The sequence below is a fragment of the Phascolarctos cinereus genome, unplaced genomic scaffold (genome assembly GCF_003287225.1).
Source record: "Phascolarctos cinereus isolate Bilbo 61053 unplaced genomic scaffold, phaCin_HiC Scaffold_5;HRSCAF=322, whole genome shotgun sequence".
In the NCBI taxonomy this organism is placed as follows: Eukaryota; Metazoa; Chordata; class Mammalia; order Diprotodontia; family Phascolarctidae; genus Phascolarctos; species Phascolarctos cinereus.
In genome coordinates this window covers 403,921,490-403,993,578 of record NW_027555958.1, presented here as the reverse complement: position 1 = coordinate 403,993,578, position 72,089 = coordinate 403,921,490, and the positions used below count along the sequence as shown (strand labels likewise).

Below are 72,089 nucleotides of genomic sequence, written 5' to 3'. Positions count from 1 at the left end.
TAGTGTCAGGTTGGTTTGTTCATTTTGAGTGGGAATTCTTAAGGGGTGGGTTGTGGCATACTTTGTCCCTTATTCTGTGGGAGAATGGCTTTCTTTTCTCAAGTCCTTCCTGTAATTTCTTTCTTCAGAAAGTATCCTACCAATTCCAAATCTAAAACCCACACAGGAAAGGGGAAAAGTGGAGTTGCATTCTTTCTTCCCACTCTTTGCCTATCATTGCAGAGACTTTCCACCCCCTTCTGCCGATCTGGGCTTAGCCCTTTGCTGACCTCATCTCATAGGTGCTGAGAAGAATGCTTCACCCACTAGAGTGGTGGTTGATGGCACTAGATGTATTTTTTCCCAGTGTTCAGCTATGAATTTTGACAATTTCATCTTCCAATGTTCTAGGCACTGGATGCTGGTGTTGGACATCCTACCAAAGACAACAGATCTCCCTTCTCCACAATACCATTCAATTTTCCCACAACTACTTTGAAAAAAAAAAGTTGGATCTAAGATCAGAGTCATACCTAGGGCAGAGCATCTGTGCTTTGCCCCTAGGGTGCTGAAATTTAGAGGGTGCTTCTTCCCTGGCCTCAGTAGTTACACCCCAATTGAGGTCTCCTCTCTCCATTCCAGGTGCAAAAATTTCTGGTAACAGCTCTGTCTGAACTCCAATAGAGTTCTATTTGATTTTAATATTTTTCTCAGCCTTATCATCTTTACTCTCCAACAATACATATAAAGTCTACTTTGGGACTTTGAACTGAAGTATTCTCTTGGTTTAAGTATTAGTGCTAGTACTTACTTGAAGATTTCTGGTGTTTTGGGTCTTGGGGGAGGTTCAGCCATCTATTGAGAGTTAAGGAGAAAGGAATAATAATAAATAAAGGGAAGGAAAAATAATAATAAAGAAACAAAAATATTTAAATTAATAAAAATTCATTCATTCAAATTTACCAAGTGCTTCCCTCATAACAACTATGAATCAGACTAAAAGAGAAAGAAGAGAGGGAGAGAAAAAGAGAAAGCAAACTACTAATGATAATGCGAATATTTTTCAGTCCCAGGAATCCACAGAATGCATTTTTGACTTGATCAGGAAATTCCCTAGGGGAGAGAACAGCACTCTGAATATACACTGGAAGGCATTACCTCCTATGAACTTTTCTTAGTAAAGGCTTAACCAAGGCTGGAACCAAGTTGAAGCCAAATCCAACTTCCAGAGAAGTCAATTGTCACAGACCTGCATGATTCCCTAGAAATGTCATTTTGCTGGTGACCCTCTGTCCCTTTTTCGAGCAAGTCCCAGGAGTTTTGTTCGGAAGACATCACCTTATGCTATTTCTGAGTGTTCAAGGTAATTCTTGGAAAGAACCTTCACAGAATCACAGGATTTGAGAGTTGGCAGGGACCTGGCTCCCATCTAGTCCAACAATACAAGAAAGAAATCCCCACTAGAACATACCCAGCAAGTGGTCAGCCAGCCCCTGCTTGAGCACCCTCACCACCCTCAGGCCCGTTCCACTTTGGGATGGCTCTCATTGTCAGCAAGGTGCCTAAATTGTCTTCTGTGCAATTTGCAGTCATTGTTGCTGGTTCCACCTTCTGGGACCAAACTGAAAAAGCCTAATCTCTCTCTCACATGACAGCCCTCCAAATATTTGAAGATAGCTTTCAGGACTCCCCCTCCCCAAGTCTTCTCTTCTTCAGGTTATTGCACTAATCCAAGCAGGATCAATCTTCCCATTGTAAATCACCTGACATCCTGATCCAGGTAAATTTTTCTTACTGCCTGATGGCCCCTTTGTCTGAGCTGGTATGTTTAGTTGAGGCTGATTACTCCTCTTAAAAGTTCCTCTATTATTCTTATTTGGCCTTATAAAATCATAGTTGTAGCTCTTTAGAGACCATTTAAACACTTGTTGATCTGTTCTATCTAAAATTTGCATATTGCCTTATGTTGCACAACAAGTTAATTGAGTTATCTTTGATCCTGACAGCAAACTTGAGAGGTAGGTACCACAGCTCTTATTATCCCTGTTTTACATATGAGGAAACTGAAGTCAGAGAAGTTAAGGGACTTGCCCATGGTCACATAGCTATCAAGTGTCAGGATTTGAACCTAAGTCTTCATGATTCCCAGTTGAACACTTTATCCACTATGCCTTGGGATATTTCCTGTCTTCCACCTCATTTACAAGTTGTAAAAAGAAACATTAAAAAGCCTCTCATTGCCTCCCTGTTCCCCTTCTCCCAGCCACTAGGCATTTGGCTTCTTTTCGTGTTAGTAATACTCTGATCTCTGATGGAGTGGGAGTGCCACCATGGTGGAGTGAGCCCTAGAAACAGACATGCTTAATCACAATGTGTATGTATGTCTACATATCATCATATATTCAGATGTCACTCCTCTGCTGGTTTAGAAAGAGGGTCTTCCTACTCCTAATATTCATTTAACTTGTCTCATTTCCCATTTAAAGCCTCTTCCTACACAACAGTGGTGTGCATTCCAAGCTCTTGGGTTATTCAGGTCACAATCAATCCTTCTATTTTACCTATGAGTAGGAGTAGAAATTATCCCTCCTGGGAGTGTTCTTGTTAAATCAACCACACAAGAACCAGGAGAACAATTTATACAATAAAAACAACATTGTAAAAACAAACAATCTTGAAAGGCTTAAGAACTCTGATCAGCACAATGACCAACCATGATTTCCAAAGACCCATGGATGGAACATGTTATCATCCACCTCCTGGCAGAGAGGTGGTAGACTCAGGATAGAGACTGAGACCTTTTTTTTTTCTCTAAATAGGGTCAATGTAGGAATTTGTTTTTCTTGACTCTATTTATTACAAAGGTTTTATTTTTCTTTTGTTTTCTATGGTGTGGTGTGGGGGAGGGGTAGAGTAGGAGGGAAAGAAGGTAAATTTTTGTTAAATGAAAAAAATTAATTTAAAAACAAAAAAAATTTTCTACACAATGTCTTCTGTGCTTTGTAAATGAGTCAGACCAAGAAGTCTCAGAACTTCCTCCCACCCAAGTGTTCGACAGATTCCCTTAATTACTCCTTGACAGGGAAGAACGGATTGGGAAGAAGAGACTCCAAGGAAAAGTCTTTTTTGTTCAACAGCTAATTTTCTAGAGAAAAGAGATAATAGGAAATGGCTTTTAGGGGAGGCAAGAAATAGATGACAAAGAAAAGCAAAGCCAAGATTCTTTTAAGCAGTGAATTCCAGTTTCAGAAAGATTCTAGATTAAGAATTTAGATGCTGCCTTCTCTTGGAGGTCAAGTGACATTTAAAGATTATGGAGATCAGAGAGTGCCTAGAAACATCAAGAAGTTGTCTTATGGGAGCTTTGAACCAAGAAATCTCTCCCATTTTGGACAACCATACACACGTTTACAAATGAAAAGAGGTTAGGGTTACCACACCTGGGGTTGCAGAGGGGCAAATCCTGAGAAACTGTCTTGATCCACTACAGATGCTACAACCTGAAACAGAGGAGGGGAGTATATGAAGATTCCACTATTCCATTGTTTTTCCTTCTTTTTCCTTGCCCTAGATTAATCGTCATTTATGGCTTCCCTAGGTATTTGGTTCTCACAGCAAGGATTTGGGTCACAGGCCTCACAGATACATATTTCAGTAGAGGAAGAAACAAATTCCCTTTGAATCCTAGCATTACTTTTTCTCATGGTATCTAGAAAAGCTGCACAGGCAGGTATTGGGGGCTCAGAGCTAAATCAGAGCAAACAATATTCAGTCAAATCTGCAAAGGTCAGAAATTCTTGGATCTGTTCAGTTATGCAATGCAAGTTTTCTGGCCAAAGGCTCACTCTGGCTAAATTTCATAGGATTTGAAAAGCCGAAAGGGCTGGTTTTAGAAGGATTCTAGTGTTTAGATTTGATCACCACCAGTTAAGTGAGTATTGCAACCCTAAGGTTGGGGAGATGGGGATTCTCTCAAAACCATCAGCATATTTGTTAAAGGGGTTTCAGAAAAGCATTCACAGTCATTATTCAGCCTGGCTGTTCTTCCTTCTCTTAGCTGGTCAGATAGCCATGGGATCTAACAGAAGGTAACTAATTTTTACATAATTTTAGAGAATCACAGGCTTAGAGGGATCCCAGTCCCTTCTAGTTCAATCAAAATAATCCACATTACAATATACACAACAAATAATCATCCAGCTTGTGCTTGAAGACATACAGAATGACAGGCAACTCACTGGCTAATGAGGTAGCCCATTCTACTTTTAGATAATTCTAATTATTATTATTTTTTTAATCTGGCCACTATCTGCTTCAGTAGGCATCTTTTTGGGGGGGGCCTAGGCAATGGGGTTAAGTGACTTGCCCAAGGTCACACAGCTAATAAGTGTTATGTGTCTGAAGCTGGATTTGAACTCAGGTCCTCCTGAATCCAGGGCCAGTGCTCTATCCACTGTACCACCTAGCTGCCCCTTAGATAATTCTAATTATTACTAGGAAGTTTTTTTGGACTCAGTTATTCAAATGAATCCATAATATCAATAACTGGGAGTTTCATTTAATGGTGCAGCCAGCCACTCACCCATGCCTGCTCATCCTTTGCAACTCTTGTCCATGTTCTCCCAAAAGTTCATTATAGGGGGTTCACCCAATGAGTTAAAGGCCTTCCTCACTTTCTCCTGTCTAAATCTGCTTCAACACAACTTTATTACTCCTAGTTTTACTTTCTGGGATTGAACAAGGCAAGTCTATCTCCTCTTCCACATGGTATAGACAGCTCTTATACTTCCTTTGAATCTTCTCTTCTCCAGGCTAAAGAGCCCCAGTTCCTTCTGCTGGTCCTCATGTGGCAGGGACTTAAGATCTGTCCCCATTCTGGTTGCCCTCCTCTGGATCTCTTCCAGCTGATCAATGTCTTTTATGTGATTCTCTCCGAGGCTCAGACTGGGAGGTAAAACTAAAAGGAACCTGGGGACCAGGTCCTAGGGTCCATCTGAGCTCTGAAATTCTGATTCGGTGATCCTATGAACCCTCATTTCTTGCAGATGAAGGCCCTTGGCTGTAAACGCATCCTTCCCCATCCCATCCAGAAGGATCACCCCACAGAAGAGTCCTTGTTCCCTCTTACCGTCGCTTTGCCCAAGTAATCCTTCTTGGCCAGCTGGGCCACTTGCTTCTCATTAGGTCTGAACAGTTTCCCCACGGGAATGACCACCGGCTCATACAGCTTCTGTTTCTAGGGTGCAGAAATCATATATGATGCCTACATGATCAGGTGGCAGAGCTTCTCTTTGCTGTGTGACTCAGCGATGAAGAAAGGCCACAAATTCTCCTCACCCTCATTCAGAGGCAGGGCCCAGGCATAATTCAACACCAAACTCCATCCCCAAGTCTTAGAGACATTCAGATCTGCTCCCAGCACTTATATTGATTTCTCTCCTTAACAATCCCTAACCTGTCCTAAACACATTGGTTTAAGAGAGATTCCTTATAAATGCAATTAAATTTTTTACTTCATCTTTAAACCCCATCAAGCCAAATCTGGGTCATTTCTACCACCACCATCCTCCCAACACCCAAATGGCTTTACTTCAAGCTCCAACACCTTTCCTCTTGTTATTCATCTTTTCACCCAGATCTAAAAATCCCCCTCCCCTCAACCACAATTTTATTTAACTGTTGTGGAGAAATTCAGAGAGACTTTGCCCCAAAGATCAAAGTTGGATTTACTTTTCCAAAGACCCAAGATTTTCTTCCTAACTCTGGAGAGAACAGCAAAACACTATGGATTTTTTTTCCGCACCTCACCTTTCATGACTGGTAGGATAGCTGGTCTCAGAGTCAAGAAGACCAAGTTTTAAGTATTGTCTCTAACACGTACTGAGTATGTGACCCAGGGCAAATCATGTAATGTCACAGTGCCCCTAGATTTCCTAAGTCCACAAGTTGTAGAACATGTACCAACCTGCATTGGTAGATAGAGTTTCCTCTTTAGGGAGCTGCCAATGCCAATAAAATCACAGGCCTAGTCCCTACCTCTTACATGGAGGATTCATTTTAATTTTAAAACTGAATACATTTTGTGAAATCAAATTGTTAGACAAATTCCTTGGCCCAAGAGCTCAAGTCACTATTTTCAAAGTTACTTGACCTTCACCTCCCCCAGAGTAGGAGAGAAGATCCCCTGAAAACCCCATCACCACCCTTACCCAGAGGAAACCTTACCCAGACAGCTTCCATAGCTTTGTCAATTTTGGAGTGTCTAGCTTCTGTCTTCATGCTCATGGCCAGTGCCAAGTGCTCCTCAGCTTTCTTCCATTCCTCTTTCTTGGCATGGATGAAAGCAATGTTATATAACACCTAGAAAACCGTTCAGTGTCTCCATTAGGACTGAGAGTACTTTAGACATAGGAAGCAGAGAAATAGGAATTTTGCCCAGATCTAGAAACAGAAAGTAGCCCACGTTGTTAAAAAGGACAAGTGCATCCCATACACGCCATTATGGAATTTTGGCCTCCACTGGGGGAAAGACTGAGTTACTGTGTCACCTGTGTCACACTTCAGTATAGCACTCAAGGTCGTGGAGGTCACCTGTTCCAGATCCTGGGAGGGACAACATCACTATCCAGAAATGAGCAGAATCAGCTTGAAGACCAAGGCCATAATTACAAAGGGAGGACAGGGGTGTGTAGAGATGCTATGACCAGTGAGTATGTTGATCCATAATTAATTAATCCAAAATTAAGTAATCCATAATTAATCCAAAGAAAGTCTGATATGCAGGAAGGCAAAAGAATCATCTTAATGATAAATCTCATTCAAAAGATGCTGAAAGGAAGCTGAAGGTCCTAGTGACCAACGTTGTTCTAGATTTTCCCTATCCAGTGGGCTCTGATTGACATCCTGGCACTAATGTAGCTCCAGGTCTGCATTTACAATGTCTGGGAAACCTACCAGAACAATAGACTGGGAAAACTATGAGATAGGGATTATAGCTGGGTTCTGGATCCTCCTCATGCCTTTTCTATTGATTACATTGGAAGTATGTTTGGCTGTAGAAAGACCCATTATCTTTTGGTCTCTGGCCTTCCTGAATTCTATGGTCATCACTACTGATTTGGGCCATTCATGTGGATGGCCAGTGAAAAATGAAAGAGAACTGCCCAAGCCCAAATCTAGGCCCACACCCAGCCCAGAGACTTCTCAAAAGTTCTCGCTCTGCCCCAGCTAAATGAATCTGGTAGAAGGGAGTAGTAGGTGCCTCAGACGTGGTGACCTGGCCCTAAGATCATCCCTATGGCTGAAAGCCTTAGTCACCTTCACCCTTTCCATCATCTCACCTTCGTTCCCCCGCCCCTACCAGCCCAGGCCTCAACCCTCTTCCATTTCCACTTCCCTCATCGAGCACAGGCTGGAAAACTAGGAATGTTTTTGAGGAGTTTCATGCAAAAGACAGGGAGTTGGTAGTGCCTTCCGTGTCTGGAGTCTTTGATTTAATATTGCTCAGCATTTAAAGCTTTTCACAATCTGGTTCCAGACTACATTTCCATAATTTTTCCAACAAAAGGAATTCCCATTATGACATAACAATAACACTAAATAACATGTATAAAGCACTTACATGTGTCAGATACTGCACTAAGTGCTTTACAATTATTATCTCATTTGATCCTCACAGCAACCCTGGGCGCTGTTATTATCCCCATTTTGCCATTTCTTTCTCCAGCTCATTGTACAGATGAAGAAACTGAGGCAGAGATTAAGTGATTTGTTTAGGGTTGCACAGCCAGTAAAGTATCTGAGGCCAAATTTGAACTCAGGTCCTCCTGACTCCAGGCCTGGTGCTCTATCCACTGTACCATCTAGCTGTACCAACTTATTGGTTGACATACCAGCAACTGACTGTCCAGCCTCTGCTTGAAGATCTCCATGGAGGGAGAACCCACCACCTCTTGGGGTAACCCATTCCACTTTGGTACACCTCCAATTATTAGGATGTTTTTCCTGAGATTGTCTAAATTGCTCTAGAACAGGGGTAGGGAAGCTGCAGCCTCAAGGCCACATGTGGCCCTCTAGGTCCTGAAGTGCGACCTTTTGACTGAGTCCAAATGTCACAGAACAAATTCCCTTAATGAAAAGATTTGTTCTATAAAACTTGGACTCAGTCAAAAGGGCACACTTGAGGACCTAGAGGAACACATGTGGACTTGAGGCCACAGCTTCCCTACCCCTGGCCTAGAAGGTCAGTTTTAACCCATCGCTCCTGGTTCTTCCATCCTTTGGAGCCAAAGAGTCTAATTGAGGCAAATCCCTCTTTTACGAGACAGCCCTTCATCACCCTTCACCCCCACCCAACCTTCATAATAGTCAAGGAGCTGGCCTTGGAATCTCAAGACGTGGTTTTTATTCCAGACCCAAACATTCTGTTAGCCTCTCAGCTGTCTGATTTATAAATGAGTCAGGATATTTGGCCTTTCTTGACTTCACAGGACTGGTCAAAGAGCACAAGAAAGTAAGTCAGTTAAGGGCTTTAAGTTCCTGGAATATCAACGTTATCTATCAATAGCAGGTCTCAGGATTTGGTGAGTTTCCCCTCCTAGGTGGCTGACTGCCTTGTACAAATGCCTGTGGAACGGCATAGTTGCTATGGTGGAGCTCTGGGCAAAGTCTGATTTGAGGGTGGAGGGGCGGGGGTAGGAAGAGCTGTGATGTTGGAGTTCTAAGCTCTCTCTCAAGGTCCATTTCTGCCATCTCCAGGGAGCAGCTGCCCTTTCCTAACATGACACATACTCCAGTGGAATTGATGGGACCAGCCTTTACTCTACATCTACGGAGGAAGGAGAACTTAGGGTCTAAGGAATCAGATATCATTTGGTTGCCCTCTCCAACCCAGTGGAGTAGCATTTCCACGAAGTTCTGTTTTGTTACCATCTTAGCCTAACCGTTCTCAAAGCTGCTGATTCTAACTAAGAAGTCAAGTCTTCTTGGCCATGGTGTGGTGAAGTTCACTTCCCAGCTCCAACAGCAGAGCTTGAGTCCAAAACATACATTCCCAGAGGCTCAGGCTGCTCCAGGAGGACCCTGAAGGATCTATTTTTAGTCCTGGTTAGAATCCGACATGGGAAATCTCAGTTTCTCATGCCTGAGAAACAAAAAAAAAATTTTTCTTGGAGATTCTTCTAAATAAAGATCATAGGATCATATGGAGCAAACTGAAAAGGACTTTAGAGATGAGCTCCTCCAACCCCCTTCATTATAATGAATGAGAAAACTGAGGACCAGAGAGGTTAATTAACTTGCCCAAGGTCACTCAGGTGATAAGTAGTAGAGCCTGAACACAGGTGCTTTGACTCCATACCCAGGGTTCTTTTCATTGTATTATACTACCTCTCATAGACCTTTATGAAAACTATTGATGTGTCATGATGATGAGCGGGTTGAAGGAAGCAAAACCATTTAGCTCTTCCTGGTAATTGTGATGACCTGTTATTCATGATGATGGACAATGTTACGGAGGCATGTGCTTGGAGTTTTCTGAGCAGTGGGGCAACGGGTTTATGCCAGGTGATCCATGGGAAGCCTTCTGACATTTCACATTTGAAATCACATGTGAAATCCAGGATTGTGGTTATGGGCTGTTAAACTTTAGAACAACACCTAACCCAGATGGGAAAGGAATCCCAATAGAACTTGACTTAGAAAATGGAAACCTGAATTCAAATCGTGACTCCAACAGTGATTAGCTATACCACTCTGGTGGACGTCACCATGATCTCTTGGAGGCTCAATTTCTTCATTTGTAAAATATGAACAACACAATTCATACTACCTTCCTCACAGAGCTGGTGTGAAGAAACATCTGTACAGATGTGAGTTATTCTCAGAATAATGCTCTGATCCCCTGAACCAACTGGCCAGCTACAATCTCTTTTTCAGTGAAGAACAACACATTTATTCTTACTCTTCCTATTTGAGAGGAGAGATACTTTGCATTCATCAATAAAGCATTCAAGTACCTGATGTTGGAAATACAAATACAAAACACAACCCCTGACCTCAAGGTCCTTACATTCTTTTTGGGGGGGAGAGGGGGAGAGAGGAAGTAGAAATGGCCCATGTTCAGGATCAAGAAAATACAAAATGTTTAGAAAACAAACGCAAAGTGATTTTGTTGGGGGTGAAGGGGCAGGGCACTAATCACTAGGAGAATTAGGAGAGATAACTTGAAGGTGGTGGCACCTGAGCTGAGCTTTAAAGAAAGCAAGGGAGTCTAAGAGGCAGAGATGAGAAGGGAGAGCATTCAAAGCACGGAAGGAAGGTTTGATGGGGAGGATGGAAACAGGCTGTGCAAGGGCATGGAAGCCAGAGATGAAGGACCCAAATCAGGAAAAGCAAATACAATTTTTTAAAAATACTTATAAAGCTCTTAGCACAGTGACTTAGCACATAGTAGGCACTTACTAAAAGCTTGCTGTCTTCCTCTTCCCCTTTTTTCCCAGTTTGGCTGGATGCCAGAGTGAAGGGGAGCAATGAGCAAAGAGTCTTGAAAAATAGGCTGGAGCCAGATTGGGAATGCCTTTAAATTCCAAGAATTTTTCTTTTTAACATCCAGCATTTATATAATACCTACAATGTGCCAGTTACTGTGCTAAGCACTTCACAAATATCTTATCATTTGACTCTCACAACAACCCTGGGAGGTAGCTGCTATGGTTAAACCTATTTTACAGTTGAGGAAACTGAGGCAGACAGGTGATGTGACTTGTCACATGGGTCACATGGGTAGTGGCCACACAGTGTCCTGGGTTTGATACACACGGGCAATTCAGGGTTGAGATTCAGGGCTGTGACTTTAGAATAATACCTGACCTGGATGGGAAAGCAATCCCAATAAAACTAGAAAGAACATAGAGTTTGCTGTTGCTGTTCAGTCGTTTTTCCATCATGTCTGACTCTTCATGACCCTCTTTGGGGTTTTCTTGGTAAAGATAATGGAGTGGTTTACAATTTCTTTCTCCAGCCATTTTACAGATGAGGAAACTGAGGCAAACAGGATTAAGTGACTTGCCCAGGGTCACATAACTAGTAAATTTCTGAGGCCAATTTTGAACTCAGGTCTTCCTGATTCCAGGCCTGGTACTCTACTGCACCACCTAGCTGCCCTAGAGTATGAAGACCTGAGTTCCAATCCTGATTCCAATGATTAGCTGTGTCATGTCTGAGGCTGGATTTGAACTCAAGTTTTCCTGACTACAGGCTCAGTGCTGTATCCACTGAGCCTTCTACCTGCTTTGTTTCTCATTTTTATTTATTTTTTTTTTCCTAGGGGCTTTAGACAGCAATGAAAACTCTTGAACAAAGGAATGGCATGGTCAGAGCTGTGCTCTAGAAAGATTACGTAGGCACCTATGTGGTGTACAGCCAGTTTTATTCTTTATGGAGAAACTGCAGGAGGGGTTGCCTGAGGAAGCCAGCGAGAACCCCAAAGGGGTCCAGGTGGGAGCTGCCAGCCCTCTGCTTCAGCCTTTACCTCACAGGCAAACAGCTTGAACTGCAGCCCCAGGATCTTGTAATCTATCAGCTGGTTCCCTCGGAGCTGAGTCAATGCCTCTTTCAAGTCTTGAAGAGCTGAGTCATATCTGCAGGGTAGAGAGGGTTAGTCAGCACGTTTGAGGCACTGTACTTTCCTGAATGCTCTCCCTATTTTTTCACAAAGACATGCACAAACACGTGCGTGCACACACATACACACGTAGACATACAGAAACACACACAGACATAGACACAAAGACACACAGAGACACACACAGACACAGACATACAGACATACAGACACACAGACACAGAGACACACACAGATACAGACACACAGACACACACATAGACATAGACACATGCACATAGATACAGATACACAGACACACACACATCCCTCCTCTTCCTCCAGTTTTCCTTAACTACTTTGGCTCTTTCCTTGGCCTCCATCACATTCTATTTGAAGGGCTACTTATCTGTATTACTGGAATTCCACCCTCCATCCCCAGCAGATTCTAAATTCAAGGTCAGAGACTGAATCTTTTTTCCCATCTTTTTACCTCTGTCAGTATCATCTATTCATTTTGGGCTGGGGGTGGGGGTGGGGCACTGAAGCTATTGTTTCACTGGTGTAGTGGATGCCTAGGGGCAGCTAGGTGGTGCAGTGGATAGAGGGCAGGGCCTGGAGTGAGGAGGACCTGAGACTAAATCCAGCCTCAGACCCTCTAGCTGTGTGACCCTGGGCAAGTCGCTTCACCACGTTTGCCTCCGTTTCCTCATCTATAAAATGAGCTGGAGAAGGACCTGGCAAACCACTCCAGTACCTTTGCCAAGAAAATCCCACATGAGATCACAAAGAGTCAAACAATTGAATAGCAACAGTGAATTCCTAGTGTGAAGACCCCTTCTATCAAGCTAGATTAGCCCCTGCCTCCCATTTATAGTCTTAGAGAGTTACCTGTGGCACAGACAGGTTAAGTGACTTGTCTACGGTCATCCAGCCAGTAGGTGCCAAAGGCCAGAATTGAACCTATGTTTTTCTGACTCAGGAAGACCTGAGCTCAAATGTGACTTCAGACACTAGCTGCCTGACCTTGGGCAAACCTCTATTTGCCTCAGTTTCCTCATCTGTAATATGGGGATAATAATAGCACCTTCCTCCCAGGGTTGTTGTGAGGATTAAATGAGATCAATATTCGTAAAAGGACTTAGCACAGTGCCTGGCACACAGTGGGCACTTAATAAATGCTTATTCCCTTCCCTCTTCCTTACATCCATTATGCCATAGCTGACCCTCTGACGCTGATTATTTGAATTGGATCCAGCAAACAGAGACTCGAGGGGAAGGTCCCTATCGGTGCCATCCCCACTGATCTCCAGAGGGCAGAAGCCGTCCCATTTCTTGGCTCCGGACTGGCCTATTCACCAAAGCTGAGTGGCAATGCTACACCCCCATACAGCTGTCTCCTTCCCTTTCTGTCAGGCTGTTCTGTCTCAAGTTACCACAAGGTCAGCCTTTCTTTCTCTGTCAGCACAAACACTTCCACCTTTCCGACAGCCCTGACTTTGGCTCCTGTACCCAGCAGTGGACTGGCGGCGCCTCTCACTGTAAGTCAACGGGCCGCCAGCTTTCTCCCCTCCCCATTCCACTCCCCTACGGTTTCCATCCCCCTTCTCAGTCCTCTGAGTCAAAGAGCTGAGTCAGAGTGAGCCTCCTTGCCAAGCAAGAAATGTCACCGCCTGATTTAGCTCCAAGGCTGTGGGCACCCACACTCACTCCCTCCGACAGCACACCCAAGTGGCAAAGACAGCCCCTCCTGCCCAGGGCTTTTTCCCTCGCCTGGATCCCACTCACTTCTCCTCTTTTGAGGCCTTCTTATGCTCCCTCTACCAACCAACCCCCCAAACACCCCACCACCCAACCATCGCTGCTTTTCTAATAAGGATTCTGCAATCTACTTGACTCTTGGTTTGTTCCTATCCTCTTGTTCTCTATAAGGAGAAAGAATCTTTTTTGCTTCTGAGTTAGGGCATGGCTCTGTATGACCTAGGGGGGCACTTATTATAGATTGAACTAATTATTGGATTCATTGTCAGGGATGCAGGCTGACTAGGTCAGGTACCCTCATCTGGAGTGAGAACTTCCACCCTCCATCCCCAGCAGATTCTAAATTCAAGGTCAGAGACTGAATCTTTTTTCCCATCTTTTTCCCTCTGTCTCCCCTTGCCTGGCACACGGTATCATCTATTCATTTTGGGCTGGGGGTGGGGTACTGAAGCTGTTGTTTCACTGGTGCGGTGGATGCCCAGGGGCAGCTAGGTGGTGCAGTGGATAGAGGGCAGGGCCTGGAGTGAGGAGGACCTGAGACTAAATCCAGCCTCAGACACTCCCTAGCTGTGTGACCCTGGGCAAGTCACTTCATCCTGTTTGCCTCAGTTTCCTCATTTGTAAAATGAGCTGGAAAAGGAAATGGCAAACCACTCCAGTATCTTTGCCAAGAAAACCCCACATGAGATCACAGAGAGTCAAACAAGGAGAAGGGATATGTAGCCACGGTGACTGATGAAGAAAGCAGTAGCCCCTGACTCCAAAGAAATTCCACCAAGCCCTGTGTCTAGCCTGATCTGACCTGCTCCCAACTGCAGTATGCAGCTAGGAATGGCTTTTCCTTATATTGAAACATCCAGCTCCCTTTTTCGGCTGGTGGGGGCCATTATGTAGGTAGGTCCAGCCTCCTGAGAGCCTGTAGTTTCATTTCCACAGGACTGTCCAAAATGGAGGCCCAGGTGTTGGCAGCGAAGGGGATGTGCCTCCGTCTTCTTGTAGCCTTCAGGTATGAGCATATTGCTGTGGTAGGCATATTACTCAGTAACCCCTATGGTAAGCTTACAGTTCTAATGGCTACGTCTTTGTTCCTTGGCATCCTGCATCCAACACAGTTTATTAGACTACTGTGATTGGAGTCACAAACAGAGGTTTGCCAACTCAACTGGGTCTTCAGCAGGAATCTTGGCTCTTCTGTGTTTAGTGTGTGACCATGGACAAATCAGTTCCCTTCCCCTACCTCTTTTCGGGAGGCTGCATGGCACAAGTAATGGAAAGCTGTGTCTGGAGTGAGAGAAGCCAGTTTATGATACTGTCTCTAATTCTTATATCCTGCGGGGGCTTGGGCAGGTGAATTAACTTGTCTGGGCCTCAGTTCCTCACCTATACAACGGGTAGATTAGATTCCCTCTACTTCTTAATCTACTGTCTTATGATCTAGGCTTTAATTCTTCCATCTGCTAAGCATGTGGTTAGATGATCTAACTTTAAATTCCCTTCCAATTCTAAAATGCTATGATCTTATGGTGCCACAGGGTCTCCTGTGTAATTTCCCCATGTTTCTCACCCAAGAGGTTTAAGAATGTCCCTTTCTAGCCCCTGCACAGTACATGGGGTGGATTATAACATGGGACAATGGGATATAGGTAATCTGTCCTTTTCTCTGTCAAGAGGTGTTGTCAGCTACTGGAGCTCTTCCCCAAATTCTGGGGAGTCTGGTGGGGGTCTGGCTGACCTGCCCTCTGGGCCTTGCCAATGTTTGTGGCCCCATGGTAGCTATGCTATTGTGTCCAGTGTGCCCTGCCAAGACATCTTTTTGAGAAGGATTTGGCAGCTATCTCTTGGCTTCTTGGGATTCAAGCATAGCAGTGTGGGTTCTAGTCAGAAGGGCCCTGGGAGTCAGCAGACCCCGACTTCTAATCCCAATTCTACCCCATCAAAGGGACAATCTCTGGTGGGAATATGACAACCTATAAATGTAGGATCTTAGGTATTTTAAACATGGTGTGGAAAGTCATTGTAACAACCATCCAAGGGCAAGGTTGTAATTGTTTTAAATATAATCTTTTATGGGGTAGCTAGGTGGTACAGTGGATAGCTCACTGGTCTTAGAGTCAGGAGGACTTGAGTTCAAATTCAGCCTCAGATACTTCCTAGCTGTGTGACCCTGGACAAGTCACTTAACTCCAATTGCCTCCCCTCCCCCAAGTACACACACACACACACACACACACACACACACACACACACACACACACACACGTGTGTATGTGTATGCACATACATGTATGTGTATACATATATAAGAATGTGTGTAGATACATATATACGTGTGTATGTGTATATATACTTGAACTACATATGGAACCCAGGTTCTAGTCTGGTCTTCTCCTGTACCTACCTTGCAGGGTTGTTGTAAGGACTGAAGAACAGAATATTTGTAAAAAGTGCTTAGCACATGGTAGGAGCTAAGTAAATGCTTATTCTCACACCCTTTTCCCTACTGAAACCAACAAGCCATGTGACCTTGGAAAAGTTCCTTTATGCATCTGGGCCTCAATTTCCTCCTATGTATAATGAAGGAGTTGGAGTAGTTCATCTCTTAGATACCTTTTCTGCTTTAATATTCTATACTTTTATTATTGCAATTCATTCAACAAGTGGGTAGCACCACTGCGTTTACAAGGCTACCTTCCGTAGCTAAGTGGCACCATAGTGGATAGAGGGCTGGGCCTGGTGTCAGGAAGATCTGAGTTCAAATCCAACCTCAGACACTTATTAGCTGTGCGACCCTGGGTAAGTCACTTAACCCTGTTTGCCTCAGTTTCCTCATCTGAGATGGAGAAGGAAATGGCAAACTGCTCCAACATCTTTGCAGAGAAAAACCCCAATGGGCCCACAAAGGGTCAGACAGGACTGAAATGACTCCAACATCTTTTTCAAGAAAACCCCCAATGGGCCCACAAAGGGTCAGACAGGACTGAAATGACTCAACAGCAGTAAGGATATGAAAGAAGTAGGAGACAGGACCCCAGTCTCAAGGAAGTTGATTTTCTGTGTGCTTCTGCCTGCTTAACTACTGCATGAGGAAGGCAGATCCCTTGTGGTTCATGAAGAAGTGGGTTATTTTTATTTGCTTGTATAGGGTAACTCATCAAGTAGCATGCATGTCAGTTTATTCTAAAGTTAAATATGGGAAGAATCTGACTTTTAGAACTAGGAAATGAAATTATTTTATTTCTACTTTTTCTGATTGTATTATTAATACCAATATTTTTATAATTAATTATCACCAGCATTTTAATCTCCAAAAAATTTTTTACCCATACCTCAGTATGGCACAAAAATGACCTTTGATCCTCAGAGACTAGATTGGTCAAATGTTAAACTCTGGAAGATTTTCCCAAATTGGAAACGTTTCCATGTGGGACCTGTAATGATTTACCTGTGTATTTGTTTTTTTTTCTTTTTCTTTGCTTTTGTTAGGCAATTGGGGGCTAAGTGACTTGCCCAGGGTCACACAGCTAGTAAGTGTCAAGTGTCTGGTCTGAGGCTGGGTTTGAACTCAGGTCCTCCTGACTCCAGGGCCAGTGCTCTATTCACTGCATCACCTAGCTACCCCTATCTGTGTATTTGTTCACAAGGATCAACCCAGCTAACTTCTGACAGTCAGATCATTAGAACATTAGGTTGTCCATGGGGTGATGAATATTTTTGACCATATCACTTTGAGAAAGCATTCTACTATGATATGGTAGGACCTCAACCTAATGCAGTGGAAAGAGCTCCCAAACTGGTAAAAATCATAGATCCTCTGAACTCTGGACAACAACAACAACCACACATTGCAACAACAGTTACAAAAAGGTGAGCATTGGGTTTTTAGCTTTATTGACAAAAAGAGGATCCAAGAACGGAAAGGACCACTGTTCAGGAAGGCCAGGATAACTAACAGCTGACCAAAATAAGCCAGAGATGCCTCATTCTTCTCTTACTTCTATTTTCTCTGCCAAGGAAAATGATCTTTAGCCTGGAAAGGGCAGAACAAGAATGGCTAATGGGAAGTGGATACCCAGCAAAAGCGAGGCCCCATGAAGAGAGAGCCTAACTGCCCTTGGGGACTTCAGGGGACCAGGTGCAGTCAAACAACCTCCCAGGGTCCTGAAAGGACTGACAGGTGATTGCTAACATCCTCTTTCTCATCTTTGAAACATCACATAGAACAGGAGAGGTGCGGCCGCCTAGAGAAAGTCAAGCGTGGCCTCAATTTTCAAAAAGGGGAAGAAAATGGAGTCTGCTAACTGTCATACATTGAGTTTGACTTTGATTCCTGGCAAAAGTAGAATATATTAGAGGGTAGTTAGTGAAAATCTGGAAAAGGAAGTGGTGATGACGAAGAGCCCGCGTGACTTTCTCAAGAACAGGCCATGTAACCCTAACTTTATTTCCTTTTTTTGATGGGCTGACTAGAGTGGTAGATCAGGGGAATACTTTAGATATGGTTTAGCTAGATCTTTGTAAAGCATTTAACATCTCTCATGCTACTCTTATACACAAGGTGGAGAGATATAGCCTAGACAACCACCTGGTTAGGTGGATTTGGAACTGGTTCAATGGCTGGACCACAAAAAAATCATTCCCTTCCAGTTCTGAGATTTAATGATGTTAATTTAAGTGTAGATAGACCCTGTCTTATAATTAATGTTATAAAAATTGCTCTTGTTTTCATTAAGCAATTTGAATAAGATTTTCTAACATATCTTTGTATTTCCCTGAACAAGTATATACAGTAAACATTCAATGTGCCTGCCTCAACTCACTCATTTGTAAGATGGTGATAATAAAAGCACTTTACGTCCCAGGATTGTGGTGAAGATAAAATGTGATAATATTTGTAAAACACTTTGCAAACCTTAAGGTGCTATATAAATGCTAGTTATTATTACATAACAGAGGAGAGCTGGCATAATTTGTGGAGGGAGAGTTGGTTTGGCAGCCAAGAAGACCTGGATCTGGGTCCCACTTCTGACCCACACTGGCCATGGGGCCCTGGGCAAGTCATTTAACCTTGTAGTTTTTCAGTCAACTTTCTAAGATTAGAAGTTACATAGAAGGAGCCAAATGTGTTGGTTGAAAGACTTTCTTCATCTGGGAGTTCCTTATACCAATGAAGTCACAAGTCTAGTCCCTAGGACTTTATATAAGGCAGTGTGGCAGAATGGCTAGAGTCAATATAGACCTAAGTATGTAGTCTCACTTCTGACACATACTGGTTGTGGGATTCTGGGAGCAAATCATTGACTGTTCAGTGCCCAGGAAAATATCTAAGACCGGGGATGGGGAACCTGTGGCCAGAACAAATCTTTTTGTTCTGGGAAGTTTGGATTCAGTCAAAAGGCCACACTTGAGGACTTAGAGGGCTGCATGTGGCCTCAAGGCCGAAGATTCCCCACCCTTGGTCTAAGACTATTAATGGCAGATTGTGTGCTAACCTGCGTCGGTAGAGGGAATATCCTCATACCAATGAAATCAGGTGCAGTTGCGTGTGTGTGCATAGTATATGACAGAATTTACTCTTATAATGGTCCCTTGAAATAGAATGAGCGAAACCATCATTCTCACCATCTTCCAAGTTCAGAAAAGCTGGGTAAGCTGCCCCAGCCAAGACAGTGGGGCAGAGTCACTGAGGGGTGGGCAAGAGGGGAACAGACAACAATGACCTAGATTAGAAGCAAAGTGTCCTGATTCTTCGTCCTATGCAATCTCTATCATATTACGCTCACTGTTTATAAGACAGTTGAGGATCCTCAGAGGGAAAACTTTCATCATTAACCTACAAATGAGATTTTTTTTCTCCCTAGTGGACAAATTAATTTCAGTTGTGAGTCAAACCCTGCTGTGTCAGGGTCCCTATCTTTATGGAGATATTGAATTAGCCCAGTAAGCTATCTTTATATCCAATTCCCCAGCACATCAGGACATCCAGAAATCCATGCCAAGTGAGACAAGGAAAGACTGGATTAATAAACCACCCAGGCAAGAAATATGCTTCATATTTTTTTAAAAATGGAAAAATTCTTGATAAAAATACTCCCATCATGGCCCTGGGCCAAATCCTGTTATTCTCCTCCCAGCCCCCAACCCTGGGAAATTATTTGAACAGTGACAACTTCATGACCTTGGAGAGAAGGTCACATGCATCCTGGCTTCAGTAGAATGCCTCATCTGCTCTAAGGATATAGCACTGTCTGCCGCATCCAACATGGAGTATTCCTGAGTGCCCTTAGGGAGCCAACCCATGTCTCAACTTTGAAAGCTGGGGCAGACATGCACCCCTTCCAGGTTAAGTCTGGAGGAAACCTTCAGCCACCCACTCAAAAGCATCACATCACCCGCTTTGGAGTGATCCCTGGTTTGGGCAACTAGGTGGCAAAGCAAATACAGGACTCAGGAAGACCTGAGTTCAAATCCAGCTCAGACCCTTACTAGCTAGGAGACCCTGGCAAGTCACTTAAGTTCTGTCTACCTCAGTTTCCTCATCTGTAAAATGGGATAATAATAGCACCTATCACACAGGCTTGCGAGGATAAAATGAGATAATATTTGTTAATCCTTTTGAAAATTTTAAAACATTATATAAATAGAGGAGGGAAAAGAATGAGCATTTAAATAGTACCTACCAGGTGTCACACACTGTGCTCAGTGCTTTTTATAAATATTATCTAATTATTGCTTATTATTATTAGCTATTTTGCTTCAGACCTTAGCCTGGCCTTAACTTTGCCACCCTTGCCAATCCACACCCAATGCCCTGACAGTGGATTTACATCTGCTCTTGACTTGGTTCTTCAATCATGCTTCCTGTTGAAAGCAGGAAGCTTTTCTGGATTCCCCCACCCACCACATTCTTTGGTAATGAACTTCCCCTCAGATTTCTCATAACACTTTGTTTTGTACCTCTCTAATATATTTCATGGGCATCTAGGTGGTGCCATAGTGCATTGAGTGCTGGTCCTGGAGTCAGGAAGACTCATCTTCCTAAGTTTAATTCAGGCCTCAGACACTTACTAGCTGTGTGACCCTGGGCAAGTCACTCAATTCTGTTTACCTCAGTTTCCTCATCTATAAAATGAGCTACAGAAGGAAATGGCAAATCACTCCACTATCTCTGCTAAGAAAACCCCAAATGGGGTCACAGAGAGTTGGACACGACTGAAAAAAAAAACTGAACAACAAACAATTTCATGACACTCAGAATTCCCCTCTATTCAATATCCCCTCTTCCCACTTGGTGGCAATGAGTTGTCATATTTATCTATTCTCCTTTGCCAGCTTTTCTCCTAACCATCCTCATCATCACTTGAATTTAAGGATCTCCACAATAATCCTGCTAAGTAGATGCTACTATTATCACCATTTTATAAATGAAGGAACTGAGGCTTAGATCCTTAAGTGCCTTACCTGGGTTGTGCAAGTATCCACTGTGCTAGCCATCCCTTCCTTTCCCTTCTCACTATCAGCAAGTCCAGGTTAGTAAGATCTGATTCCCTAGTTCAGGATCTCATCACCCCTCCTCTGGATAATGACAATAGCCTCCTGACTGGTCTCCCAGCTTCCACTCTTCCTTCTCCAGTACATTCTTTCTAATCTCATACAAAGATTTTACTAGATCATTCTTTTGCTCCAAAGCCTTCAGCAATCCTTCTACCATCTACCAAAGCAAAACAAATCAAAACTCATAATCCAGGAAGTTCTAGGCCCCCCACAATCTGGTTCCAAACCACCTTGTCCAGCCTTATCACATGATCCTCTTTGAATGTAGTCTACGTTCCAACCAAACCAGACTTCACAATTCCTTGACCTTGGCCTGCCCTTTGTCCTCTCCCATCCCAGATCTCTGATACGTGGAAAGTGTTCTCTAGTGTCCTTCCCCATCCCAGATCTCTGATACATAGGAAGCATTCTCTCTCATCCCAGATCTCTGCTTTGAACTCTCCTATCCACTTACATGATAACTTGTATCATGGTTGGCCATGTATTTTCTTCATCCTTCCTACTACATTGCAAGTTCCTCACCAGTGGAAACTCAACAGTTTCATCTTTATATCATCAGTGCTTTATACTATCAGAGCTACATCCAATTGTTTATTGTATATAGTAGGTGCTAATCAATCAGTCTGTTGATGAACATTTATTAAGTAACTATTATGTGCCAGGCACTGTGCTAAGCACAGGTAATACAAAAAGAGGCCAAAGATGGTCCCTGCCCTCAAGGAGCTTATATTTACTAAGTGTGTATTAAATTGAGGGGATGACTTGCCTCTTGACCTCCAAGCTTTGTGTCATCCACAACTCAGATGAGTGTGCCATGTCTTTATCCAAGTAAGTCACTGATAAAAATTTCCTAGGGCACCCGTCCCAGCCCAGACCCCTGGGGGACACCATCCACCAGAGCCTTCCACTTCACTTGGTATTGAATTGATGGTGACTATTCTTTTTATTCGGTCATTTAGCTGCTTTCCAATCCACTCTGATGTCCCCATCTCTTCATTTTCCCCACCCAGCATGACCCAGAAGACTTGAAATGCTTTGCTATAAAGTCTAAGTAAACTGATCAGTGGGGCAGCTAGGTGGCACAGTGGATAGAGTGCCAGGTCTGAAGTCAGACTCCTCTTCCTGAGTTCAAATCTGGCCTCAGACACTCATTAATTGTGTGACCCCAGGCAAATCACTTAACCCTATTTGCCTCAGTTTCCTCAGCTGCAAAATGAGCTGGAAAAGGAAACGGCAAACCCCTCCAGTATCTTTGCCAAGAAAACCCCAAATGGGGTCATGAAAAGTCAGATACAACTGAATACAACTCAACAACAACAACAAAAACGGGGCAGTATGGTATGTCACAAAAGTTCTGGAGTCCAAGTTGTCCAACTTGGCTTCAAGCTTTGGCTCTGCTATTTACTATCTGGGTGACTTCAGGTCCTTCACCTTCCTAAGCCCTACTTTCCTCATCTGTAAAATGAAGACTTTGGATTAGATGGCTTCCAAAGTCCATTCCAACTTTAAATGTGTAATCCTATGATCCTTGCCTGAATGGGCATTGACACCCTGTCCCCCACACTGCAGCTCACCTTACCAAGTATTTGCTCAGTTCACCTTTACGGAACCAGCCCCAAAACTTCTACTCAGCCAGTGAACAAACATTTATTAAACCCTTACTATGTGCCAGAGAGGATGCTGAGAGATGGGGATGTAGAAAAAGGAAAAAATAAAGCTCCCTCAGGGAGCTCACATTCTAATGGGGGAAGACAACATGAGAACAATTAAATACATATAAGATTATATATATATATATATATATATATATATATACATATATATATTATATATACACACATATATGTACAGATAGTACATACAAGATATTTGTACATATATATCTTGTACGTACTTCATATATATTCTAAATATAGCGATCTAGATCTAGATATGTACACACAATATATTATATATAATATATAATACATACATATACAATGTATATGTATAATAAGCACACACATACACTGAATAGATACAGGATAATCTCGGAGGAAAAGCACTCTCAACCCCAAAGCTTCTTCCAAGTTCTCAGAGGTCCATCACCACTGCCATCCTGGCTTTACCAACTCTCTTTCCCAGTAGAGACTGCAGGAAGTTCCTCTGGTCAAACCCAATCCATCCCAGTCACTCCCTGCTTATTATATGTATGTCCTCATCAGATCGCAAAATAGTCTTTTCTTTTGAAGGACACCAGCCCTCTTCCCTTGCCCCTTTCTGACCCCTCCATCCTCTGTCTTATCTCAAACAAACTTCTCTCCTTCTCTCTCCCTGATCCTCTCCTTCCCCTCTCTTCTCCTCTTCCTCCTCCCTTTGGCCTCAGCTAGGAGGGAGTCAGCCTTGACACACATCTGTGTTTCCTGATGTTCTCTGTCTGAAGGAGCTCGGTAAAAGTGGTTCCTAAATAGAACTCAGATGGTACGTGTGTGGGCGAGCTGTGTCCCAGCAGCCTGGGTGGCATTGCTACTGTATATATCCCAGCATTGTATCAAAAAGGCAGACAAGAAGAATGCTCCTTTTCTTCCCTCTACCCCCTTCCCAATAGTTCTCTGCTGTCCTTGTTGCCATTTGGAAAATGCAGCCCCCTTAGAAAACCGTTGGGCAGCTGACAGCTCCAAGCTGGGCTCCTGCTGCATTAGCAAGCTAATTCTTTTTCTTCTATATCCACATCACCATGAAACCAAGTACAGGCCCCTTGGCAGCAGCTAAGAGATTCTTCACCCATGAGGAGGGATACTATAATTGCCCTAGCTGATCAACTAGTCCTGTACTACTGCCTGCATTACCCTCAATAGGGGCCATCTGGAGCAAAAGCCGTCTGAATCTAGGTTGTTGGTGGCCACTAGGGGGCATAGTGAATAGGGTGTTGTACTTAGAACCAGGAAGACCTGAGTTTGAATTCTGCCTCAGACATTTTTTTACTGCTTTGTAATCCCAGGCAAGTCAATTTCTCAGCCTCAGTCTCCCCAATCTTCACGAAGGAGGCATCAAAGTCAGGTTGTGGATAGAGAGCTGGACTTGGAGTTCAAAAAGACTTGAGTCTGAATCCTGCCCTCAGATACTTCTTCAGTCAAGTGACCCTGGGCAAGTTAAGGGAGGTTCTCTATCTACTATGCCATGCTGTATCTCTTCAAATAATGGATGTGCTAAAATTCCCAAAATGTCCTAAAGTAACCCACCACAAATCTCACTTTAGCAAACCCTTCATAAAATATATGAAGAAAATTTGGCCTTGAAGTCTGAATCAATGAAGCAACTATTGGTAATATAGTAGACTGAGACTGGGTCTGGGAGTCAGGAAGACCTTTGTTTGATTCCTGGTGCAGATGCTTATGACTTAGATTAGTCATTTAATCTCTCAGCCTCAGTTTCCTCAACTGTAAAATGGAGATAATAACATCTACCTCTCAGGGTTGTTGCGAGGATTAAATGAGATAACACCATAAAGTGCTTTGCAAACCTTGAAAGTGCTACATAAATGTTGGCTATTATTATTATTGTTGTTATTGGTGTTATTATTAGGTGCTAGGTCCTGGATTTAAGGACTGGGGATACAAATACAGAAGTGAATCAGTCAAGGAGTTTGAATTCTAATAAAGGAAATCAACACATAGAGGGAAAGGGTGGTCAAGGAAGGGTGTTTTGGTCTGGAAAGTCCCAGGGACGGTAAGTGGAGCCACAGAATAATTGAATAACATGTCCTTTTCAGGAGCAACGGTAGCATTGACTTAATTACTGTACTCAGAGGAAGAGATAGAATAGTGTGGGCAAGGTACAATGCAGTAACAGGCAGTAAAGCATGGCCAGGGGCCAGAGGTGGTCTAGCTATAGTAAGCTTTCACAAAACAGAGCAGGACAGTCCTGGGATAGGCATATGTGGGAAGCTAGAGATCCCATTTGCAGGCAATAACAGTAGGGAGGAGATTGGGGTGAGATGTTACAATGCTAATCCTTGGGGTGATCTGCTTCAAAAGGACCTTATCTGAAACCACCTTTTATTCAAAGGAACCCATTTCAAAGGGGAAACTTAGAATCCAGTCGTGTGGGTGAACTCTGAGGAGCCAGATAGCCTACTGGTTCAACCCAAGCCAGTCCAGGCTGAGGCAAGAAGTCAAAACAACAGCAGCAACAAATATACATACAGCAGATATCAGATCTTTTCATGGTAGCCCCAAACTGGAAACTAAATGTTTTTAGATCTTTCATGGTAGTCCCCAAACTGGAAACTAAATTTTTGTGTGTGTGTGTGTAGACAAACAGGATTGAGTGATTTGCCCAGGGTCACACAGCTAGTAAGTATCTGAGGCTGGACTGAAGCTCAGGTGCTCCTGACTCCAGTGCTCTATTCACTGCACCACCTACCTGCGCCCTTTAAAATTTTTTTTATATACAAACTTTTATTTCCGTTAAAATGTACAAAAATACTGAATTTTCAGTTCATATTGTGAGTTAATTGCTGCATCACTGTAGCAAGATGCTAATTAACTATAAATGTTCATCAAAACCATCAGCTAGGTATTTGTCTACTTCTGCAAGTTTCTCTGTGATGATGGACTTCTGTTTATTAACAAGGTCGTCTGTTCCCACCACCACATCATGCTTTATAAGCTGAGTTGCTACATACCCCTCATCAATTAAATCCTTAATTTATTGGGGAGTGGCTAAACAAATTATGATATATGAATGTAACAGATTCTTGTACTATAAGAAATTATGAAATGGACAGTCTCAAAGGAAACAGGGAAGATCTCTATGAACTGATGCAAAGTAATATAATCAGAACTAAGAGAACAATTTATATGATGACAACATTAGAAAGAAAAACAATTCTGAAAGACTTCAACACTATGATCAGTCCAGAGGATTGAAGATGAAACATTCTAACTACTTTCTACAATAGAGATGATGGACTTAAAATGCAGAATGAGACATAAATTTTTGGACATAGCCAATGCAGAAATTTGTTGTTTTTTCAGGGGGTTTTTTGGTTGTTGTTCAGTCATGTCCAACTCTTTGTGACCCCATTTGGGGTTTTCTTGGAAAAGATACTGGAATGGTTTTTTATTTCCTTCTCTAGCTCATTTTACACATGAAGAAATTGAGGCAAACAGGATTAAGTGACTTACCCAAGGTCACACAGCTAGTAAGTGTCTCAGGCCAGATTTGAACTCAGGAAGACGAGTCTTCTTGATTCTGGGCCTGGCACTCTATCCACTGAGCCACTTGGCTGCTCATGTTTTCTTTAATTATATGTATTTTCACGAAGGTTTTCTTTTTTCTTTTCATTGTTTAATGGGGGTGGGGGAGGAGGGGTGGAAAAGTGAGGAAGAGGAAAAGAAATGCTTGGTAGTAAGTAAAAACAATAAAATTGAATTGGGGGAAAATATAGAAGAAATAAGGTAAATAGAGAGAATGATGACAACAAATGAAACTGAATGCTGTCTATTACAATGACCAAGCTTGGCCCCAAGAAGAGATGAGAAAGTACAGTTTCCACCCTTCTTGGCAGAGCTGGGGGACAATGGGTACAGAACATTGCATATACAGTCAGACTCTGTTGACATTTGGGGAGTTGTCTAAACTTTTTTCTTTTTCCTTCTTTTATTCTATGTTAGTTGAAATGGCTCACTGGGTGGGGAAGGGACAGGGATCCACTCAGAGAAGGTTATATAAAAACAAAAAAAATCAATAAAATGTTAACATTGAAAAAAATACAGTAAGAACCTTGTAGCATTTTTATTATGTCATGATGGGGAGGGAGGAAGATAGTAGCTTATTGAACGACAAGTTTGCAAACCTAAACTTGTGAACCAAATGTCAAAAGGGTATGAGTACCTCCAAGTGGAACCTTAGTCATGGCAATGTAGTCCAAAGCAGTAAAAGCTTAGAGATGGTTTGAACTGATAAAGACTTTAAGGAACATCAGATCTAACTGTCCCTTTGAGGGAAATGACTTGCCCAAGGTCACACAAGGCAGAGCCAGGGCTGGAACAGCATTCTGCCTTGTGCCAGAGAGGTGGCTTAGAACAAGCCCACAATTCCCCCTTTAAAAATTGAAGATATTCATTTATTTAGCTGGCCTTAAATAATGTCATCAAATGATATATTTATTTTTAAGTATTTATTGATATCTTTTGTTTTCATAACACTTTTATTTCCAAATATGTGTGTTTCCACCCAGAGAACCATCTTTTAAAAAAAAGGTTCTTTAGCAAAACTGATCACTACATCAACTGAGTCTGACAACATATGCAGAGTTTTGCTCTCTTAGTCCCCCACTTCAGCAAAGAAGGGACAGGTGGAGGTGTATTTATTTGCTCATCTATTCTTTGGGACCAGTCTTGGTCAAACACTGTCTTTAAAGATGATACACCCTGCACAGATTTTCAAAGAAAAATTTAAACTACAGTTGAAAGTGTACAGCAAATTTGACCTTCCTTAGTAACATTTTATTGTTATGTTATGTTATTTTATTTTATTGGAGAGGCAACTGGGGTTAAGTGACCTGCCTAAGGTCACACAGCTAGTAAGTATCAAGTGTCTGAGGCTGACTTTGAACTCAGGTCCTCCTGACTCCAGAGTGGGTGCTCTAGCCAGCGCCACCTACTTGCCCTGTTTCATTGTTATTCATCACATTTTAATTGAGACCTGGTAGCCAGATGGTCCAAAAGATAGAGCACCAGGCCTTGAGTCAGGAAGACCTGAGTTCAAATCGAGCCTCAGATTCTTACGAGCTGTGTGACTCTGGGCAAGTCATTTAACCTCTGTCTGCCTTAGTTTCCTCAACTGTAAAATGGGGATAATAATAGCACTCACCTTGCAGGATTGTTATAAAGATCAGATAATTTTTATAACATGTCTGGCACATGGTAGGCACTTAATAAATGCTTATTCCCTTCCCCTTCTCTTTTTCCCCAGACTTTGATAAGAATATTCTGTTCCATTTCATCCTGACTGAACCCGATTTCTCTGAAGCTCTAGGACTTCAGGATGATTCACTGTCAAAAGTCCTCTTGAAGAGCCCATGGTTTCCCTCCATCACTTTCACCAGTGGTCTGTTCCCACTGATGAAATTGCTAGAGCTGATGAGAGGAATGGCTTTATTTTGTCTTTTTAGTTGGGGTCAGCTAGAAGATGTAACCTGTGTTCCCTTTGGCTCTCTCTGTAGATTCCCTCTGGAGTATTCAAAGAACAGAGAGAAAACCAGGCATGTGGAATTTACTTCCTGAAGGGGCAGAAGCCCTCATGCCTGTCACCTTTATCTCCACTCAAATGTTTCTTTTCACATGAAGACTGTCTTCTCTGTCTTCATCAATTTTTTTTTCCTTTTTGAAAGACTTCTCTCTCACAAAAAGCCCCTTCAAGGTCTTTGCATCTTGATAGGAATTGCTTTAGCAGATGACGTTGCCCCTAGCAACAGCTGCATTTTTACAGACTGCTTCTGAAACAAATCCTCTCAGAACAATTAAATAGCATAACTTTTTTAGAACTTTAAGTGAGATTCTTAAAGACAAATTTTGACGGAAATGAGACAGGGTTTTCAAGAGTTTTTACGACAAACCTCGTTAAAACATAGCTCTATTACAGATGTGGCTATAATATTCCCCAAAACATTACCACAAACAATAATAATAGCTAGCATTTATATAGTACTTCAGGGTTTTCAGAATACTTTACAAATATTGTCTCATTCAATCCTCATGACCACCCTGGGAAGTAGGTTCTAGTATCACAGATAAAAAAACTGAGGCAAATCAAGGTGAACTGACTTGCCCAGGATCACACAGCTAATAAGTATTTGAAATCAGGTCTTTCTGACTCCACGTCCAGCACTCTTTCCAATGCCCAACCAGCTACCTAAATGTACAATCAGAATAGATAATAATAGAGTTAACAAAGCACCAGTTTTAGCTCTACACTAGTATTCTCAATAGAGTTATTTGTTTACTTTATTGGCCCTATAATTTCATTGGCATAGGGAACTCTCAGTAAAAAAACTCCCTCTAAAATGCAAATAAGCAACTTCCTCTAATTTACAGTCTTAGAGAGCTAAATTAGATGATCGCTGAGAGAATAAGGCAGCTGCCCAGGATCACACAACCAGCATGAGGCTCGGGTGAGACCTGGAGTCAGGTCTTCGTGGCTCTGAGGCAGCAGGCTCTATCACAATATGCTCCCTCGAGTTTTTAACCATGTCTTAGTTTGCTGCGTGATGACAAGAGAGGCAGCAGGCTGTAGTAGAACAGATGCTAAATCTGGATTTAGCGGGCCTGGGTTTGAGCCCCAGTTTTGATACTTACAAGCTATATGTATGATCTTGGTAAGTCATCTAACTTCTCTGAGCCTCGGTTTCTTCATTTGTAAATGGGAATAATGACACTTGAATCATCTATTCTCCCAGAGGGTTACTATGAGGAAAGGACTTTGCAGAGCTGTAGAAATGTGGACTACGATTAATTACTCATATTTCACACAGCCCAGAGTCAGACTTCTTGATAGAAACTAGGAAAAACTTTCAATGACCACAGAGTAAAACTGACATCCCTCCTGCTACCCTCATGTCATTCCCAATATTGTGTGATATAAAAGACTTACTTCGCCATCCTATAAAAAACCATCCCTCGCTGGAAATAAGCCACTGCTAAATGTTTGTCTCGGCTTATGCTCCTGGTAAAGGCCTGTAAGAGAGAAAAAGTGGTTTTGTGCGTATGTATGCAAGAGTGAAAAGGTGCTGATAAGACCCAAAGGGGCCACCTTGGCCTGAGAGCTGAGGATGGCTGGTGTCTGGAAGAGAGATATCTGGAGGCTGGGCTGGCTACCTCTGAGGATGACAAAGGCATGAAGTCAAAGGGGAAAATCAAGAAAGACAAGGGGCTAGGAGGACAATAGGAGAGGTGGAGGAGGAGGAGGAGGAGGAGAAGTGAAGTTCAAGATTTTTAAAAATTAGGAGTAGAGGGAAAATACAAATATATAAATATATACATACATGCACACATATACACGTTTATGCTTGTGAACATACATACAAACATGCATGTATGTGTGTGCACACATACACATATATGCATATACATACGCACATATGTGTATGTATGTATATATGTATATATTTTTATATATATATATATATATCTTCCATTCCAACCTTCTCCATTGTTACTAAGCTTTTGACAAAAAGCACCTCATAGGGGTAAACTCTAAAAATATTTCCAATGAGTATAGATGCCTTTGTACTCTCTACCTAACTTTCTACTTTCTCCTTGTCTACATACTCCTTTTCCAGGAGGACTCACTAACACTCCTGTGCATCCTATTTGTCCTTTGAACCAACTGCTATTTACTAAGAAACCCACTCTTTATCCTTGAAGCAATCGTGCTTGTTTACATTCTAATCTCCAACCGGTATATATAATATCAGAGATATCTATTTGTGGAGTGCCTCGGGGTTCACCTGTTTGATTACCTGACCTGATTATCTATACATCAATCTGTGCATGAATTCAATGCTGGACGTCACTGAGATACTTCCTCACTGAAACCTTTACTGATCCCAACTCTCCATCCCTCACCCCAAGTTGGTGATCATTTTTCCCCTCCCTCTATCCTGGAGCTCATGTAGATTTTGTAAGTGAGTTGCTATAAGACTGAAGAAGATCACCAGCCCTTCTGTGTTCCTAAAGGTAGTGTTGGGTGAGACAGTGGGGTCCCACCTTGTCCTGAAGCCAACAAAGACTTCAAAGTTTCAGAACATAAGTCTCCATGAGACATAAGAGATGTTCATCTCCAGGCTGCAGTGTGGAGAAAATACATGCGCACGTGCCCCCCAAAAGTATATTTTCCCAGATGATGGCACCCTGGGACAAATGCCCAAGGATCTTATCCTAGTGCATTTACTATTTGTAAATACCAGATCTCTCCTGACTATACTCTTTCCTCCACTCCATGATAACATGGGCCTGCTTACATTCAGCTTACTGTAGTAGAGAAATATGGCACATACATAGATAACTACAAGGAAAGACTTTGTGGGTGGTCTAATTTACATATAATGTTAAAACCTTTTACAGTTTGATTTACATCCATCTTCTCCTCAGGTAGCTTATTTTCTAGTTGGGAAGATGGGCTGGCATGACAGATTAAACTTTGTGGGGCTCCAATCCTTATAGGGTGTTTGCTATACAATAGGCACATGGTGATTGCCAAATGAATTAGAGATTGACATGAGATAGTGGAAAAACATAAGCTAAGCAGTCTGGTCCAAATGGCACAAGAGGAATTCAGAAAAGGGGGAATAGTCAAAGAAGGCTTCCTAGAGAGGACAGATCTCAAAGGATGGATTCAGTTTGGAGATGGACAAGAAAAGAGACCCTCCCCCCTCAGGAGACAAGATTGTGCATGAAGATACCACCAAAGTACAAAGCAGGGGTAAAGGTCCTTCACTCACCTTTTCTGCCTCCTGCAGGTTTTCTAGAATCATGTAAATGCAGCCGATGTTGAAGGAGATCCGGGAATGGGGGTCCTGAACTTCACTGAAGGCCTCCAAGGCTCCAAGCCAGTCCTTCTTGTCTGCTGCCAGCACCCCTTCATTCCAAAGACGGATTGCCTCAGCTAAGGACATGGCCAGAGGAGAACTGAGAGGAAGAGACCACAGACTGTTCCCGAAGAGCGACTCTGAGTAGGCAGAGCAGAGGCAGAAGAGAAAGCACTCAGCGGAGAGGAAATCTTTCCTACCAAAGACTGGTCCCTGCTGTGTCTCCTTGGCTCCCGAATTCTCCACGGGGCAGGGCCAAGGGCCCTTTTTTTTCTTTCTTCTTTCAAGTGGGTCTCAAAAGCAGATCTAGTCTTCCCCAAGCTGACTTCTCTGTGTTGTAAACAGGTCAGGAAGTATCCTCACCTTTTAGTAACCCTGGGGAGAGGAAGGGGGGAAGAAGGGAGGGGAGGGGTGGGGAAAGAGAGGAAGTACAACAAATGCTGTCTGCAATGGATCAGTTCCTCTAAATGATTCTGCCCTGTCATGATCAGTCCCTCCCATGAAGTCTTACCTCTTTACTGGTGTTTCTGGGCCACGCTGTCACTTTCTACCTGTGTGGCCTTGGATTAGTCATTTCCCATCTGTAAAAGGAGGCAATTTGATGCAATGCTTCAGTCGAAAGTTCTCCTGAGCTCTTTTAAAAGTCTAGTTCATGAAATATTTATAGCAGCTCTTTTTGGTGATGGCAAAGAATTGGTAACCTGAAAGGGTGCCCATAAACTGGGAAATGGTTAAACAAGTTATGGTATGGGAATATGGTGGCATGTTTTTGTATTGTAAGAACTGAAGAAAAGGATGGTTTCAGAGAAACCTGAGAAGACTCATATGAACCGATATGCAGTGAAGTGGGTAGAACCTGGAAAACAATTTGTACAATGACAACAATAATGTAAAGACAAACTACTTTGAAAGACTTAGTAACCCTACAATTCCAGAAGATTCAAGATGAAACCTGCTGTCAGACACATGATAGAGAGGAGAGAGACCAAGAGCACATACTGAGACTTTGTTTTTTGTCATGGCCAACCCAAGAATTTGTTTTTCTTGATTATACGTGTTTATAACTGGGGTTTTAGTTTTCTTACTTGCTTGGGGTGGGGAGGAGTGGACAGGTGGGAGGCAGAACATGCAGATCTGAAAATAAAATGAAATTTAATTTTAAAAAATAATCAATGATTCTAAGGAACTTCCTCAAGTCTCTAGAATCCCAGCATCTCAGTGTGGGATCCCCATTTCCAGTCACCCTTTGTTCCAAGCAAGAAAATTTTCTTCAGCAGTCTCCATAAAATGATATTAGAGCCTTTTCAGGCTCTGCTCTCTTTTACGAAAACTCAGAATGTTTATGGAAATCCTGGAAGCTAAACATGACTGTGGTCAATCCATCAGGGAAAGCTGGGCCACAAGGGTGAGAAAGGACTAGAGATGGACAAGGGCTTTGGAGACTGCATTGGATTCCTGCTCATATTCAAACTACCTTCAACCAACACATTTAAATGGAAAGATGCAGAATGTTTGCTACTAGTGTTTCAGAAACTACGTTTCCTAACACTGCATTAGCAGAACCATAGGATACTTGTGGAGGGTGGGGGAAGGAGAGGAGGTGAGAAAGACTGGATTTAGATAGACAGCACAACAGTAGGGGTGGGTGTTCTTGGGTTTCTCTCTCTTTGTGTCTATTAATAAATTTCTCTTGTTCTGTGAATGTTTCCCACTCTTAGTTTCATAGGATCCTAGGTTTAGAGCTGAAAGTTATAAGTCATTTAGTCTATGTACTTTCTTTTATAGAGGAGGAAGCTGAAGTCCAGAGAGATGACATCATTAGCCCAATGTCACCCAGGTAGTTAAGTGGCAGAGCTGGAATTTGAACCCAAGACTTTTCACTCTGAAATCACCCTTCTTTTTATCCTATAAATACATCTCAGCTATCTCCATACTTGTCTGCCTGTGTTCTAGCAATTAATCTGATTCCCCTCTCAGTGGAGGCTTGGCCTCTGCCCCCAGGATCGTGGGATCTGACAGGTGAACTTTCACCTCATCTTGCCTAGATATAGCCATCCATGCCACTTCATGTACCCCCTTCCTCTGTTTCCAGATTCCCTTTATAGGTTGTCTTTCCTCATTAAAACATAATTTCATTGAAGGCAGGGTCTGTCTTGTTTACTTATGTTTGTAAATTATACTTAGTTTGTAAAAATGCTTAGCAGAGAACCTGGCACATATTAAGTGATTAACAAATGTTTCCTCCATCCATCCATCCATCCATCATCCCTCCATCCATATTTCTTTTTTCTTTCTTTCTTTCTATCCACCTCCATCCATCCATCTATCTATCTATCTATCTAATCTCTGTTCTGTATGTTTTACTATGCTACTGAACTACCTAAGGATTGGGTGCAAGTTGTAGTATTAGGGAATTAGTGCATGCCATACCACAGAGTTGGCAATGGTCATCTGTAATTTATACTATAGGGTCATAGGATCATTCATCACTTCTGAGATCATTTCCCTTATTCTATTTCTAACGTTTCCTTTTCTGGGGAACACTTGTGAAGTCTTAAAAGTCTGATGATCAGGTGGTCAGGGTTATGGGCATGACAATTATAAATTAAAATTTCCTATCTCCCTAGTAAGAAAAATTGGGGCAACTGAAGAAGAATTGGGAAGCTTATGGAGCCGTATGTGTTGATGGCTGATGAGGATATCTGTATCCTGAAAGTCTGAATCTTTCTCCTATTGTCTTTAAAAGATCAATATAGCAAAACTGTACTAAATTGAAACAACTGTTGGGGTTTTTTCTTCTTCTTTTTTTTTTGGCAATTGGGGTTAAGTGACTTGCCCAGGGTCACACAGCTAATAAGTGTCAAGTGTTTGGTCTGAGGCCAGATTTGAATTGAGGTCCTCCTGACTTCAGGGCCAGTGCTCTATCCACTACGCCACCTAGCTGCCCCGAAATAACTGTTGTTGAGGTGTTTCAGTCATGTCTGCATCTTCATGAGCCCATTTGGGTTTTTTTTAGCAAAGACACTGGAGTGGTTTGCCATTTCCTTCTCCAGCTCATCTGACAGATAAGGAAACTGATTTAACAAATAAATAAGATTAACTTATAATGAACATATTAACCAAAAATAAATAGGCATTGCTAAAGTGGCTTTAAAAGTTGAAAACAGTTTATCTTGTGGTTTTGTGCATACTATTCCTTTGCTTAGGAAATCAGTTTATCATAATTAAATACAAAGGTTAGATTTTTGCTCAACTCCTGACCAAATAACTCGTGAATTTTGAATTTAGGGGTCCTAAGTTTGTTAATGAGGTTTTACTATCTGTAATATACTATGTATTGTAAGGCCCCTGTGGGATGCATTCAGACAATTATAAAGCAAGAACACCCTGTTTCTGTGTTTGTGAAAAAGGTGGGGAGCTTATGGAACCAAAATATGTAAGTCCTGGGAATTCTCAACAACCATGTTGTGTGGTAGAAAGAATGCTGGACTTGATGACAGGAGACTTGGATTATAATTCTAGTTCTTACCTCTCTGGGTCTAGTTTCCTTATTTATAAAATGAGGGGATTAGACTCAACCAGGGGCTCTTTGCTTTTTATTGTGTCACACACCCCTGGGCAGTCTGGTGAAACTTACAGACCCCTTCTAAGATTCATCTTCCTGAGTTCAAATCCAGCCTCAGACATTTGCTAGCTGTGTGACTCTGGGCAAGTCACTTAATTCTGTTTGCCTCATCTGTAAAATGAGATGGAGAAGGAAATGGCCACCAGACACTATACAGCTCTCTTTTCTCTCCTCTGTCCCTCCTTTTCTCTCTTCTCTCTTTCCTTCTCTCTTCTTCTCTCTGTCTTCTCTCCTCTCCTCCTCCTCCTCCTCCTTCTTCTTCTTTTTCTTCTTCTTCTTCTTCTTCTTCTTCTTCTTCTTCTTCTTCTTCTTCTTCTTCTTCTTCTTCTTCTTCTTCTTCTTCTTCTTCTCTCTCTTTCTCTCCCTCCTCCTCTTACTCCTCTCTCCTCTCTTTTTCCCTCTCTCTTTTCTTCACTCTTTTCTCTCTTCTTTCTCTCCTCTTTCTCTTTCTTCTATTCTCTTCTTCTTCCTCTCTCTCTTCTCTCTCTCACTCTCTCTCTCTCTCTCTCTCTCTCTCTCTCTCTCTCTCTCTCTCCCTCTCTTTCTCTCTCCCTCTCTCTTTCAGTTGGCTGCCGGAATCAGAACAATGAGGTCTTCTTTTTAGTCAGCTGCCCTCCCATCTGGAATCTCTCTCTCTCTACTGTTTCCCAGCCCCCACCCATAAATGGTGCAGAGGCACTAAATAAGGAATCTCAATGGGAAAAAAACAGACTTTCAAAGCCTAGTAAAGTGGTCCCCAATCTTTTCAAGTATGAGTGTCTCTTTGATAAAAGATGTACTCAGTATCAGTTGATTGAGAAAAGACAGACTAGCTTTTAAATAAATTTGTATTTTATCACAATAGCCTGTACATACGTTTTAAAAGCATAATACAAAATGTAGAAGATATAAAAAAGATTAATCATAATTTTTTAAAAAGAGCACACACACACACACACACACATGCATGTGAGACATATTCAGTCAACAGAAGGTCTATTTGTTAAAGATCAAAATGGCTGTGGCTGACCCAAGTTCATTTGTAGACACTTTCTGATATCTCTGCCATCCCTCTAGGGTCCATAAACCTAGAGGAGTTATGCCTGGGTTGGCAGCAGTTCATATGAAAAAAAGATCTATGAGGTGGGAAGTCTTAGTTGACCACAAGCTTAATATGAGCCAATGGTATGATGTAGTTGCTAAGAGACCTAATATTCTAAAATAGCATTAATAAAAAGTACAGTGAACAGGTCAAGAGAAGCAACGGTCCCACTGTACTCTGTTGTGGTCAGACCACATATGGAGTATTAGGTTCAGTTGAGTTCTCACTGCTATAAGGAACTCCCAGGGGAGGAAACTCTCCTGCAATGCAGATTGCTACCTTCTCTGCAACGAACAATCTTAGGGAGTTGCTTAGAACCCTGAGAGAGTGAAGTAATTTGCCTGGGGTCACACAGCTAGTGTGTGTCAAATTCAAAACACGAATGTGTTGGTAAATGTTTAATAGCAGTTGTGGGAGAGGATTGGTGGGGTGGTGGGGAGAGACATATAATACACTTTTAAGTTTAATCTCCATTCTTAACATATTCTCTATCACTTTCTTAAGTCTAAACAGTCAACAAAACAATAAACCAAGCCCTGATTGATTTGTAGCATTTACTCATTTTGAGGTATAGCGGCTCACCTTGAACATTTAACAATAGGCTCGCTAAGGCCAGTTCAAAATGGCTCCAGTCCACTTTGGTGTCAGACTTGAAGCCATCTTCCTGTCTTTGAAATCTGCTCTCTATCTACTCCCTCTCTCAGTTCTTCATGACGCCCTTTAAGCAGTATGTTGACAAATCAGAAAGTATTCACAGAAGGGCAATTATGATGCTAAGCAGTTTAGGGGTACAAAGAGTGCTGAGTTTGGAGGGCCAGGGTTCTAATTCTGGCTCTTCCAATTGTTGCCTGGGTAACCTTAGGCAAATCGCTTAATTTCCCTGGACCTCCATTTCCTCCTCTGAAAAATGAGGGGTTGGACTAGATGAGATCTCTCAGCTCCAAATCAATGGTCCTCTATTGATTATTTCCAATTTGTCCCCTATGTATCTTGTTTGTACATAGCTGTTTACATAACATCTCCCCCATTGGAATGTCAACTCCTTCAGGGCAGGAACTATATTTTGCCTTTCTTTGTATCCTCTGTGCTTAGTACAAAGACTGGCTTATAGTAGGTACTTAATGTTTATTGACCACTTGACTGACAGTTGAAAGAACTAGAAATGTTCAACCTAAATAAGAGAAGACTAAGGCAAGAAATGATCACATTCTTTTAAGTATCTGAAGGACAGTCAAGTAGAAAGGAATTGTCTGCTGCTCCAAAGAGAAGTAGGGCTGATTCTAGATCAGTATTAGGAAGAATTTTCTTTTTTCTTTTTCTTTTTGCGAGGCAATTGGAGTTAAATGACCGGCCCAGGGTCACACAGCTAGTAAGTGGCAAGTATCTGAGGCCAGATTTGAACTCAGATCCTCCTGACTCCAGGGCCGGGGCTGTATCTACTGTGCCACGTAGCAGCCCCTGAGCTTTAGATTTTTTTTACCTGTACAACAGGGATAGTAATTTAATTTCCCATCTCACAGGGTTGTTACCAAGTAGAATATTTTGTAATGGCTATAGGACTGTTATTGTAGTTACTATTATTCACCAATTCTAGACCTAATTATTCCTTGACCACCTTATCACATCCATTTTTACATACTGCAGAATCACTTCTCCTGAAGGTAAACTCCCACAGGCTGAAAACATTCTGGTTAGGCTCAATATTAAACAAGGTAGAAATAGCAAGAATTAGGACAGTCACTTTTGGAGTCATAGCTCTTCACCCATGACTTCTGTCTGTGCCTTTTACCTTTATGACCACATGGTGCAGTGAAAAGCATGGGATTTGGAATCGGAGGACATCGCTCTTCCATTCCATTTACTAGCTATGACCTTGGGCAAGTCACCACCTCTTGGGGTCTTGGCTTCCTCCTTTGTAAAGTGACAAAGCTGACCTCGAAGACTCTTCCAGCTCTCAATATATGATCCTCTGACTAGCTGACCGTGAAAGTCATTTCAAGTCTTAATCTATGCTCCTTTGAACCCCAAACATTAAGATCAGCACCAGACCCAGGAGTCTTTCTAAAACTTTGGTCAATCTGTAGTAAGATTTTCCAATGATGAAACAAGGCATTCTTCTCTTTTCTGTGTAAGTTCTGGTTTGCCTTCTTCCTGATTCTGATAGCAAACCATTTACATTTGACCTCTCCCTTTCATTTCCCTGTTGTTCCTAGCAAGTAGGCTGGGTCATTGCCAGTCATCCTGACCTATGGCTTGCCACTGCACTCCAATGATTCTGGAGGACAGAAGAAGGTTGATGGCTTTGTATAGCCCTGCCTCACTTAAATCCAGTTCACTTACAAGTCAAGACATCGCCCTTCTGATGTCATTGGTTCTCTTTGATGTTTTTTTTTTGGTGAGGTGATTAGGGTTAAGTGACTTGCCCAGGGTCACACAGCTACATTGGTCCTCTTTGAGAAGGATGAAAAAGGACAACAACAACAACAACAATCTTATTGTTCCAATAGATAGGAGCAAAGTCTATTGATCCCATTGACCTGCTTAAGGTTCAATCAATCAAATAATCAGCAAGTATTCAGTGGGCCTAGATCTGAGCTAGGCAGGGTTGCAGAGGCCAAGGCCACCCCCAGATGGGTTTGAGCCAATAATAATAATAATAATAATAATAATAATAATAATAATAATAATAATAATAATTTATGTAGCACTTTAAGGTCTGTATAATTCTTTACATATGTTAACTCCAGTAGCTAGGGAGAAATCAGCTGTGATTACTCCTCCCAGTGCACAGTACAGATGAAATCAGGTTTAAAAGAACATTCAAGAGGAAAACACAAATCATAAAGGGAAAATACATTGCCTGAAGGATGTGTTTGAAGAAAGGTGGAATAATCCTACAGGCTCCATCCTTGGCTAGGGTGGAGGAATTCTCAAAATCTGGACTTGGAAGTGACCTCAGAGGGATTCTAATGTACCTTTTCTCTAAACAAGGCACCCTCTATAATATTTTTGCCTACTGGTCATCAGGCCTTTACCTGAAGATCTCCAGTGAGAGGGAAATCACTGCTCCCCAGGGCTGCTCATTCTGCCTTTGGATGGTTCTCGTTACTAGACCTCATGCTTAAGCCTGCCTCTCTATAGCTCCTACCCGTTGTTCCTCATATTATGTCCTTCGAGGCTGACTAAGCAAATAAGTCTAATCTTTCCTTTATGTGACAGTCTTAAAAATGTTTGGGATAGAGGCTACATTCCACCTAAATCTTCTCCTCTGAGTCCTAGCTCTCCCCATGGATGCTCACTCACGTGAGAATGATTTTCAAAAGTCTTCATGACCTAGTTCACTATCTTCTGGATATCCTCCATATACCCCGAGCCTTCCTAAAATGTGCAGGTCAGTGCAGACTTTGGCTTCTCCTAGGGGCGGGGTTCTTAGCGAACTGAACACAATACCCTAGGTGGGGTTTAACCACGGCAGAGTATGTCAGACCTATTATCATCATAATCCTGGACACTATGCATCTTTTAATCGATAATTAGATACAGCATTTATGAAGGGCCAGGCACTGTGCTAGGCACTGAGAATGCAAGCAAGTAAGCTGGGTCCTATCCTCAAGAAGCTTACACTCTAAAAACAGAAAAGAACACAAAAAAGAGAGGTTGGAGATGGGAGGAAGCTACACCCAAGGGGAATGGTTTGGAGCTGGTGGCCAGAAAGCGAGGTGGAAGATTGATTGGTTCCAGGAGACAAAGCAAAAGCTCACCTGTGATGTTTCCTGGGGTGGAATCCAAGTTTCCCAAAGGTGTGGCCAGAGGGAGGCAGCATGGATGGCCCGTAGGCCAGGAAGGGAGGTAGAGGCCTAGATCTAAGCATGATAATGCTACAAGGGTTGGCTCTGATGGCAGCTAATGAAGCCTGACTTTGCATTGGCTTTTTACTGGCTGGTGGTGGTACAGTGGAGAGAGAGTTGGGCCCAGAAACAGGAAGATCTGCATTCAAATCTTTCCTTAGACATGCTAGCTGTGTGACCATGGGCAAGTCACTTAACCTCTATTTGCCTCAGTTTCCTCTACTGTAAAATGGGGATAATAACAGCACCTACCTTGTGGGGTTGTTGTGAGGATCAAATAAGATACTATTTATAAAGCACTTAGTATACTGCCTGGCATTTAGGAGGTGCTTAAGAAACGTTTATTCCCATTCTTTTCCCTTTTTCTGGCAGCCAAATCCCACTATTGAATACATTGAGCTTATGGTCAGCTAAAACTCCTAGATCTTTTTGAATGAACTTTCATTGAGCCAATCCTCCCATTCTTCTGTAATTTATTGCTTTGAACCCAGGTGCAGGAATTTAAATTTATTCTTACTAAGTTTCGTTTTCAACTCAGTGCATCATTCTAGTCTAAGTTGGTGGCTTTAGTTTTTGTTTCTTGGTTTTTTGAGGGTTTTTTTTGCATTCCAGATTTGTCATTAAACATATTAACCATCCCTCCACAAATTTGATGTTAGCCTTCATCATATTTAAGCTATTCATTTCAAGTGCTTAATGGATCAGGGCTAAAGACAGACTGCCTCTAGGCACATGGAATGTACACAGTCAGGGTGTACATGTGGAGGGCCAACCCATGCCTCTGATGTCCCAGGGCTGCTCCCTATGGGGCTCCCATGGTGTGATCTCCACTGGATAATTAGTCTTGGCCAATGTGTAGCATCTGCCAGATGCATGGGTCTGTAGTGGGTAAACATGGCTGCTTCTCAACATTGCCTTGCTTGGTCCATGAGGGTCCACGGGAACAAAGTTGTGGTGCTTCTCCCTTCTTTTGGCTTTCTGGCTTCATCTCCAGAACTTCTTATCTGGGCACCATCTCTTGAAACAAACACACATACATATTTATGAATATATGTGGCACAAATGTAAAGTTAATAATAAATACAAATATGTAAATATGGCCTCAGACACCAGCTGTGTGACCCTAGGCAATTCACTTAACCCTGTTTCCCTCAGTTTCCTCATCTGTAAAATGAGCTGGAGAAAGAAATGGCAAACCACTCCAGTAACTTTATGAAGAAAATCCCAAATAGGGTCATGAAAAGTTGTGCGTCACTAAAACAGCCGAAAAACAACGAAACAAAGTAGTTAAGTGCAAGGTAGTTTGAGAGAGCACTAGAATTTGGGGGGTCAGGAGGTTTCATGTACAAGATGGTGCCTGAGCCATACCTTAAAAGAAGAAAGGACTCTATCAGGTCTCCACAGAGGATCAAATGAGCTAATATTTGTAAGGCAGAGGGTTCCTGGGGAGGGGCAGTTTGAAATTTGGGGCAGACATGCTTGGTAGCCTTGAACCAGCAGAGCTGAAGCCTCAGTCCTGGACACTCTTATTCTTTGGATTCTTATTTTTAAAAAATAGCTTACTAATAATGTGTTCCCAACTGCTGCCCAGCAGCATGTTTCTTTTAAAATCAATAGACAAATAGGCAGACCTTAAGTACAAAGGTCACATCATTCTTTGTAGTAGCAAAGTGGGTGCCCATTTATTGGGGAACAGACAAAAAACTCTGTTATACAATGGAATATGATTATGTAGGAAGGAGGGATGAGCATGAGGACCTTGAGAAGATATGCATGAACTGATGAAGAGAAATAATCAGAACCAAAAGCAGAGTATGTAGAATGATAGCAATAACAATGGAAATGAATAGATCACTAAAAGGAAGTTGAACTATGAGTAATGGAAAACAAAATGAATGCTCTGGAGAATAGGTAATGAAGCATATCTCCGCCCTCCCAGCTGAGGTGTGGAGGGACTCAAAGGACAACATATTGAATATATTATCAGACACTGCCTCCACAGCAGATGTTTTTGCTTAATTGCATTCTTTGTCACAAGGGAGGGCTCATTCTGAAGGAAGGAGAGGGTAGAAAATGATGGTGATTCTCTATATACACAAAGGCACCAATAGAACAATTAAAAAAAAAACACACCAGAGAAAGAGAACTGGGAAATTCTCAGTCCCCATGATAACAAATAATTTGGGATTCAGGGAATTCTAGGAAATTTTCAGTGCCCATGATAACAATTATTTGGGGGGTTTTTCCCTATTGCATAATGGGCTGATTGGCCCATTCCACCCTACATTGGGACTCCCCTGCTCCTGGTCTCTAAATGGAAAAAATAACTTGGTCTAGGCACTGGGAACTTTTTACCCTTTCATGCTTCTGATGGAATCTGAGACTCAGTGGGTTGGGGCAGCTCCAACCCTTCACTATATGGTAGCTTCCTGGCAGACTTTTTTGTATAGGTTTGGGTTGCAGTGGTCTCTTCTTCTGTATGTCCTTATGACCTGGGGCAGCATGCGGTGGGTATCAGGATTTCCTTTTGTCTCCACAGGAATGCTATTGTAGAGAAGCTCTGACTTCAAAAGGCCAGTTACATATGCCTCTCCCTTGAGAGGGATCAGATGTGATTCCATATTGAGCCTCCATTTTGGTGTGCTTCCCCCAAGGTTCAGTCTCTAGTGATTACCAGTCTAGTTTTAATCCAACCCTTTTACATCAATTAGCTTTTACAAAGGAATATTTATTGCAAATATGTAGCAAGCAGAGGAGTTATAAACATTGGCTGCCTAACACTTGAAGGTACACCATCTCCTCTGCCCCCTCAGTCCTTTAAGAAAGTAGACCTTGACTTGACTTGATGTAGGTCTCTGCATAGCATTCACCCTACCAAGTTCACCTCCCAATGCAGCATGCTTGGTTGGTAGAAGAGTCTGGTACCAAGGGTTGAAGGTTGTTCCTTGGGGCCTCCTTGATGGATTAGCTGGCTACAAAACCTTGCATGGATTCTGTACCCAGACCTTCTGGCTGCTTGCTCTCATGACTCTTTGAAGCTCACAGGGCCACAGACATGTCTAACATCCTTCACCTAAAATAATGGACATAGCAGGGACAAAAGCAATAATGGGGCTATAACCTAGTGGGCCACATGCTTCCAGCCCCAGTTGGCACACAAATACTTAAGGCATTTCCCACCAAGGACTTAGTTCTTGCCTCCTCACTTGAACACATTAGATAGGACAAAGCCAGACAGGCCAGTCCAGGGTACCCTATTTTTATGTGTTACAGCTGGTTTTGAAGATTGTGAGATGGTTGATTCTAGGGTGAGCTGGCATTGCCCTGATAGTGAGGGCCTGGGACTGTGGATTTGGTTTCTTTTGGCAACATCAAGGTTAATTACAAAATCATAATAAGCCAGGACTTGCCAAAGAGACCTGCCTTCCCTTTAGCCAAAGCCTCCAGAAGGGAAAGCCTGTAAAGGGTGGTGTGGTTCTATTCTTTTGATTGTTAAAAATAAGTTTTTCCTATTATTAGTGATGTGGAGCACTCTTTCATGTGGTGGTTTTGTTTTACTGGCCAGGTGAATCTGTGTCTTCCAGGGAGGGCAGGGCTGGGGATATAATTTTAATCTATTTTGAAAAATCATTTTCATCATTACTGTCTCTATTGAGATGCTCTTAGACTAGAAGGTGAGACTCCTTGAGCAAGTGCCTAGTTTTGGCTCACTCTTCAGGGTCTCCATAGCAACCTGGACACAAGCAAAGAGACTTAGACCACCACAGAGGGGCTCCAGCCTGTGCGCTCACCCCTGGCCAAAGGCAGCGAGAGTATTATGTGGCTCACAAACAGGACGAATGATGTCTTGAGAAGGATTTATTTGTTTTAATCACCTGAGAACTGAGAATGAAAGTGTGCTCATCTGACTATGACTCCCCAGAAATAGTGTCGTTGAAAGAATATTGCAGGAGTCAGAAGACCTGGGCATGAGTCCCAGCTCTGACACTTACCATTATAGGACCTTGGGAAATTACCTCAGCTCATTTTCCACATCTGTAAAATCAGTGAATGACCCAATCAACAATCATTAGTGTGTGTGTGTGTGTGTGTGTGTGTGTGTGTGTGTGTGTGTGTGTGTGTGTGTGTGTGCTGGGCACTATGCTATATACTAGGAATACAGATACCAAATACAAATAAATAAAACCCTCCATACTCGGAGTCTCTACCCTCAATGGTCTATCAGAGGCTATAACATGTATACGTTTATGCATATACAAAATAATTTGTAACCGGGACTGACGATTCCCCAAAGGGAAGATGCTGGGGAGTCTGCTTTCAGAAAGATGTGATGACACATGGTGGAAATACCTCGATGCACAGACCTGCTGTAGCTAGTTCCAATCTGCTAACCACAGGGCAAAGAGAAACATAGGTACTGGGTTGTATTCAAAAGGCACCAGTCAGCCAGGGCCAGGCTTACGGCTCTGGTTTTTCTAGACTGATTTCTGTTGGAGCAAATGAGGACTAGCCTTCAGTAGGAAGAAAGGCCTCAGGCCCTTCAATCCCTGTCTGTGCTGCCTCAATGTAGCCCATGAGGGAAAGGCCCTGTTATGCTATGCCTCTGTCTGTCCTTTCCTCTTTTTGGTGAAGGAGACAGGAGATAGACACGATCTTGTAAACTTCAAAAGATCAAGAGAATGAGCTAGCAGGAGGCCTAGGTGTAGGATCCAAGGCAGGACTCCTCAGCTGCAAGAGACCTAGAGGCCCCCTCATCCAGCCCCCACATTTTTTCTGCACTGAGGGTCCCGAGGGAATGACCGATAATAGCTGAGATTTGAACTTGTTCAGTGGCTATATTCCATACTTGGAAAGAACCTGGTAGGGGCAAGTCCTACAAGTGAGTTAATTTAGTCTGGACTTCCTCTTCCCAGGGTCCCAGGTGGTATAAGGGAGAGTGTTTCCCCAGATGTTGGGGCAAAATGTTTATACTTCGGTACTTGCTGTATCTGCTGAGTCAACATCCTTTTGTAAAAGCTAATCTTTTTTCCTATTAGTTAAAGGGAACTGGGGCACTGATTGTTGGAGGCTAACAGTGGGGGAACATGCTAGAACAGGATCAATAGCATCAGAGAAAACTGCTGCAAACCCTCAGAGGGTATCCTAGAACTTTGCGAAGGTGATGGAGCCCTCCTCACTTCAGAGGAGTTTGTCCAGGGAGAACTACTACAAACTGCAGAGAGAGAGGCACCAGCAGTTGGAGGGATCAAGAAAGGTGTCACGTAGGAGCAGGTGCTTGAGCTAAGTTTTAAAGGAAAAAAGGGCCACTAAGAAGTGGACAAGAGCACTTGACTGTCAGCCTCCTGGGGCTTTTGCGACCAAAGTAAAACATAAACACATAGGACTATTGATCTAGAACTGGGAAGAACCTCAGAGGTCATCTAGTGCTAACCCCTCATTTTACAGACGAGGCAACTGAGGCTCAGGGACTTTGGAAGCCTTAAGGTACTATTCAAATCTGGATTGTTGTTATTCTTGCTGATGAGGTTGCTAGGTGGTAACAGTGTACAGAGTACTGGGTCTGGAGTCAGGAAGAGATCCAAGTTCAAATCTAGGCTCAGAGACCTCCTATATGTGTAACCTTGGGCAAGTCACTTCAGTGAGTCTTAACTTGGGCAAGTCACTTAACTGAGAGGCAAGTCTGCCTCAGTTTCCTTATCTATCAAATCGGGATAATAATAGCACCTGTCTCTTAGGCTGTTGCAAGGACAAAATGAGCTAATATTTGTAAAACACTTTGCAAATCCTAAAGGGTTATGTAAATGTTAGTTATTATTATTATTCCTTACATATAACATGCCATCTCTCACCTGTGTGTCCCGTGTATGTGTCTTTGATCTGGCTATCCCCAATTCCCAGAATATTCTCCTTCTTCACTTTCCTAGAATCTCTACTTTCATCAGTGCTTAGCTCAAGTGCTACCCTCTGCAGAGGGCCTTTCCTGCTTTGCTTCAAGGATCAAATATAAAATCCTCTATCTGTCATCTAAAGCTCTTTACACTGGAGCTCTTTCCTACTTTTCCATTCTCCCAATATCTCTGTGGTACAGCCATACTGGTCTCTTTGCTGTAAAGAACCTTGGAAGTGCTGAACTCAATTAATAAGTATATATTAAGTGCCTTCCCCATTAGAAAGGGGTCAGGGAGAGGGAATAAGCATGTATTTTGTGCCTACTATGGGCAAGGCACTGTGGTAAGCACTTTTACAAATATTATCTCATTCAATCCTCACAACAGCCCTGCAGGGTAGGTGCTGTTAGTATCCCTGTTTTATAGTTGAGAAAACTGAGGTCAAGTGACTTGCCCAGAGCCACACAGCTAGTGAGTATCTGAGACGAGATTTGAACTCAGGTCTTCCTGATCCACACCCAGCACTCTATCCATTGCACCACCTAGATGCCTCACTGAGCTTCCTGAAAGCAGAGGATGTTTTCTGCCTTTCTTTGTTATCTCCAGCATTTAGCATCAAGCCTGGCACATAGTAGGTACTTAATAAATGCTTCTTGACTAAAATTCCTTGTTAAGAGTCAGGTACTGGCCATACAAATAAATGCTTGTTGACTTGCTTATAATTGGAATATAAATACAATGAATGAAACAAACCCTATTCTCAAGGAGCTTCCATTGAAACAAGAGACACAACCAATGTGCATATAAATCAATGGTTTTCAAAGAGAGGTCTATGGACTCCTTTATGTCTGTAAGGCATAGAAGTGTATATAAAAATAGAAAAAAACCTATTTTCATAATAACAATAAAATGTCTTAATTTCTAATGTGCTAAATATTGAAAGATATAACCGACATAAAAACAAAAACTCTTTGGGGAATTCTCAAGAATTTTTAAGGAATCCTGAGACTAAAAGTTTGAGAACTACTAATACAAACACATATTGAAGAAATGTAGAGTCTGTCCCCTCGCAATTTACCATTTAGTTTTGTACTCACATTAATCTGGATAATTTAAAGTTGACTCTGACTTCAGTAGAGTCAAGAAAGATTTCAGCACCAATTTAGTCCAGCTCATATCTGAATCCCCAACTAATAGTCATCCAGGCCTTACTGACCTGTACTGGTCTCTTAGGGTTTCATGTATGTTAGTCTTGTCTCTCCAGTTAGAGTCTTTTTTTTTTTTAGGCAATTGGGGTTAAGTGACTTGCCCAGGGTCACACAGCTAGTAAGTGTCAAGTGTTTGGTCTGAGGCCGGATTTGAACTCAGGTACTCCTGATTTCAGGGCTGGTGCTCTATCCACTGCGCCACTTAGCTGCCCCTCTCCAGTTAGATTCTTGAGAATGGGAGCTGTATCTTATATTTCTTCTCTAGTCTCCCAAAACCACCCAGCAAAGGTCTGGGCATCTTGGGTAGAGACTTGTAAATTCCACTGGACTGACTCTTAGGCCTCTTTGCCAGATCACAATAACAAATGATGGCATTTCTCCTTTTCCTAAGGGTAAAGGTTGATTGGGCAATTATTATAAGATCCTTTGGAACAAAGGTACTTCAAAGACTCAGAAGGCTATGACCCTTTTGTCTGAGGATAGGTAGGTGAAATAATCCTTGAAGATTCATCAAGGTTGAATGAGGAGGATTCATGAAGGCTATTACAAAGGTTAAAAAAATTGGAAAGGTGACAGAAAATCAATTTGCTAATTATATTGAGTTGCTATTTACACAAGGCTGAGCAGCTTTTAAAGCTACCTAATTCAACTCAGTTGAGTGACTGCTGTATATAAGTTCCTAGGCTAGCTGCTTAGGATGTACAAAGACCTTGCTCTCAAACAATAGGACACTATTCTAAGTGCTAAGAGTATAAATACAAAAATGAACTAATCGCTGCCCTTAAGGAGTCTGTATTCTATAGGGGAAGAGAACATGCACATACATAGGATGATAGAGCTAAAACTGCACTAAGACTTTTGGGACACCATATGTATACACATATACATATACATACATATATGCATGCATATACACAGATATATATGTATGTGTATACATACATACATACAAATATATCTATATATCTATATATATATATCACCCCTTCTGGTCCCACTTCCCCAACTCACACTGGCCGTAAAAAGTTGGGTCTCTTGGTATTTTTAGTGCTTATCCTCTATGCCTAGAATTCTCTCTGCCTCTTGGCTTCTCTGGATTCCTTCAAATGGCAGCTAAAATTCTACCTTCTACATGAAACCTTTTTTCAGTCCTCTTAATGTTAGTGCCTCCCCTCTGAGATAATTTCTACTTTTCCTATACATATCTTGACATAGATGTGCATACTAAATATATAACATGCAATATATGTGTTTTATTTATATATACATACATGTGAGTGTATGTAAAGCATATAGATACACATATACCTATGTCCATTTCCCTGTCTATCTTGCTGTTTCTATCTCTGTCTCTCCACTGTCCCAAAGTCCATTGGGATGAGACTCTCTCCTCCCTGGTGGAGATGAATACCCCATTCCTCACTCAGGCCAGAGCATTCATCTCTACCAATGAGGAGAGAGTCTCATTCCAATGGGCTTTTCGACAGGGGTTATATCCCCATGTATGTATGTATACATACATGTCTATATAAATAATACATACATATATATGCCACATATGCATTTATATACACATGAGTCTAATACATGATACATGTGCCCCTATAAATATACATACATATACACACACATATAGATATATAGATATAGATATAGATAGATATAATTGTTTGAATGTTGTATCTCCCATTATAAGCTCCTTGAAGGCAAGGACTGTCTATTTCAGGGGTGGGGAACCTGGGGCCTCAAGGCCAAATGTGGCCCTCTAGATCATCAAGTGGGCCCCTTTGATTGAATCCAAATTTCACAGAACAAATTTGTTGGACTTGAGGACCTAGAGGGCCACAAGTGGCCTCGAGGTCCCAGGTTCCCCACCCCTAGAGTCTATTTTATTTCTTGATATCCCCAGCACTTAGCACGGTGCCTGGCAAAAGGTAGGGAAACTTAATAAATACCTGTTGACTTGATGGCTTAGAATTTAGTTGAAAGACAATATAAATGTAATGCGACAACTTGATAATAATCACTGGAATTTACTTAGAACTTCAAGATTTGCCAAGTGGTATACAAATATTACCTCATTTGATCCTCACAACAACCCTGGAAGGTAGATGCTATTATTGTCCCCATTTTACATATAAGGAAACTGAAGCAAACAGAGGTTAAGTGGCTTTCCCAGGGCACCTAGTTGTTTGTCTTTTGTTTTTGAACAGGACCAATGCCACCATGGGGTGATGTCTTGACTCACTTGTGAATTGGATTTAACTAAGGCAGAGTTGCAAAGATTATCAGCCTCACTCTCTCTTCCAAAGTCATCAAAGTCCGGTGGCAGGACAAAAGTCAGGACAACTTGGCAATGGCCTGGGATGCAGTGGATGACTTTGGCATCTTTGATATGTGACCAAGCTCTAATCATGCCTGCTGGAAGCCACCTTCATGATCATTGGAACAAACTGTTCTCATCCGCCTATTCCTCTGGGGAAATCTTCATATGTTTGGGGTAGACATCCCTTAACTCACCAACGAGTTTCAGCCCAGGTTACCCTCAACCTGCTTTAATCCGTCTGTCAAGATGCTTTTACTGGGGATTTGACTGTTGCACTCACTACAACTTCTTGGAGATACAGGTGAGAGTGACAGCAGGTGTCTGAGGAGGATTTATCCACTGTACCTGCTAGCTGCCTAATGGTACTAATTGGAATATGATCCTAAGGCAATACATAAGCAAAAGTATGAAAGCTGCAAAAAGAACACTATACTAGATGAAATTAGGAGTTAAGGGAATACTTGCTATGGAGTAGGCTTCTAGGTAGGTGTTCATGAAGGGGATGAATTTTGTGCTGGTTTATGGTGGAATTATGTGATTTGGTTTTGTGGAGAGGTGGTGTGAGGGCATTCTAATCAAGGAGAAAGGCTTGGGTAAGGTCCTTGAAGTAGAAATGATCAGGCTGTGTGGATGGGGACAGCAAGGAAACTGGCCCAATTGAAGGCTACTTTCTTTACCTGCTGAACTAGATGATTTCTGGGGTTCCTTCCAACTCAATGATTCTGTGGAATGAAGGGGTGGGGCTGGGGAATATCAAGAAATGAGTCTGGATATATAATGTGGACTTATTTAATGGAAAGCTTTGAATGCCAGGCTGAGGAATCCAGTTTGAATTTAATACATCATATATGTGTGTGTGTGTGTGTATGTGTGTGTGTGTGTGTGTGTGTGTGTGTGTGTGTATGCAAGAGAGAGTGGTCAATATTTAGAAGGGTTGGAATCAGGCAGGACATGGAGTGATAATGAGGACATGAGGTGGTGATGGGATTGAGTTCTGAGATCAATACCCATCTGACTGGAATGCTTGGTGAAAGTTTCTTTATAAGGGGAAAGGGAAGGTGGATTAAATAACTTCTTAAATTCTTTTCTGGTTCTTTTTCTGTGCTCTGTGACCTCCCAAACCCATTAGTATTAAATCACTTAACAGAATTAAGCAGATCCAACATTCTGCCTGGTGTTTTATTTCATCACTAGCAGCCCTCTGAGCCAAATGCTAGGTCAGGGAACTTACCCGAATTCTTCAAAAGGGTCTTAACAAACTTCACTTTGAAAAAAAATTTTTAAAGTAGGAAATTCAATCTTCACTCTGCCCCCATACTTATAAATCATCTATCTATACTGTAATCCTAAAACCCTTTTCCTAAGGGAATCCTAGCTTAGCTGATTGAATTTGGCTGATGCAAACACATTTACTTTTAGATATGTCCTTTGTACTTACTTCCGGTTTCTCCATCAGCTCTTCATCAGGAGTTCACAGAGAGATGATTTCCATCTGGGTGGAGTAAACAATAGGCATTACTTTGAATTTATGGAGAAGCTCAGAACATTTGTAGGCTGGGAAAAATTGGCCCAGTATTTCTCATAATTAATAAATAACATAGTAATGATGAATTTGTTTGATGGTAGTTAAATTCAGAGGCATTTCAGTAAATGTAATAGCCAGCTGTCTGGAGGGAAAATGTACCCACAACATACTTTTAAGTTTAATCTGTATCATTAACATTTTCTTTATCACTTTTTTAAGTTTAGATAATCAACAAAATAATAAATTAAGCTCTGGTTCCAAGGTGTAAATGCTTACATTGAAAATTTAACAACAAGCTCTTAAGAGCCAGTATGAGCTAAGTCCAGCACACCTCTGGAATTGGTCTTTGTGCTTTGAATGCCAAGAAGAATTTGGGTTTTCCTTATTTTAAGAAAAAAACACTGATGTTGGAAAAGGTCCAGAGGAGTGGTTAAAAAAAAATCAAATATTCCTAACCCCAGTAGCTGAGGTCTTTGGGTATATAACTAGGCTACTAGGCTGGTTTGCTTTTGTATGTTATGTACCTAATCTGTTCCATTGATAGATCTCATTTTAAAACCAGTACCAAATTGTTCCCTTCCCTTCCTACATTATTTCATTATTTCCCTGGATATTTTTTATCTTTTATGCCTCCAGATGAATTTCATTACTATTTTTTAAATTCCAATTAATAAAGCAATTCTTTAATAGCTTGATATGACACTGAATAAGTAAATTAATTTAGGCAGTGCTGTGATTTTTATGACATTAGCTCAGCCTATCAGCAACCAATGAATATTTCTCTACGTAGGTCTATTTCTATAAACAAAGTTTTGGAGTTGTACTCAAGTGATTCTTGTGTTTTTCTTAGTAGGCAGACCCTCAAATAGTTTGGCTATTTTAAATTGAATTTCTCAAGCTCTTTCTATTGGGTTTTATTTATATTATATAGAAATACTGATTATTCTTATGGATTTATTTTTATCCTGAAATTTCACTGATGTTATTGTTTCTATTAAATTTTAGTTGATTCTTCAGGGTCTTATAAGTACACCATAATGTCATTTGCAAAAGTAATAATTTTGTTTCAATTTCATTTTCTTGTCTTATTGTTGTCCAGGGGTGGGGAACCTGTGGCCCACCCCTAGTTGTAACTAACATTTCTAGCACTATGTCAAATAAAAGTGGTGACAATGGGAATACGTGTTTCTTCTTGGAAGGGTTTCTAAGTTATTCCCATTGTATATAAAGCTGGCTTTTAGGGTGTATGTGTGTGTATCTATATATCTATATGTGTGTGTATGTATTTATACATGCATAAATACACATGTATATATGTGTGTATATAAAATTTACCATGTTAAGGAAAGGCTCCTGTTTTCGAGGGTTTTTTTATTTTTTTTTTCAATATAAATTTATTTATTTTTAGTTTTCAATATTCACTTCCACAAGTTTTTGAGTTCCAAATTTCTCACCCCTCCCCCCACCCCAAGATGGCATGCATTCTGAATACCCATTCCCCTGGTCTGCCTTCTCTTCTATCTCTCCCCCCTCCCTTCTCTTATCCCCTTCGCCTTCTATTTTCCTGTAGAGCAGGATAGACTTCTGTACCCCATTTCCTGTATTTCTTATTTCCCAGTTGCATGTGAAAACATTTTTTTTAAAACATGTGTTTTTAAAACTTTGAGTTCCAAATTTTCTCCCTTCCTCCCTCCCCACCCACCCTCATTGAAAAGGCAAGCAACTCAATATAGGTTGTACATGTGCAGTTATGCAAAACACTTCCTTAGTAGACATGTTGTGAAAAACTAACTCTATTTCCCTTAATCCTATCCTGCCCTCCCATTTATTCTATTCTTTCTTTTGACCCTGTCCCTCCTCAGAAGTATTTACTTCTGATTACCCTCTTTCCCAATCTGCCCTCCTCTCTATCACCCCCTGCTCTCTTGTCCCCTTCTCCCCCTATTTTCCTGTAGGGTAAGACAGATTTCCATACCCAATTGAATGTGTATGTTATTCTCTCCTTAAGCCAAATCCTATGAGAATAAGATTCCTCATTCCCTCTCACCTTCCCCTGTTTCCCCTCCACTGTGAGACTTTTCTTTTCTGTTTTTTTTGTGAGATAATTTACCCCATTCTACCTCTCCCTTTCTTCTCCGAGTATCATCCTCTCTCATCCCTTAATTTTATTCTCCAGATATGACCCCTTAATCTTCAACTCACCCTGTGCCCTCTATCTATCTATCTATCTATATACATACATATTTTTTTCCTTCAACTACCCTAATACTGACAAAGTTCTCATGAGTTACAAATATCATCTTTCCATGCAGGAATGTAAACAGTTCAATCTTAATAAGTCTCTTATGATTTCTCTTTCCTGTTTACCTCTTCATGTTCCACTTGAGTCCTGTATTTGAAAGTCAAATTTTCTGTTTAGCTCTGGTCTTTTCATCAGGAATGCTTGAAAGTCCTCTATTTCACTGAATGACCATTTTTTCCCCTGAAGGATTATACTCAGTTTTGCTGGGTAGGTGATTCTTGGTTGTAATCCTATCTCCTTTGCCCTCGGAATATTATATTCCATGCCCTGCGGTCCTTTAATGTAGAAGCTGCTAAATCTTGTGTTATCCTGATTGTGTTTCCACAGTACTTGAATTGTTTCCTTCTGGCAGCTTGTAATATTTTCTCCTTGACCTGGGAACTCTGGAATTTGGCTACAATATTCCTAGGAGTTTTCCTTTGGGGATCTCTTTCAGGAGGAGGTCTATGGATTCTTTCAATTTCTATTTTGCCCTCTGGTTCTAATATATAAGGGCAGTTTTCCTTGATAATTTCTTGAAAGATGATGTCTAGGCTCTTTTTTTGATCATGGCTTTCAGATAGTCCAATAATTTTTAAATTCTCTCTCCTGGATCTATTTTCCAGGTCAGTTGTTTTTCCAATGAGATATTTCACATTGTTTTCTAATTTTTCATTCTTTTGGATTTGTTTTACAGTGTCTTGATTTCTCATAAAGTCACTGTCTTCCAATTGCTCTATTCTAATTTTTAAGGAAGTATTTTCTTCAGTAATCTTTTGGACTTCCTTTTCCATTTGGCCAATTTTCTTTTTAGGGCATTTTTCTCCTCATTGGCTTTTTGGACCTCTTTTGCCATTTGGGTTAGGCTGTTTTTTAAGGTGTTATTTTCTTCAGTATTTTTTTGGGTCTCCTTTAGCAAGCTGTTGACTTGTTTTTCATGATTTTCTTGCATCACTCTCATTTCTCTCTCCAGTTTTTCCTCTACTTCCCTTACTTGCTTCTCAAAATCCCTTTTGAGCTCTTCCAAGGCCTGGGACTGATTCATATTTTTCTTGGAGGCTTTGGATGTAGGAGCTTTGATTTTGTTGTCTTCTTCTGGTTGTATATTTTGATCTTCTTTTTCACCAAAGTAAGATAATATAGTCTGACTCTTTTTGCGCTGCTTGCTCATGATCCCAGCCAATTACTTGAGTTTTAAACTCTTTGTTAAGGTAAGAATCTGCTTCCAATGTGGAGAGTGTACTGTCCCAAGCTTCAGGGGTTTGTGTAGCTGTTTTCAGAGATACTTGTAGGGACCTGTAAATTTTCAGTTCTTCCAAGGTGGTATGATAAGGGGTGAGGTGTTTACTCCTTTCCTGGCCTGTGACCACAAGTATTCCTTTCTGTCCTGTAACTGTGAGGAGGGGTTCTCTCCACAGCCACTACAAGCTCCACCATGCCAGCACTCCTCCTCACCCCAGCACTGCCGCCCAGAACTGTGACCCAGATCCACACACGGGCAAAGCAAGAGATTCCTGCCTCAGCACTGGCAAAGAGATCCCTGCAGTCCCTCTCTGATCAGCCACTGGATTCCCCCTCAGTCTGTGGGCCAGAAGCTCAGGAAGCAGCTGCCCCCCCCAGGGCCATGCTCTTGGGGAATGGAGCTGAAACCCCGCCTTCCTCTCTGACCTCCGACAGAAACATACTTTTCCCACTGACCTTCTAAGTTGTCTTTGGCATTAGTGGATTGAGGAGTCTGGAAACCTCCACAGCTGCCCGATTCAGTCCTCTGAGGCCTGCTCCAGGTTTGCTGCGGCCTGTGCGCCCATGCTGCGCTGCGCTCCCAGCCCGGCGCAATACACCTTTCTGATGAATCATCTAGGTTGTCTTGGCTGGAAATTTGTTTCACTCTGTCTTTTTGTGGGTTCTGCTGCTTCAGAATTTGTTTAGAGCCATTTTTTATGAGTATTTGGAAGGGTTTGGGGGAGAGCTCAAGCAAGTCACTGCTTTCACTCTGCCATCTTGGCTCCGTCCCTCTTTTTGAGGTTTTTTTAAAAACAGAAATAGACATTGTATTTTGTCAAACACTTTTTTCTGCATCTATTGATACAATAAAATTTTTATTGTTCTTGTTATTAATACGATCAATTATGTTAATAGTTTTCATAATGTAATTCTTGTCCCAAAGCCTATGGGTTTGGGAATCTCTCCTCATTGGTGGAAATCAAAACCCTGCCCCTGCATCAGGGGCCTGGCAGAGTTGGTGAGAGGGAGAGATCTCCAGTCTTTTCAGTCTCTTGATTCTTCTTTAAGCTTCTTCCCAGAGTGTTTTTCTTTTGCAACCTGAAATGGGATTGATGTCATCCATCTTCTCTGTTGAAGCTGGGAGCATTCCAAGACTGAAGTGACCTGAAGAAAGGGGAGTGTGTGTGTGTGTGTGTGTGTGTGTGTGTGTGTGTGTGTGTGGCAGCATTAGGTTATGAAGGCTTTTGAACAGTCAGAAAAAGGTTTTGAAGGGTTAGAGAAAGAGATTGGCTGGCAGACTGGGGTGGAGAAGGGTGGGGTGGTGGATTCTTGAGTGCCAGAAATAGATTGTACACACATCGATTGACAAAGAGAGAGAGAGAATGTAGAGAGTAGGAAAAACATAGAATTTGGAGTTAGAAAGTTGAAACTTGAACAAAGACCTCTCTGGGCCTGCTTTCTTGACTATAAGAATGTGGACTAGAGAATTTATCATGTACTTCTCTAGATTCCAATATTTCCAAGAATCTGATTTTTGTCATTAGTACTCCCTTCACCAACTTGTATCACAATGCCTGTATAACTTAGTAGATGGTCTTTAAGAGCTTTTGTGGTTGAGAATTTAATAACCTCATGGCCAATCTAATGATGAAAATTTCTCAAAATTTAGCTTTACTATCACCCCATCCAACATGGTAGGCCCTGTCAGAATCTGTGTTCTGTTGGCATAGTCTTCAAGAAATCAGCATCATCTCCTTTATGCTCACAAGGCAAATTTATTAATGGCAAAGAAAATCCAGGGTTTTGGATTTCTACTTTGAATACTGTACTTAAGAATCCATCGGAAAGCAATATGCCAGTGTAGCTGAGTGGCACCACCTAGAGGTAAATGATGTGTCTTACTTTCAATTTGCTCCTTAGGTCTCTAGCCTAAGAACATCTTTCTGTTGCTCCCCGGTTCTGGTTCCTCCTTAGCTAGCAAGAAGTACACAGGTATGTCAGTGCGTAGAGCTGCCCGATCCTGCCCTTCTACAGGATCACAAATGTGTCAGCATAATTGAGCCTTTGTTTTGTAGAGATCCCTCCTAAAGGGTTTTCCATTCCAATCGGGCTTCCAACTTCACTGAAACTGCTCTCTTCAAAGTCATCAATGGTTGGTCAGTTGCCAAATCTAATGGTTTTTCTCAGTTCTAAGTTTTCTTAACCTGTCTGTTGCCTTTGACACCGATGACCACCTACTTTTCTTGATAATTCTTTTTTTTTTCTTTTACTGACACTAGTCTCTCCTGGTTTTCCCACCTATATGACCACTTCCTTGTTAGCTCATCATTCATATTCCCCTTTCCCTAAACTGTGGGTGTTCTGTCTTGGGCCCTCTTCTAGTCTTCCTCTACATTCTCTCTTGGTCCGCGGTTCCCATGAGTTTAGTTATTACCTTTATGCAGATGACTCAGATAGATCTATATCTAGCCCCAGTCTTTTGTCAGCCACACACCACTAATTAATTGCCTGTTGGATATTTCAGCATGTCCAAAATTGAACTCATTATCTTTTCCCCCAAACTTTCGTTTCTGTTGAAAGCACCACCATATTTCCAGGCTCTAAGGTTTGTAATGTTGGCATCATCCTCCACTCTTTCTCATCCCACATTATCTCCATTAGCTGCCACATCTTGCTATTCCTAACTTCACATCTCTTTCATCCAACCTCTTCTCTCCACTCAGCACAGATACTACCTTAGTTGATGGTGATTGACTAAATTATTGCAACACCCTCCACCCTGCCCCATCTGTTCCCATTCTAGTTCATAATACAGACTGCTGCCGAAGTAATTTTCCTGACCCTGTGACTCCATACTTAACTCCAGTAGTTTCCTGATGTGTCTAGGATAAATCAAAAACTCCTCTGTTTAGTTTTCTAAATTGTCCCCAACCTATCTTTACAGCTTCAATGGATACTACTCCCCCTCCCACACTCTGATATCCAGTCACACTTGCCTTCTCTATTTTCCTCACCTGAAACTTCATCTGACTGGCCATCCCACGTGCCTAGAATGCACTTTTTCCTTTAAGACCAAACTCAAAGCACCATCTTCTAAATGAAGCTTTTCCTAATCCCACTTGCTAGTGTCTTCCCTGTTGGAGCTACCTTGTCTTTATCTTCTTTGTATTTACTCATTTTACCTTTATTTATGTCTTTGTTCATCTCCCCCATTAGAATATAATCTCTTTATATATTGAGATTATTTCATTCTTTGTGCAGTAGCACTAGGGATGAACTGTGGATGGCTATTTTATTTTTTATTTGCCAATTGCTGATCAGATTTATGATAATCAAATCCCTAGCAAAGAATCCCTAGCAACTTAGTTTAAAAACAACACATTTTTTTTCCCTGAATTTTGAGCACTATTCAAATATGTGAAGGGGTACAACTTGGTCTAATCTTATCTAGAATATCACAAATGACTCAGCACTGTAATATTACTTCACTATAAGAATATGAAGAGTTCAGAGAAGCATGGGAAGATTTTTCTATTTTAATCTTTTGTTGTAAAGTGTAAAGGCTTGCTGAGTAGGGTGTATATTTCAAAACGGTGATGTAAAATTTTTTTTTCTTTTTTAAAGAGAAGGCCCTTTCCTCCACCAAAAAAAAAAAACCAAACCAAAAACCCAAAAACTCAAGTCTAAAATAAATGATTCAGCACACATCTCTAATTTGTAAGAAACTACTCTCAGTGCTCAAGAAGCTGAGAATCAGATGTGACTGGGTAGGAAAAGACAGGATTACAAGGGAAAGCAATTAGGAGAGAAAAAAAGGAAGCAAACAGAATACATTGGGATAAAAAAATAAAGGGATATATGGCAAGGGAGGCAGGGAAATAACAAAGCCAAGAATGAAAGGAGGATAAAGGTGAGGAGAGCAACAGCATTTGAAACTTGCCTTGTTCTAGCATCCCACTGAAATACTAAGATGTACTAGGGTGATGGTTGAGTGAACATTGCTTTATTGCCTTATGCCCATATGTATGTCTCAGGGTTCATCCTAGATTACATTCAAAACCTACATCCTGGGTTCTCAAGACTGAATGACCCATGGCTGGGATGAACTCTGAACTTCAGCAGACCCTTTGAAAACTAGATTTATCTGCCTACTGAGCCTACTGAATTTTAAAGCTCCAAGGTCTCAAGTCCTATCTCTTCCACAAAGCTTCTTTCAAGTACCTCAGCCTCCTTCTCATTTGACAACTCGACTTGGCTCAGTTTTATACTTAAGTACCCTCCCATATTGTACTCCTAGCCATTCAACATTTTTATAATGTTCTTATTATTACAGAAGGCTTCACATACAGTTGAGTTCTGCCAACTGTGAGACAGGTAAGGAACATATCATGCCCATCTTTCAGATCAGGAAACTAAGGATCAGAAAGAATAAATGACAAGGGTGCACAACTGAGTCAGAGCTCAAACCCAGGGACTGGCTCCCAAGTTTAATACTCTTTCCACTACTTTATTATGTGCAATAGAAGCTTGACTCCTTCTGGAAAAGGAACAAATCTTCTGTATCTCCACAGTACTCAGTATCTCAGCTACCGCCAATGCTTCAACAATGCTAGTTTTCAGTCAGCAGATTTCCATGACCAAAACTGCTTGCAAGAATTGACTGTTGCTTGCTGCTTATTTGGCACCATAGTAAAATGTCTGCAGACTGGAGCATTAATACCAGAGATTCCTGTTCTGTAGTCACACATCAGTCACCTCAAAATTCTCTAACTTGCATATTTACTGCTCATTAGGTCTAGTTCTATCCTCTGGAAGACAGACATGCCACCTCTCAGTTTTCTCCGAAATAATTTTCATTCCTCCTATGACATGCTTTGGCATCCCTTCACCATCCTGATTATGCTCCTATGGATGAGTTCTGGTTTGTCAATACTTCCCTTTCCGGTTTGTTTTTAATTTCTAAATGTCAATGTAAACAAATTAATATTTGGGAGCACCTGACCCAATAAAAACACTTATAAATTAATTGTAAGTATTAGGGACAGCTGCTGCTTTTTTTTTTTGGCTAGGCAATGGGGTTAAGTGACTTGCCCAGGGTCACAGAACTAGTAAGTTGTTATGTGTCTGAGGCATGATTTGAACTCAGGTCTTCCTGAATCCAGGGCCGGTGCTTTATCCACTGTGCCACCTAGCTGCCTCTTAGGGATAGCTTCTTGCATGGAAATTGTCTTCTTGCTATATCCCTTTCACTATCCAAATTTGTAGTTTCACTCTTAATTTTTATTTTTAGAGAATCTTACATGAGAGGATAGGCCAGAAATAAGCTTTCTAACAGACCCAGTAAATAATGTTGACATTAACTTTTCCAGACAGATGGTCTCATAAAGTATTTCTTCTATATGACCTTTACTTTCACAACTATCAAAAAAAAAAGACATCTAGAAAAATAAAATATTCAACAATGACAATTTATTTTCAGAACTTCATCATTTTTACAAAAAAAAAAAGCAGGTATCAAAAACAGCAAAGAGTTTTCTGAAATTCTGCACCAGTTTTCACAGAAGTAACCGATATGTGAACTGGTGTCGGACGTAAGTATTAGACACAGGCTGTTTCCCTCCTGGTCATATGCATTCAGGTGGTCCCAGGTGATTTGCTCTAGAGTTCCTGAAGAATAGCTTTTTAAAAGCACCTGTCATTTTTGAGAGAATTGATTTGGTTTATCCAACAAAGTAAACACTTTTTGTTGTGTGGCTGTTTCTCTTAAAAACAAAACACTGTAATAATACACGGAATGTGTATGTGTTTGGATCGGAACCAAATCTTTTGAGATACCAACTACCTGAAGAACACTGATCAGAGAGACAACTATAGGGCACATACCAGTTGTACATTTCATACTGTCAAAGGCAGCTACTTTGCTTTTTGTAAAAATAGCATTTTATTCAGGTGCTGCCCAGGACATGAATCATATTACAATTCCCATTTTCCTTTCCCATTAGGATCACAGTTCCCTTAAACAGGGCCATTCCATGGAGGCAAAAGCTTTATGCTTATGCTAGTCAGGCAGTAATATTGTGCAGATATTTCTGAATATACTATGACCCCTTGTTCTGGATCCTGAATAGTCAAAGAAACTGAGAAGATATAAATAGCAGATGCTGAGAGAAAGAACACACAACTCACAACATATATAATCTGGATGCAAAGAGAACCAAAGCTGCAAGGTGTGTGTATTTTCTTTTAAAAAAAAAATCTGTTTCAGTAATACATTCTTCTTGACCAGAAGTTGGTCCAGTTTTGCAATGTTAATAGCTGCCAGTCTTTCAAACATCTCTTTTAAGGTATACTGCCTGATTGGCAATGTATCAAGACACTGCCCTCAGGTTTTGATCAAATACCAATGTATCAGTTTGAAAGACCTAGCCAACAGGTGTAAGGGAGGGGGTGTGTGTGTGTGTGTGTGTGTGTGTGCGCGTGCGTGTGTGTGTGTGTGTGTCTCTGAAACAGTTTTGAATCAAATATGCCTGTTAAAACAAAATTGCACCTCTACATTGCCCCAATTTTTAACTAAAGAAAAAACCGATATGCATTTTTTTCCTTCACAGATATGAAAAAAGAAGCAAGAAGGCAAAGCTGAGAGACGTAGACGCTCCCCACAGGGCAGCAGCGGCATTTGGCTGTTTTGGTCTTTGTACCAGCAACTCCCATAGCCGTGGCAGGTGCCCACTTTTTGCTGGACTAAACTGTTTTCCTGGCAGTCAAGACTCGAACGATGGACCCTACCCCTCCAGCAGCAAGTGCCTATAAACAAACCAAAAGGCAAATGCTGAAACAAAATCATTAACCAGACATCTTTACATCATGTAAAATGTTGGGGGTTAATTTGTATTGACAACACAAAACTGGGTGAAGACATTGATTTTTACATTATATAGTACTATATGTTGAAAAGAAGCATCAAAATGAAACCTTTCCACTTAAATTCATGAACACATGGATAAGCAAATACAAATGGGGTTAGCCGACACATCCAAATTCTCAAGAATGTATCTAAACTTCAACTCTGATATGCATATTTTAAAACGAATGATGAGTCAGTGACTCAAGCTAAAAATCTACTACCCCAATATCTATTCAGATTGGGGTAGTATTTTTTTAGTCAAAGATTCTTCTTAAATTGAAAAGGTACTATTTAATAACTAATAAGATATTCTAAAAGATTTAAACCATGACCATTTCCTTATATTTTTGAAGAAATGGGGCCCAAAGTAATCCAAAGTGATTGGATTTTTCAATCGTTATCTTCATCTGAATGGGTTTTTTGGCGTGTGTTTTAACATAAAGGAGGACACAGTTTAGCAGTTTTAAATTTTAATAATTTTGTATACATGCTTGATAGAAGCAAACTGTAAATGGTACATGTCTGTGTAAAACTAAATTGACTGTGGCAATTCAAAGCCAAAATTTTGATTATAACTTGTAAAATATTTTTAAAAAGTCACTTGGTAGCAACTAGAAAATATTTTCAACAAACAGAATGTCACTCTACTGCTTAAAAATTTTCAAGTTCTCTACTGCTTAACATGAGATATGGAACTTACATTTAAAGCACAGATTTATCTGAACTGCATTTTTTAAAAAATTGAAAATCGCACAAGAGAGCCTAATTTAGTCCACTTCTGTTATTAAGAATATGAAATCATACGAGACTTTATAATAAAAGGCAAAGTCATGCCTTGTACTATAACAGCTAGCTCTTGGGCAGTTTAAATAATGAATCCTTTGAAGTGGTTACAAATACTCAAATTCATCCTATCTGAAGTGACAGTTACATGAAATACAGTAACTGGTTCCAGGATGGTGGAATATGCAGTGCAAATCTAAAAAATGCTAGCTGTACCTCCATAAGACACACATACAAAAATCAGTCTTGTTACTTTATAGTCACCAAGGCTGTATAGTACACATATAATTAATATTATTAACATATACACATAATAAAATTGAAGTTACAGACTTGCTACACTTTAATGTATATATTATTTACTAATGGTTTTGTTTACATATCTATAATCTGGGGAAATAATTTGCCTAACAATAATAAGGTTTAAGATTTCTTAGTTCTTGTTACAAAGTAAAAATCTGCCTTACTGTAGTGAAAGATAAATTTGTATGTAGTTATATCATCCTACATGACTTCTCTATTAATACTGAGGACACCACCATTCTTGTCATCATCTAGGATCAAAACTTAGGTGTCATCCTTGACTCCTCACTATCTCTCAACCACTCCCAATCTATTGCCAAGTTCTGTCCATTTCACCTTCACAACTCTCAAATATACTTCCTTCTTTCCTTGGACACCGCTACCACCCTGGTGCAGGACCTCATCTCCTTATGCCTGACCTACTGTAACAGCCCATTGGCTGGTCAGCCTACCATAAGTCTCCCCTCACTCAAGGTCACCCCCTACTCAGCTATCAAAGTAACTTTCCAAAAGCACAGATGGATCATGTCACCCTACTCAAGAAATTCCAGTGGCTCCCTATCACCTCTAGGATCAAATATGAAATCCTCTGGTATTCAAAGCTCTTCATAACACTGGCCCTTCTTACCTTTCCAGTTTTCTTATACCTTACACTCTTTGATCCAATCACACCGGCCTCGGGCCATTCCTTAAACAAGACACATCATCTCTAGGCTCCAGGCATTGTCTCTGGCTATTCCCTGCCTGGAATGTTTTCTTTATCTCCACCTACTGGTTTCTTTCAAGTCCTAGAAAAAAATTTCCTCTTCTACATGCCTTTCTTGATCCTCTTAATCCTAGTGCTTTCTCTCCTATTCATCCTGTGTAACTTGTTTATACATAGTTGTTTAATTACCTGCTTGTCTTCTCCATTAGACCCTTAGCCCCTTCAGGGCAGGGATTGTCTTTGCTTCTTCTTGTATTCCCAGTGCTTAGCACACTGCCTAACACATAGCTGGTGCTTAATTAATGCTTGACTACTTGTCATATATTACTATACATTACTCTAGAAGTATTACCAGATATTCCCAGAGTACCACAACAAAAGCCCTATTCAAATGCCTCATCACGTTGTGAAGATGACCCTGGGCTCTCAAAGACTATGCCAATAGAATATAAGCTCTGGCAGGTCCTACCAAGACAGAAAGGCTTTGCATTACAGGCTCAGTGAAGAACTGCAAATCTCCTTTCTGAGAACCAGCCAAGCTAAATCTGGAGACGTTCATCTAGATTGTCTGCAGAGCAAAGAAAATTTGAACCACTGCAACGCTGAAGGGCAACCACCTACATTTAGTGGAGCTGCTTGCAGCAGTACGATGGAAGGGCTGCTCATATTGCAGATCCTTGAAGCACTGAAGCTTATGCATTACTACAGTGAATATCAGTGTCAAAAATAGTAAAATGGCCTAAGGGGATAATCTTGGACAGTGAACACCAAAGTCTAAGTCTCACTTTCCAACAATCACCTGTAAAAATAACCAGAAGAAAAATTAAGATATACCACTGGAAGCAAATAACATCCTATTCTGGAAGGGTTATTGTTTCTTACTTGCTTACTTAGAAGAGAACCATCAACTTCACAAAAATGGTATATCATAAACTGACCTTTTCATGCCACTGCAGTAGCACGGCGCTGCTGTTATCTGAGGGGCTTTCAAAGCCCTTATAAATGTACTTCATTAGAAGATCCACACCGTTCTTGTCCAGAGACTGCACTGCTTTTTCAATATCATTAGCTTTAAAAGAGATAAGCACCTTCAGGACGATGCTGCCTGCTCGGTCCTGCAAGAAAATGCATATGTACACATATTGTGATAAGGAGCTGAACTAGATACACACAACTACTCTCAATGCCAGCTAAGAGATGCTGAAAAGACTAACTCTGGATTGGAATTCATGATAACTCCCCAGAGCAGCTGGAAAGGGTCTCAGACAGCCAATCAGACAGGACTGATCAAAAGGTTAAAGTTGGAAAGGGACCTTACTGATAAGTAAATGAAGACCCAGAGAGGTTAAGTCAGCCAGCTAACAAGAACCAGAGTAGGGATCTGAACTCAGGGCCCAATGCGTTGCCCTTTTCCCAGGATCCTTTTATTGGAGAGGATAAGGTGAGCACGTTCCACGTAACATAGCTACAGCCAGGAAGAGGGTTTTAACTCCATGGCATCTCCAAGCCACACAATATGTGTGTGTGTGTGTGTGTGTGTTTGTGTGTGTGTGTGTGTGTGTGTACATGCACACACTCGTGTGCTAGGTATTCCTATAGCATTAAGAGACAACTCATCGCTGGGTTCTCAAGGACCAACATGAGAAAGAGGTCAATGAAGGAATTCTGGATTATGCTAGTTTAGCTCAAGATAGCACTGGGATGGTATATGAAATACGGGTTCTCGATCCCAGAATTAAAGCTTCCTGATGTACAGGACAAGAATTCCTTTCTCTATCTCCTAGTTCTCCAGATTGCCCATCCTGCCAAAGCCAAAGGTATGGCATTCTGAATTGTATCTTTGGTTTCCCTGGCTTTTCTGTGGCTATAAGAAAAGGGTAGCCTTAAATCATCACTTGAGATTATGTCTAGAATTTTACTGATTGTTGAAACATGAGATAAAGACCACTTATTCTCTAGTTTGCATCCAGTATCAGTAAATTCTGATCCTATATATATATCTATCTATCTATCTATATATATCTATATCTATCATATTGCTTAGTTTTTAAATTGTTTACCCATTATGACCCCCAACTACAACTTTATCATGATAAATCTGCAAAGTACACAGAAAAGTAGGTACAATAACTACAAAGGTATTACTTATACAATAAAAAAGTGTATGTCATACAACTTGTTAGAAGTGAAGGTGAATTCTATAATCCTGATGTGACTAAGATGGTAGACTGTTGAAACTGCCATAACTGAACATCTAAAACCTAGAATATAGATTGACTAGGAAGCTGAAGGCAAGATCATTATTACTATATCATCGTTCTAAATAAACCTGGAAGTCTAGAGAAAAGGGGAACAAGGAAGTTAAAAAAAAAAGTTGAGCCCTGAAGCAGCTTCTACTGAGAATAAAAACTTAGCAATGCATGGTCACCATACCTTAGTCTCTATAATTTAGATATTTTTTACATTACAAACGGCTGCAACTTTTAAAGCCTAAAAGTTTGACATTTTTCCATCTGGATGTGTTAAACCAGAGATTTAAAAATCGAAGGAACTTCAGAGGCCATCTAGTCCAAGAAACCGAGGGCAAAGTGGGCTAAGTGACTTCCTAAATGCTACCCAAATACCAGGTGTCAGAAGCAAGATTGGAATCAATGTAGCATTCTTGACTTGAATTTTAATCTTGCAAAGCTTGCCTTGGAGGGTTAGGTAGCAAAAGGATCTGGTTAAAAAAACTTGACCAAGTTACAGCAAGATCTAAAACTTTTTTAAAAGATAGCCTTGATTTCACCCCGGATTAATGTTCTCTTTAAAGGGTGTGGTTTTTTCCAGCAGTAGAGATAAGAGTAGTGTGGTAAAACGTATATCTACTCGTTTGTCTTCAATGATTTCTTTTACAAAGGCTGTCCAAAGAGCAAAGCTGTTTCCTCACTTCCATGCATTCCCAGGACCATAGGTTAATAATCAGACCAACCAAAGAAAGCTCAGTCCTTGCAAAATCCTGTCTCCCTTTTGAACTTTTCAATTTGAATATTATAAAATGTCTTCACCACTTATTGTTACCTATAGGCAAGTAATTTAGACACTCTGCAGCTACAGGATTTGGAGATCTATTCAAATGGTGCAATGTAAGAACCTCTCACATGTAAGCTGCAAAAAAGCTACCAAGAAGTTGTCCCCCCCCCCAGTTTAGAAACCAAGAAAATTTGTTTCCGCTACGAAACATCAATCTGTTTAGATTATTTCCACATATAAGATACTATATACTGTGACTGCCATAAAATAGAATCTTAGAATCAACCTGACCTTTTCCAGTATTTATTTAGGGGGTCTTAACAGGCAATGAGAGTGGATTCAATGCTATAACATACAATTTCATTGGTGGCAAAAATACTTGCACTCTACTAGGAAGCAGTGAATGAATAGAATGAGCTTTATTTTTGACAAGCCACCTAAATTCCACCCATCCTTCAAGGCCTAGTTCAAATATCACTTCCAGACTGGACTTTAGGTTGAACTAAAGAGAAATCATCACCACAGCTGACACATATACAGGCATAGGGCCACAGAACTAGAGTTGGAAGAAACCTTGGAGGTTATTGAATCCAAATTCCTTATCTTACAGATGAGGATACTCAGAGAAGTTAAGTGATTTGTGGGATTCAAATTCAGTTCCTGTGTTTACAAGTTCATTCCTTTGTCCACAATACTATACAGTCTCCATATTGTGTCATATCAGATAACTTCTGTAGTTAATATTACTACAGAATTAATAATAATTATAATTAATAATAATATTAACCTCATGGGGAACATATGGGCAAACTAAAGTTCAGAGGCTTGCCCATGGTCCCACAACTAGCAAAGCATCAGAGGCAAGAAATGAACCAGTGCAAGTGCCTCACCCTCTAAGTCGAGCCTTCTTCCCCCTACACCACCCACGTTCTAGCCTAAAATGATCTGTCTCTCTCCTTTGAACTCCAAGAACACTTACTGTCTATATTACTAACTTGCCACTTATCGTATTTGGTTGTTTCAGCTGTGTCCAACTCTTTGTGACCCCATTTGGGGTTTTCTTGGCAAAGATACTGGAGAGGTTTACTTTGTCCCTCTCCAGCTCATTTTACAGATGAAGAAATGAGGCAAACAGGGTTAAGTGACTTGCTCAGGGTCACACAGCTAGTGTCAGAGGCCAGATTTGAACTTGAGAAGTCCTCCTGACTCTAATGTTGGTGCTCTATGCACTATGGCGCCACTCAGGAACCCTTACTTATCATATACTGCTTTGTACTGTTATCTTTGTATGTATACTTTGTTGTTGAGGCAATGGGGGTAAGTGACTTGTCCAGGGCCACACATCCAGAACACCCGTCATCTGAGGCAGGATTTGAACTCAGGTCCTCCTGAGGACTGGTGCTCTGCCCACCATACCACCTAACTGCCTCATATGTATATGCTCTTAAGCAGTTGATAGTTGAAGAAATAAAAGCAGGAACTGTTATACTTTTTTGAATTTCCTATTTACCTCAGCCTCAGTAAATAACATCAATAGGAGCAGAGATCATCTATGTTGTTAACGACTTACCTTAACCGCCTGACTCTTGGTGTTGATTGGAGGGTTTTTCAGAGCTGCCTGTAATGCAGCTGTCATGTTCCCTGTAACAGAAGTTAAGGATAACAAGAAAACCAAGCACTCAAATGCATTAAAGCTATTCATGAAACACTGTCCCTTTTATGTATTCCTTTACTACCTTCATATTATTTGTATTTGTATTATATCTTTGTACCTTATGTATTACCTTTGCTACTATTTTAGATGCTTATTAGAAAATTCAATGTGATAGCTTCTAGGAGGTAAATTTACAATGAAATACTACTTTTTATGCTATAAATACATACAAAGACTTAAAAAAAGGTGTCACTACCATTTGTTCTTACTTCATTCATTCACATTTGTTTCTAAAATCCTTAAAATAAGCTTGATTGGTTTTGATTTTCAAATAACACCAGCATGCAAAAAAATTATCCCAAGATGTAACACAGCAAGTATTACAGAAACCCCAACAGATTACAATAGAATTATTGCAACATAGAATTACTGTATACCCCAAATGGTGTTATCCTAATGGGAAAACCTTAGCCTGTCATCTACCAAAACAGGAAGTTCTAACAAAAAACAATTTTATTGTCTCGTTACCGAAACCTTATATTAAGTTAAACAGGATACTAAAACACTGATAATTTGAACTAATGGCACCTCTGCAATATCCAATAAGGCTATCTCCTTTAAAGAAGCACTAGAAAACCAGGGTAAGAAGAGGCAATAAACTATAAATAATTCCCTATTTTGTTCTTTAATTAAAAGTTTCATTTAACTATTCAATTTAGAAAATGTTTCTTTTCCTCTTTTTCTTGGACTTTTCAAAAAGTTAATCACCAAATTTAGACCATACCAACAAGACTCAAACTCTCCTTCTTGAAAGCACCAAGGACTGAGCAATCGTGAGGAACTGAAAGCCAATCAGACTGTCAGAATGTAGTTATTCCCCTAAAAGGAAAACCACACAGGGTGCATTTGTTTCCTCCATCTCTAGTACCATATCGACTAGTCACATCACTTAAAATCACGTAGAGATATGTTAAGTTGGTCATTAAAAATCATAAGTTTAGGGCACCAGGGGTCCTTAGAAAGAGCTCATCTAGTCTTCAACCCTTTCATTTTACAATTGAAGAAACTGAACTGCAAAGGGAAACTGACTTGCCCAAGATCACATAGCTCAGAGTCGACAGAGCTGGGATCAGAACCTGGGTCTTTCTTTTTACTCCAGTACTTCTTCTACTACATCAGGTTGTCTTTAAATGATAATCTGTTCACAGGAGACAATGTATGCTAAGTTAGAAAGGATGATGCCTGTTATATCCTATTGGGTTAGAGGAATCAATGACTGAATTAAAAAACAAAAACCAAAAAATGAATTTCCCCCTACTATTTTCAAGGAGACCTAGCAGGCTTCCAAGCATATCCTTTCTGTGATTTAGGTACATATGGGGTGGAGGATGATAATTAAGTATTTCACAGAAAGGTAATAGAGCATAACCACAGCTCATATAGGCAGAATGTGACATTTCTATGTAAATGCAGAGAAATTCCAAAGAATAATGATTATAAATATTTAAAAATCTGTTTAGGAATGCCTCAATACGTTAAAGGTACCACCAAGTATATTTACTTTTTGCACACTTCTACCCCAACACTTTAATCTCATATATAACAAAAGCTGATTACAAAAACAGGTCCTTCCTCATCTCATTAAAAAAATTCTAAGAACAATTATTAAAGTGTAAAACATAAACCTCTAGCATGAGATTTTAAAAAAACCGATCTGGTTGCTGCAACACCTACATCTTCCCACAGATTTTATAAAATGTATTTACATCCAGTTATGAATATTCAGATGTGCAGAAGCTGGGAAACGATGGCCTCATTTAAACTAAAAATGGAAGCAATCTGAAAATCACTCAAATGATTTTGCATTACTCAAGACATTCTGTTCCTCTAAGGTTTGATGGGTGGGATTTTACTTTAGATCCTCCCAGACACCATCTTCCTCATTCATGGCTAATTCTTGCCAGGTATAATTCCACCAGATAAGGGGCTCCAGGTTTTCTTGACAAATTTTTTTTTGAGGCAACTCGAGGCTAAGGACTGTACTTCTATTATCTCATCAACGCTGGACAAAAGACGTTATTCTAACAACCTCCACGATTAGAAAGAACTCACCTATTACTTAAGAGATGCTGGATAAAACAAGTCATTCTAACCAGCTTCACGATTAGGAAAAACTCACCTGCCAGAAGGATAAGGAGATACTGGGAAAAGAGACGGGGATAAAGACTCTCTCTATTGCTCCCTCCCCCCGGAAAATGATTTTAAATTCTGAAAGGGAAAAAAGCCTTCTAATGAACTGATCCCCCTCCCCCTGAATGTTAGGAGGCTCCCTGGATGATAGCCCTTCAATATATCGGTCTACACAGGCGACAACACCCACTGACTATTATAACACGCCTTCTTCCCAAGGGCTGCCCACGGAAGCCTCCAAAGGGCTATGGTGTGAAAGGGGAGGGAAAAGGGCGCCCCGGGTTCGTGGGCAGGAGCTCGCTGGAGGCCCCCCATCTCCTCCTCTCCCGAGACGTGGGGCCAGGCAAATGACAGGTCCGGCCCACGCACGCGTGGGGAAGGCTGGAGGGGCAGCTCCCCACCCAGGGAGGCCGTGGGGGAAGGGCGGCCCAGGGCCCCGCGGGTGGGCGGAAGGATATTGTCGCAGGCAGGAGTCCACCTCGCCCTCGTCGGGGCCGGCCTGGCCCTCGCCCCCGTCCTCCTCGTCCACGAACTTGTTCTCGTCATACTCATCCACATCCACCTTTCGGAACCGGGCCGACGACACCGTGTGCTTCGACATCCCCTAGCCGGACCGGGTGGCAATTAGCTCCTGTAGTTGTCGCCGCCGCCGCTGTCCCGTCCCCCGGGTCCCCTGCTGTCCCCGACCCCCCCCAGCTCCAGCTCCAGCTCCGGCTTCTTCTGCTCGTTCTTCGCCTTCACTTCCCTCTTCCGCTCTGGGGCGTCGCCCGCTCCGGCGCCGGCCGCTACTGCGCCTGCGTCCTGGGGAGGGGCGGACTCCAGCTCTTGGTCCCTCCCCTCCCCCACCGAGGCAGCGCGAGCCCGCAGAGGAAGCGCGCCTCTCTTTGTACGCAAGCGCAAACTCCCTTTTCCCCCCCCGCCCTCTCCCCCCACGCAGAAAGGGGGCGGGGCTTGGAGAAAGGGGTGGGCGGAAAAAAAAGAGGAAGGGCAGAAAGCAAAACCGCTGGAGGAGGCAGGGGTAAGAGACGATTGGTCGTCCGGGCGGGTCACGTGATTCCCAGGGGGTTACCATAGAAACAGACTCTGTGGACCGGTCCTTAAACTGGTCTGATATAGGTCCTGGGGGGCCTGGGGGATGGGGAGGCGGGCTGGTGGGGTTGGGGTCGGGCTGTAGCGGTAACCTCGGTCCCGGCGGAGCTGTGGGGGATATGAGCTCGTGCCCATGAGAGGGGAGGGATGGATGGCCCCTGGAACTTGGTCACTGCAGGGGCCAGGGGCAGGCGGGGGCCGATACACACTGGCGTACGTCTTGGAAATGGAGGTTCACCAGTTAGGGTAGGACGCATCCATCCTCCAGAAATCCCAGGGCAGATCCAGGGAGAGGTCCAGGAGGATGGAGCCCAGAGGGCCCATGACTTGACTGTCACTATAGAAAAACACTCCCACATGGCCCTCAAATCCTGACTTGGGAATTGAGAGTGGTGGTGGAAAAGATGCCTAGATGGGAGGAGGGGTCGTGGTGACCTACCTGCGATGAACCTGTTGCAAATGGGGGGGGGTCAGTCAGTTAGCAAGCAGTTATTAAGTGTCTACTGTGTGCCAGGCTAAAACCTGGAGGGCTAATAGGGGAGACAAAATGCAACCAACCAGCTATGCACAAACAAGATAAATACAAGATAAACAGAGGCATAATCTCAGAGGGAAGGCGCTACATTGTAGACGACAAAGAAAGGTTTTTTGTTGAAGGTCGGACTTAAAATGATACTTGAAGGAAGTGAGGGAAACTGGGAGGCAGAGATGAGAAGGAAGAATGTGCCTGGCATGGGAGACAGCTTGTTAAAAGGCTCAAAGTCTGGAGAAGGAATGTCTACTGTGAGGAACAGTAAGGAAGCTAATGTCATTGTAAGGAAGAGTAAATGAGGATGTGGAAGGTTTAAGAAGACTGGAAAGGTGGTGGGGTGGGCAGGTTATGAAGGGCTTTGAACACCAAAGAGAGGATTTTACATTTGAGCCTGGAAATAATGAGTCACTGGAATTTATTGAATGGAAGTAGTGGTGATATGAT

At 41.6% G+C, this 72,089-nt stretch overlaps 2 protein-coding genes and 1 long non-coding RNA gene across 3 annotated transcripts in view; all 3 read right to left on the bottom strand.

The window, feature by feature from the left end:
- Positions 1-31,860, bottom strand: part of NCF2 (neutrophil cytosolic factor 2) — a 46,572-nt gene extending 14,712 nt beyond the window's left edge. Inside the window, exons 1-7 of the mRNA XM_020984382.2 lie at positions 31,380-31,860; positions 29,531-29,613; positions 11,510-11,618; positions 6,205-6,339; positions 5,108-5,215; positions 3,420-3,479; positions 791-834 (exon numbers count right to left, since the gene is read on the bottom strand). Coding sequence (XP_020840041.1) covers positions 791-834; positions 3,420-3,479; positions 5,108-5,215; positions 6,205-6,339; positions 11,510-11,618; positions 29,531-29,613; positions 31,380-31,553 — 713 coding nt within the window. The 5' untranslated portion in view covers positions 31,554-31,860. The remainder of the gene's footprint in view (positions 1-790; positions 835-3,419; positions 3,480-5,107; positions 5,216-6,204; positions 6,340-11,509; positions 11,619-29,530; positions 29,614-31,379) is intronic.
- A 4,040-nt stretch (positions 31,861-35,900) lies between these two features.
- Positions 35,901-53,464, bottom strand: LOC110206850 (uncharacterized). Its single transcript, XR_002324026.2, has 3 exons — positions 53,335-53,464; positions 50,881-50,934; positions 35,901-41,037 (listed from the first exon to the last, which is right to left on the bottom strand). It is a non-coding gene; the product is annotated as an uncharacterized LOC110206850 (long non-coding RNA).
- Positions 53,465-59,921: 6,457 nt separating this feature from the next.
- On the bottom strand, positions 59,922-70,758 carry ARPC5 (actin related protein 2/3 complex subunit 5). Its single transcript, XM_020984389.2, has 4 exons — positions 70,483-70,758; positions 67,751-67,823; positions 64,107-64,283; positions 59,922-61,276 (listed from the first exon to the last, which is right to left on the bottom strand). The coding sequence occupies exons 1-4, from the start codon at positions 70,623-70,625 to the stop codon at positions 61,214-61,216; spliced, it is 456 nt and encodes a 151-aa protein (XP_020840048.1). The 5' UTR covers positions 70,626-70,758; the 3' UTR covers positions 59,922-61,213.
- Positions 70,759-72,089: the final 1,331 nt, after the last annotated feature.

What these genes read in the sequence shown, in the direction of transcription:
- ARPC5 (XM_020984389.2), bottom strand. Translation starts at nt 70,625, where the DNA reads ATGTCGAAGCACACGGTGTCGTCGGCCCGGTTCCGAAAGGTGGATGTG. An exon ending in GTGGACTCCTGCCTGCGACA is followed by an intron (nt 67,824 to 70,482) that starts ATATCCTTCCGC and finishes AACTTCTGTTAC; the next exon opens with AGGGAACATGACAGCTGCAT. An exon ending in CCAAGAGTCAGGCGGTTAAG is followed by an intron (nt 64,284 to 67,750) that starts GTAAGTCGTTAA and finishes ATTTTCTTGCAG; the next exon opens with GACCGAGCAGGCAGCATCGT.